General features: G+C 39.1%; 13 protein-coding genes across 14 annotated transcripts; 7 read left to right on the top strand and 6 right to left on the bottom strand.

Moving 5' to 3' along the window:
- Positions 1-252: 252 nt before the first annotated feature.
- LOC121783193 (ferruginol synthase-like) lies at positions 253-2,204 on the top strand. The gene is made up of 3 exons (XM_042181186.1): positions 253-708; positions 867-1,325; positions 1,446-2,204. Exons 1-3 carry the CDS (start codon positions 277-279, stop codon positions 2,049-2,051), a joined length of 1,497 nt encoding a protein of 498 aa, XP_042037120.1. The 5' UTR covers positions 253-276; the 3' UTR covers positions 2,052-2,204.
- Positions 2,205-8,625: 6,421 nt separating this feature from the next.
- LOC121784409 (early nodulin-75-like) lies at positions 8,626-9,336 on the top strand. Its single transcript, XM_042182551.1, has one exon. It carries the CDS (start codon positions 8,626-8,628, stop codon positions 9,334-9,336), a length of 711 nt encoding a protein of 236 aa, XP_042038485.1.
- A 3,085-nt stretch (positions 9,337-12,421) lies between these two features.
- LOC121785163 (ferruginol synthase 1) lies at positions 12,422-14,185 on the top strand. Its single transcript, XM_042183539.1, has 2 exons — positions 12,422-13,333; positions 13,448-14,185. The coding sequence occupies exons 1-2, from the start codon at positions 12,455-12,457 to the stop codon at positions 14,051-14,053; spliced, it is 1,485 nt and encodes a 494-aa protein (XP_042039473.1). The 5' UTR covers positions 12,422-12,454; the 3' UTR covers positions 14,054-14,185.
- A 2,931-nt stretch (positions 14,186-17,116) lies between these two features.
- LOC121783784 (cytochrome P450 71D10-like) lies at positions 17,117-19,154 on the bottom strand. Its single transcript, XM_042181962.1, has 2 exons — positions 18,249-19,154; positions 17,117-17,873 (listed from the first exon to the last, which is right to left on the bottom strand). The coding sequence occupies exons 1-2, from the start codon at positions 19,152-19,154 to the stop codon at positions 17,250-17,252; spliced, it is 1,530 nt and encodes a 509-aa protein (XP_042037896.1). The 3' UTR covers positions 17,117-17,249.
- An 8,812-nt stretch (positions 19,155-27,966) lies between these two features.
- Positions 27,967-29,610, top strand: LOC121783560 (premnaspirodiene oxygenase-like). The gene is made up of 2 exons (XM_042181670.1): positions 27,967-28,903; positions 28,987-29,610. Exons 1-2 carry the CDS (start codon positions 28,022-28,024, stop codon positions 29,596-29,598), a joined length of 1,494 nt encoding a protein of 497 aa, XP_042037604.1. The 5' UTR covers positions 27,967-28,021; the 3' UTR covers positions 29,599-29,610.
- A 46-nt stretch (positions 29,611-29,656) lies between these two features.
- LOC121783559 (ER membrane protein complex subunit 4-like) lies at positions 29,657-32,373 on the bottom strand. The gene is made up of 6 exons (XM_042181668.1): positions 32,181-32,373; positions 32,039-32,095; positions 31,592-31,745; positions 30,923-31,020; positions 30,761-30,826; positions 29,657-29,976 (listed from the first exon to the last, which is right to left on the bottom strand). Exons 1-6 carry the CDS (start codon positions 32,307-32,309, stop codon positions 29,938-29,940), a joined length of 543 nt encoding a protein of 180 aa, XP_042037602.1. The 5' UTR covers positions 32,310-32,373; the 3' UTR covers positions 29,657-29,937.
- Positions 32,374-40,245: 7,872 nt separating this feature from the next.
- LOC121785426 (thiamine-repressible mitochondrial transport protein THI74-like) lies at positions 40,246-43,442 on the bottom strand. Its single transcript, XM_042183844.1, has 8 exons — positions 43,103-43,442; positions 42,199-42,594; positions 41,885-42,099; positions 41,671-41,741; positions 41,478-41,579; positions 40,903-41,017; positions 40,607-40,742; positions 40,246-40,500 (listed from the first exon to the last, which is right to left on the bottom strand). The coding sequence occupies exons 1-8, from the start codon at positions 43,181-43,183 to the stop codon at positions 40,441-40,443; spliced, it is 1,176 nt and encodes a 391-aa protein (XP_042039778.1). The 5' UTR covers positions 43,184-43,442; the 3' UTR covers positions 40,246-40,440.
- A 135-nt stretch (positions 43,443-43,577) lies between these two features.
- On the bottom strand, positions 43,578-47,558 carry LOC121783436 (probable monogalactosyldiacylglycerol synthase, chloroplastic). Its single transcript, XM_042181506.1, has 8 exons — positions 46,646-47,558; positions 46,147-46,319; positions 45,713-45,874; positions 45,484-45,625; positions 44,682-44,906; positions 44,367-44,429; positions 44,213-44,287; positions 43,578-44,047 (listed from the first exon to the last, which is right to left on the bottom strand). Exons 1-8 carry the CDS (start codon positions 47,126-47,128, stop codon positions 43,814-43,816), a joined length of 1,557 nt encoding a protein of 518 aa, XP_042037440.1. The 5' UTR covers positions 47,129-47,558; the 3' UTR covers positions 43,578-43,813.
- Positions 47,559-51,351: 3,793 nt separating this feature from the next.
- LOC121784408 (VQ motif-containing protein 31-like) lies at positions 51,352-51,705 on the bottom strand. Its single transcript, XM_042182550.1, has one exon. It carries the CDS (start codon positions 51,703-51,705, stop codon positions 51,352-51,354), a length of 354 nt encoding a protein of 117 aa, XP_042038484.1.
- A 629-nt stretch (positions 51,706-52,334) lies between these two features.
- On the bottom strand, positions 52,335-55,789 carry LOC121785053. 2 transcript variants are annotated; one of them, XM_042183394.1, is made up of 5 exons: positions 55,550-55,749; positions 55,271-55,366; positions 53,200-53,325; positions 52,888-52,927; positions 52,335-52,532 (listed from the first exon to the last, which is right to left on the bottom strand). In XM_042183394.1, exons 1-5 carry the CDS (start codon positions 55,664-55,666, stop codon positions 52,465-52,467), a joined length of 447 nt encoding a protein of 148 aa, XP_042039328.1. In that variant the 5' UTR covers positions 55,667-55,749; the 3' UTR covers positions 52,335-52,464. The 2 variants fall into 2 exon arrangements, with proteins under 2 accessions (XP_042039328.1, XP_042039327.1); XM_042183393.1 differs by lacking the exons at positions 52,335-52,532; positions 52,888-52,927; positions 53,200-53,325 and adding an exon at positions 53,511-54,633 and having other exon boundaries at positions 55,550-55,789.
- A 43-nt stretch (positions 55,790-55,832) lies between these two features.
- LOC121785055 lies at positions 55,833-58,372 on the top strand. The gene is made up of 7 exons (XM_042183395.1): positions 55,833-55,977; positions 56,445-56,508; positions 56,597-56,706; positions 57,422-57,502; positions 57,600-57,686; positions 57,886-57,939; positions 58,040-58,372. The coding sequence occupies exons 1-7, from the start codon at positions 55,936-55,938 to the stop codon at positions 58,211-58,213; spliced, it is 612 nt and encodes a 203-aa protein (XP_042039329.1). The 5' UTR covers positions 55,833-55,935; the 3' UTR covers positions 58,214-58,372.
- Positions 58,373-61,122: 2,750 nt separating this feature from the next.
- LOC121784797 (protein TIC 55, chloroplastic-like) lies at positions 61,123-63,552 on the top strand. Its single transcript, XM_042183030.1, has 3 exons — positions 61,123-61,667; positions 62,022-62,124; positions 62,224-63,552. Exons 1-3 carry the CDS (start codon positions 61,210-61,212, stop codon positions 63,355-63,357), a joined length of 1,695 nt encoding a protein of 564 aa, XP_042038964.1. The 5' UTR covers positions 61,123-61,209; the 3' UTR covers positions 63,358-63,552.
- A 281-nt stretch (positions 63,553-63,833) lies between these two features.
- Positions 63,834-65,817, top strand: LOC121784407 (peroxidase 18-like; the record flags this gene model as incomplete). The annotated part of the gene is made up of 5 exons (XM_042182549.1): positions 63,834-63,891; positions 64,119-64,222; positions 64,294-64,473; positions 64,567-64,732; positions 65,181-65,817. Coding segments are annotated over 5 exons (927 nt in total), but the record flags the coding sequence as incomplete, so codon positions are not given.
- Positions 65,818-67,746: the final 1,929 nt, after the last annotated feature.

Here is a 67,746-nt window from a genome sequence, read left to right as displayed (position 1 = left end):
AAGTTCTTAAATAGCATGAGACAAGATCACTTATTTCTTTTAAAGATACTACTAGTAATATTGAAAGGAAAGGAATGATCCTCGGTCAAAATCCCAGTCAACAAAACTCGGAATTCAAATGCTGCTTAATTTAAAATATAGTACTACTATTAATTCCAAAAACAGTAGGAAAAGAATTCATAGACGCATCCGAGTTAATAAAAAAATACCAAACCCATGCATATAAATAGCAAGCAAACTAAGCAGAACATAAACAAACAACACACATCAACAAAAATGGAGTTGTCCACTCTTGCCATCGCCCTCCTCTCCATCGCCCTAACTTACTACTTCCTCATCTCCCCGAAACGCCGCAGCGGAGGCAAGCTCCCCCCGGGCCCCCGTCCCCTCCCGGTCGTTGGCAACATCTTCCAGCTAGGAACGAAACCGCACCAGTCCCTGGCCCAGCTGGCCAAGACCCACGGCCCCCTTATGTCCCTCCACTTCGGCAGCGTCTACACCGTCATCGTCACCTCCCCAGAGATGGCGCGTGAGATCTTCGTGAAGCACGACACGGACTTCCTCAACCGCACCGTGGTCGAGGCCGTCCACGCCCACGACCACGACTCCATCTCCATGGCCTTCATGGACGTCGGCGCCGAGTGGCGCGCCCTCCGCCGCATCTGCAAGGAACAAATCTTCTCCGTCAAGAGCCTCGAGACCAGCCAGGTTCATACCGAATAATAGTATTTTATATGATTTGATTTATTTCCATTTTCATACCTTTCTGTATCGCTACATATTATAAATATGTTTGGACTATTTTATTATAATTACGAATGAATAAATAAAATATATATTTACCATTTTCTCCCATACTATCACAGGTCCTCCGCCAGGAGAAGCTGCACCAGCTCCGCAGCTACGTGCAGCGGTGCAGCGAGGGAGGGAGGGTGGTGGACATCCGTGAGGCCTCGTTCGTCACCACGCTCAACCTCATGTCCGCCACGCTCTTCTCCATCCAGGCCACCGAGTTCGACTCCACCGCCACCGAGGAGTTCCGGGAGATCATGGAGGGTGTCGCCAGCATCGTTGGCGATCCCAACTTCGCCGATTATTTCCCCATTCTCAAGCGGTTTGACCCGCAGGGAGTCAAGCGGAAGGCGGAGCTCTACTTTGGGAAGATGCTCGTGCTCGTGGAGGACTTGCTCAAGAAGCGGCAGGAGGAGCGCCGCCGTGACCCGGCGTATGTGAAGAAGAGTGATCTGTTGGAGAAGTTGGTTGATGTTCTAAATGAGGAAAGTGAATATAAGTTGACCACCAAACACATCACTCATTTGCTATTGGTTGGTACTTTTATTCAATTTGTTTCTCATATTAGCAAATAAATTGTTTACCCAGTTCGACTACGACTATATTAGTCAATGTAAAATTCACTAATATCTCACTCCACTTTTACTATACAGGACTTGTTTGTTGGAGGATCAGAGACGACAACGACCTCGGTGGAGTGGATCATGTCGGAGCTCCTCATCAACCCGGAGAAACTCGAGAAGTTGAAAGAAGAGCTTCGGAGAGTGGTGGGGGAGAAGAATCAAGTCCAGGAATCGGACATACCACGTCTCCCGTATTTCGAGGCCGTGATGAAGGAAGTGTTCCGTCTCCACCCTCCGGGCCCGCTCTTGCTTCCACGCAAGGCGGAGCGGGAGGTGCAAATCGGGGGCTACACCATCCCTAAAGACACGCAGATACTGGTCAACGCGTGGGCTATTGGGAGAGACCCGAGTATTTGGCCGAACCCCGAGGCTTTCGAGCCCGAGAGGTTCCTATCCATGAAGATGGACTATAAGGGGCAGGATTTCGAACTCATCCCGTTCGGGTCTGGGAAAAGAATTTGCCCTGGTCTGTCGTTCGCGAACCGGATGCTGCCAATGATGGTGGCAACATTGATTCACAACTTCAATTGGAAACTTGAGGTTGAGGCCAATGCACAAGATGTGCACAAAGGAGAGATGTTTGGTATTGCAGTGCGCAGGGCAGTTCCACTCAAGGCTTATCCCCATAGCCATTGAGTACTTATTTACATCAACTATTTACTTTTTTTTTTGTAATAAATTTGGCTTGCTTGTTTGAAGAATATGGCTTCTAATATTGTTATGTTATGTAACTTCACATCGCATTATCTATTGAGTTCAAATGAAATTTTCGTTCCTCTCTTGTTACGATCGAATTGAATTTACTCCTTGAATAAGTTTTTTTAATACAAAAGCTTCATCAATATGTAACTACGGAGGATCAATTAAAGTTAGTCATTAATAGTATTTAATTTTTCCGAAACCGGAAATTTAAATACATAATTCCTCTCATATTTATGAACTTCATTGAAGAAGGAAATTAATTAGTTAAATGCGCATTAATTCTGCTAACGTAATTTTGTAATATAAAATGGATACATTGCTGTCAATATTTTCATCAAGAATTAAAAAAATGTCTCGTGTCTATTCCTTTGTAACGATCAGTAGCCTCCTATTTTTCATTGCTCTTTCTTTCGCTCAAGATGTAGATAACGAAGATTGGAGGTTGATGGAGGATCTTACTGAGAGAATCTTGGAAGAAGAAGAGGAGTTGTTGAATCTTGTCTCATCCAGACATGGAAGCCATCATGCTCCATCACATCATCACCATGCACAAGCTCCACAACACCATGGCAACCACTACCACCTTCACCCCCGCCACCACCATCACCATCATGATCATGCTCATGCTCCAAGCCACCACCACCACCACCACCATGCTCATGCTCATGCTCCTAGTCCAGCTAACCAACATTACCATTCTCCTGCTCCATCACATGGTTAATTTTGAATCCCAAATTTATGAAATGGGTTGGAGACTGGAATTTCAGCATCTTTATTTTTGTAATGGAATAATTATCTTCTGATTATGTTGATTGTGTTTACTTTGATAGTAGTTTAATGGTGCAGTGACAAATTTGTGATGAGATTAGTCATATACTCCCCCTATCCCAACTTAATTGTCACTCTTTTCCATTTCTGTCCGTCCCAACTTAATTGTCACATTTCATTTTTATTATAAAACCAATATAAAAAAGTGGGTCCTACATTCCACTAACTTTTCCAACCAACTTTATTTTACATTTCTTAAAACTCGTGCACACTCAAAGAGTGAAAATTAAGTTGGGACGGATGGAGTATACAATAACCAACACATTTAAGCATATACATGTGAGCAGGGATGAAGGAAACAGAGAAAGCATATTGTATTACAACAAATATTTTTTTACTATTGCAACAAATATTACTCCCTCCGTCCCATAAAAATGTCACAATTTTTTTTCCAATTTATCCCAAAAAAACACGACATTTTCTTTTTTAGTTTATTTTTTCTCTCCACTAAAACACAAAACAACGTATCTTTAACAATAAAATGGTCAGTCTAAAGGTGCGGGGAAATAGGGAAACAGAGCATTCCAAAAAACCATTAAAACTTTACAAAGTCAAATCTAACTTGAATTTGAAATGAAAACCATCTTAAATTTTAGATCTAAACTAACTTGAAACATGGAACTCATAACAAATGTAAATGATGCATCAACTAGTACTTATTTATTCAATTATTTTAACCAATAATCTGTCTTTTCCTTAAAACATTAACCGGAACTGATCAATTGAAACTGAAAATTTCAATTACCGATTAGCTACTACCCAACTTATTCAATTTTGTTATGGACTACTTGATTACCGACTAATAGAATACTCACCCCTAATTAAGTATGGATTAAATTTAATTTAAGCTCAGAATTACTTGAAATAAAGTGCAACAAAACGAAAAATCACGATAGTAGATGTAAAAGAAAAAATATTGTATTTACTGAAAGTGAACTGTGCATTAAAGGCGGAGCTACAACTTTTAAAAATTTTAGTGATATTATAATAAAATTTCATGTTAAAAATTATAAGTATACTATATAAGATTAATATCATATTAAAAACAAAATGATTTGTGAAATGTCTTCTTTGCCCTCCTTATAAAATTTATTGAATTCATTAAATTAGTATGATATGATGCCATGCACGGAATCTCTTTTTGACTCGGTGCGAATTTTAGGAAATATCAAACACAGAGAGTAAAAAAAGCTTGTAAAATAAGTTTCATTTTTATACTCCCACCACCCATGGAAAATATAAACTTTTGGTTGAGCATGAATTTTAATGCAGAATTGCTAAAGTAAAATAAAAGAAGATAAATTTAGTGGAAATAGTGTTAGTGGAGAGTAATGTTTAAATTATTTATAGTGTAGATAGATTTGCAAAATTAGAAAGTTTATATTTTTCAGGAACAAAGAGATTATTAGTTTTAAAATAAAAATATTTCTAATTTTTGACTATTTGTTTTGTTTATAATTAACCAGGACTTCTAAAAGGGCTGCTAAGAGCATCCATTATAGGGGCGGCGCGCCGACCCTATAGTGGATGGACTTACATGTTTTGTTTGTTGCACGTACTCGCGCCGCCCCTATAGTGGATGGACTTACGTGTTTTGTTTGTTGCACGTGCTCTGTATTAATTGCATAAATACAACGGTCACAATTCATAAAATAAAAGTCTGATCAACTTTGCCTGTTTTGTGGGAATTTAGTTTCCTGAAATGAATTCGTTTGTCAAATAAACTATATTTTGTATGAATTCGTGTACAGTATTTATTTTCATAGTTCTAACTTCATTTACTTTTAATTTTCTGAAATTTTAACTAGCACCAGGAACGTACTCCATTTAAGAACTCCAAAATTCATTCTCTTATCTTCTTTTTTTTTCAAGTCGAGAAAATATGAAAACAAGATCTTGATTAGACTTCGTACTAACTAAATGATCTACTCAATATTTTCATAGTTGTCTTTTCTGACTATATTAATCATTGATTCAACTCTATTTTTCCCTATCTTGAAAAACCATTCAAATACTATCTGTGATGGACTTTTGTTCAACTTGACTATAAATGTTGACCAAGAGTATTGTTTAGCACAAATAACACGACCAATATAAGCAGTCTGGGGTAATTAAAATATTTTCTTTAAACATTTCATTTATCTGTGAGTCCCGTGAAGATTTTATTCTACATAATATCATTATGTTATATGTGTACAGTTTAATCTTAGTTTTCATGCATTATAGTATTTTTTTAAAAGTTAGTCATTGATTAGCATTTTTTTAGTGACGAAGTGCCCAATCTTCAAATGAATTTTTAGGTGATTCATATGAATATACTAATGTCTGCCTCACAGTGCCCTGCTTGACCAAGCATTATATTACACCAAAACTAAAACTAAATTTATTCCAAATGTTATTGAATTTAATAATCAGTACTCCTACTATTTATTCCGTCGTAAAAAAAATGAAACAAAATGGTGTCGTGTGGTGGAAGTGCAGTCGTTTACAAAGACAAATTGACTTCCGCTACTATCCGCCATATTTGATTCTTTTTTTAACATTTGGACTATTTTATTTTATATTATTGAGTATATATATAGTACTCATATGAATCTAAAATTGGCTTTTTAATTAATTTAATTGGATTTTCTCCTTAAAAAAGAAGGTACTTAGCTAATTAAATAATTTAACTGGATGGGTTAACAATATAATTCATCATGCCGTAGGGAGTAGGAACAATATTATGGAGTATTTAACCAGTATACCCCGAAAATTAAAGCCTAGTACTCTAGTTGTTCATTTTTATATTTGGCTCGATGATTTTTTTTGTATCATGCCTAGATAAATGAATATTATTTGTACGCACGACTCTCATTTAAATAACATAATATGATATTTATTTATATAATATATCTAATTTAATTATACACTTAATTTAATTACGTATAGACCCATCGATCTGAATAATCAAATTTGATAACTTGAATAGTCTATAGACCCATCGATGTAGCATGAATAGAAAATAAACATAATGGAGTGGGGCGCCCTAAAGCCCGCCCTATGCACCGTCACGTCAGCATTTTATCCTCCTACCCCTTTCACATGCAGTGGGGCGCCCTATAGATTTTACTATTGTTTTGTTAATTAGTTTAAATGCAAACTAATTAAAAAAACACAACGATTAACTAAAAAACGGCAAATACTACATTGATTTAAAAAAATTACACGAGTTAGAAATAAAAAAAAAAGTTGAGGTCAGACAGACCGTACGAATCCGTACTGAATTCGGGATCGTCCTGCGTGTCGTCGAACGACCAATATTCGTCATGTTGTGTACCCGGCCAACGTGCACCACCTCCAAACATCGGACTATTGGGACTTGAGTAATCACCAGAATCCATTTTCTAGTGTAAATTGAGACTAAAAATGCGAATGAAAATGTTACAAATGAAGGTGGGGTAGGGGGTATTTATATAAATGAATTTTTTGAATTTTAAAAATAATAAAAAAAATGCGTTGCATCGTCCGCATCACCCATAGTGGGCGGACGATGGCGCGGACGATGCCCCGTCCGCCCCACTGTGGGTGCCCTTAAACTTCTTTCCTTAGTTTAATCACTAAGTCAAAAATTTGTCTGTCTAAAAATATGTAGTGTTTTAATTACCGTCCACCAAAATATTATATTTAATCAAAACTACATTGTTAATTAACATACATAAATTTGACCGAACAAGTCCTCTTTTAAAAAATTCGACTATTTTTAGTAAGTACTCTATCAATCGTAGCCTATATCATATTAATTGGGAGTGCCTATATATAGTATAGTAGTATTACTATAGATTAAAATAAAAACTTGTTATTCAGCATTATTAAGAAATCAATTTGGACCTGAGCCTGATTACTCACCTTTGACCGTAAGATTATTTTAATCCAAACCATTTATAATACTCCCTGTGTCCCCTAAATATTGTTCATATTTGTCATTTCGATCTGTATACAAAATATTGTCTATTTATTTTTTATTTTTTTTTGTATCCACTAGTAACTCATATACACTCACATTCTACAAAATTAGTAACATAATCGCTACTTCCACTATAAGTGAGACGTATTTCTAATTGGGTCGACCCATTGTAAATGGGACATTTCTTTTAATGGAAAAAATAACCTTTTATTTTATCATCTTTCTCACTTTTTCTCTTTATTTTTTTCTCGCTCCTACTTTATTCTTCCTCCATTTAATCACTCCATTTAATCACTGCCTAGAAACTAATTGTATCAAAAAAATATGTCATATAATAGGATGAGAGGCGTATAAAAAGTAAGATTCATGTTTTACTAAATTGCAATGAATTAAATATGAACAATAATATGGACTAAGTAAACGGCTAATTGACATGACATTTTTTTTCTTTTTAGTTTCTCTTTTTTTCCGCTTTAGATTTCTATTATGACTAAGTGGTCCCAGTCATATAAAGTTAAATATGTTAAATACAATATCGTATCTTAACATTTTTGTCAAATATGGCTGCGAAAGTCGTAAGAGACGGCATAATATATTGATCAGTTATTGTCGATATATGTTGAATGAAAATGAAAACAACTCTGCATAATGAAGTTGGGTCCGAAAAAGGGATCAAATCAAGAAAAATAAGTTGTGTACAAAATAAATTACTAATACCTTCTTTTACAAGGAGGTAAATCGACAACAATCGCGTGATGTTATTTCCGTTTAATATTAATTAAGCAATACTCCATGATGGACCAAATAACAATCAAATACTAGAAAGTACTAGTAGTTATTTTGTGGAATATGATACGATCCTCTATATCTTAGGAAATCACAATTATTTAATTATCTTTTATTTCCCAAATTTTTCCATATCTTTTTTTTATTCAATAAGTTAAGTTAGTAGTATTCTAGTATTATAAATAGGAGAGCTTGTTATCATTTTATGGAATCAATGAATGAATAAAATATTATTTTGGCCACAAGATTGTGAAATATTCTCGTAACCCTAGTTTACTCGCTGCCCGACGGAGGAGTTCCGCGCACAGCAAGACACTAGAACCACCGCCGATCTCCTCTCGAGACGCCGGAAAAATCCCTTGATCGCCGAGCATACTGCCGCCGATCCCCGTTAAGGAATTAAGTCCTTAACAACTAGTGCTTTCATTGAGAGCTGACCCTCCCACCATCTCGAATCAAAGCTCCACTGCTGCCCGACGGAAAACATTCCGCGCACAGCACCTGCTTTGGTTGCCAAGTCCAGCCTGTCCGCCGAGCTCTAGCCGCCGGACAATCCTTCTTCTGCAAAGCCCGACGGGAAGGATTCCTGCGTGCCGCATTGAAGTCAGACCATTATCCATAACCCATACCTCACCACCCAAAAGAAAAGAGTGACCCTCTTCGTCTAATTCATCCAAAAAAAAGAAAGAAAACCACCAAACAGAAGCTTCCCCCTTCATTCATCCAAGCCCCTTGGCCTAGCGGTAAAGGGTGCTGGATACCGCGTCCATCCTGGAGGTCTCGAGTTCGAACCCTGGGTGGCGTAATTTGTCTTTCCTCCTTGTTATAGGAGTTGATTTGTAATTTCCTCCTTCATATATATGATATAAATATATGAAGTTAATTTAAAAAAAAAAAAAAAGCTTCCCCCTTCATTCGTAGAAAACATCTTATCTTCAGTCCGTCAACATGTCATACGACTATGCCGGCTATCACCGTTATCAACGCTTGTCCTATGATCAGCCACCACCCAGGTACAGGCGTGAACCCTACGGTCCGCCGCAACCTCACCGAATGGGGTCTGTCCAGACACGCCTCCCCACTTATTGGGATCCGCCCCGACAACGAACCGATAACTGTTATCCACCACCGTATCGTGATCCAGGTATGGTCCCGGATTCATACGTCGAGCCGCGAAACTCCTACGCCCGATATCGGCCGTGGCAGCCTCAATATCACCCTCGTCCAGCCACCAAAGCGGAGGACCCGATTAACGCAAAGTTAGACCGCTTATTGGAAGCATTTGACAAGATAGATACTTGGTTCGATGCCAAAAATCGCCGGTTTAGCAAATTCCGAACGTTACCGCAGCCCGAGCCTGATCTTGATCAGCCCCATGTTTCTGCACCACTCCGAAAGATGGCATATCCTCCATCAAGAAATAATGAGGATTCTTTTGGGCCTTCGCGTTTAGTCCCCAATGAATCAACGGCTCCACCATGCTACCGCACCAAATCCGATCAAACCCCAGCGCGTCAGCCTTCGTGTTGGGAACCCCCTCTAATGGCCACCCCTGCTGTAGACCAGATCCACCAACCCTACCAGCCGCCACTGCCGCTGCCGCGATCAAATCACCCGCCGCAGTCGAGTCCAGCACAGCCCTTGGAGCTGCCACCCTAATCCACTCCAGGCCCTCACCGGAGACAGCTCCCTTGTTGACCTCTAATCGTCTTCCGCAAGCTATTGTCCCGAGCTCAAGGCCAAAGGAGTGGCAAATGAATATGCAAAAGGCTGGTGAGTATGGTTTGATAAATAAAGTTGTACCTTGTTCTCATGATGTTGTGGGAGAAAAGAACATTGTTGAAGATAAATGGAAAGAGAATGGGATGGGACCGAAGGGTTTAGTTGAGAGTAAAGACGATGAAGATAATGACATACTTAAGATGATCGAAATGATCACCGTGCGCGCATTCGATCCTGGTATATGTGCCAGTCTCAGCAAACAAAAAGGAGAATTTCTTGCTCTGCAGATAGCAAAACCGGATCTACGTGATAGTAAGAAGGAGCTTCCGCATGAAGAAGTAATCAAGTGTTTGTTTGCCACAGGGACCTTTCGCATAGAGCTACCCATGCCTGCAAACCATGTTGTCTTCAATACTGCTCCGGAATTTAATGGGGATTTGAATGTCAATGATATTACAAGCATGAATCCTCGATTACCATCGCTCGACGCCGATGCAAGGTTGATTCCTCTACGAAATAACAAGCCATGTTTGATCATTCAGGGACGTGTGGCAGAGCTTTCCATTTTAGCATTGAATTTGGATGACCACATCAGTTTGCCTTCGTTGATTTTTATGGAGGTGATGAAGGGACACGCTCAGCTGCTCGGTGTGCGTTTGATCCAGGAGGCGACGCCTCGCCAACGCTTTTGCTGTCAACTCTCACCGTTGCTTCGTGATTTCCACCTTGATGGCAAGGCGGATTTTAACCATGGGGGAGTTGATACGATCCTCTATATGTTAGGAAATCACAATTATTTAGTTATCTTTTATTCCCCAAATATTTGTTTTCTTATTCAATAAGTTAGGTTAGTAGTATTCTAGTATTATAAATAGGAGAGCTTGTTATCATTTTATGGAATCAATGAATGAATGAAATATTATTTTGCCCACAAGATTGTGAAATATTCTCGTAACCCTAGTTTACTCGCTGCCTGACAGAGGAGTTCCTCGCACAACAAGACACTAGAACCACCGCCGATCTCCTCTCGAGACGCCGGAAAAATCCCTTGATCGCCGAGCAGACTGCCGCATATCCCCGTTAAAGAATTAAGTCCTTAACAGAATATATCCCGGAGAAATTAGACAACGATCTTTGTACAACGAATTCCAATCAATCACTCTTGCAGCTAGACTGAACGAATGAGATATATTATTAGTAAAGTAAGAAAAAGAATTCGAGAAAAAGTAATTAAAGTATTGTTAGTGGATAATGAGCCTTATCTTTTTTAAAGAGAAAAGATTTTTTAACATTAGAATGTTCATACTTTTCAGGGACGGAAAGAGTAGTAATTACCAACGTAATATATGTAAAATATGTGTTTTTTGTGCAATATATTATTTGTCCCTATAAAGATAAACCTTTTCGCAACGGCATTGAATTTTCCAATGTTGTTTTATATATTTATCGAAAAAAAGTAAAAGATTTAATAAATTAGAAATAAGGTTATTTTGTCAAGATATATCACCCTGCATAGATATAAGTAAACTAAAAGCGGAACAGGTATATATGATTATTCATTCTTAACCAAAGATTAAGCGATTGAACTTTAGCTATAGATATGCCTTAAATTCTTGGACCCTTGTCTTAACATTCAATGCATCTAAAATCAGCAAAGAGATTAGTTATTAAATCCACTATTGAAACCCCTTGTCACAAGCCCCAAAATTCTCTCTAGGTGAATCATAAATTAAATATCTATAAATTAAAAACAGAATTAGCTAGCTACCAATAAGCTCCGTTAGTAAAAAATTTGATCTACAAATTTATTTATTAACTGTCAGCCCATTCTATAGCAGCAATTACAGTAGCTCTAATCTTAGAGTTAGTCATGAGCTGTAAAAACAATACTACAATGTTTTAAAAACCGTTTGAACCGGCCGGTTCGACCGCGAACCGGTAGATAGTCCGGTCCGGTTTACCTATTTAGACCAGTGTGAGGTTGAGCCACCGAGAACCGTCTGAACCGGCCGGTTGGACCGGTCTGGCCGGAAACCGGAAACCGGTTTTTGCTTTTTGTGTTCAAAATTTTAAAAACTTTTTGTTGGAAGGGCTTGAACTCATGACCTCCACTCCAATTAACAAGAGCTTAACCACTCCACCACAAGCCCCACATGGAAAAATAAGAACATTAAACAATGTTATACATAGAATATTAATATTTTTATTTAAACCAACTAATATTTTATTTATTTTATATTTTTTATGTAATTATTTATTATGATACATATAATTATCATCCTCTAAATTTTATCTATACTTTCCTAGTTACTATATTATTACTATAACGCTTATTACTATCATTATATTATAGTAAGATTTGATTTTTTCAATATATTTATTTATTATAGTTTATTATTTACTAAATATATATTTTTATAGCATATATTTAATTTATGTAGCCTAACTATTGATATTAAAGTATTCTTTTGTTTAAACTAACTAATAATTTGTATTCGATTATTCCACCACATACATTTTTTTGAATTAATATAAATTTGGTTTATCTTTATATGTAAAATATTTAATTTTTATTCACACTAACTAACAATTTGTATATTTTATTATATTCACTAAATTTTAATGTTTTATATTTAAATATATACTAATTATTTGTAAGATTGAATGTTTTTGTGATGCATTATTGATCATATTTTATTATTTATTATATTGGACAATATATTTTACATTATAAATTGAATTATACATATTTGTAACAGTACAACGGTTCAACCAGTGATTAAACCGGTCCGACCGGTTGAAACATGAACCAATAGCTTCACCGATTCGCTTACCGATCCGGTTTTTAAAACATTGACTACAATCCTACGAATATATGATCCTCAATAATACAAAGTTCAATTCAACAAAAGAATTCTTTTTTAGAAAAAAAGCTGCAGTCAAATTTTTAGGCCATAAGTGGGGACCCATCACAGCTATAAAAACAAGGCACATTCCCGCTTAACTTCAGACATCCCAATCTCAGCCACCACAGCGCAGTTCAAAGGAAAAAAAAATGGACTCCTTCCCTTTCCTCGCTGCGCTATTCCTCATCACCGCCGCCACATGGTTCATCTCCTCCCGGCGCCGGAAAAATCTCCCGCCGGGCCCCTTCCCCTACCCGATCGTCGGAAACATGCTCCAGCTCGGCACTCAGCCTCACGAAACATTCGCAAAACTATCAAAGAAATACGGCCCTCTGATGTCGGTCAACCTCGGCAGCCTGTACACCGTGATCGTCTCCTCCCCGGAGATGGCCAAGGAGATCATGCACAAGCACGGCCAGGTGTTCTCCGGCCGCACCATCGCCCAGGCCGTGGAGGCGTGCGGCCACGACAAGATCTCCATGGGGTTCCTCCCCGTGGGGGGCGAGTGGCGCGACATGCGCAAGATATGCAAGGAGCAGATGTTCTCTCATCAGAGCATGGAAGACAGCCAGGACCTCCGCAAGCTCAAGCTGCAGCAGCTGCTCGACCACGCCCAGAAATGCTCTGATGAAGGCCGCGCCATTGATATTCGCGAGGCCTCTTTTATCACCACGCTCAACCTCATGTCGGCCACTCTGTTCTCGTTGCAGGCGACTGAGTTTGACTCCAAGGTTACCATGGAGTTCAAGGAGATCATCGAGGGCGTTGCGAGCATCGTTGGTGTGCCTAACTTCGCCGACTTCTTCCCCATCCTCCGCCCCTTTGACCCACAGGGGGTCAAGCGCAGGGCGGATGTCTACTTTGGTAGATTGCTCGCTTTGATCGAGGGCTATCTCAATGAGAGAATCCAATCCAGGAAGACCAACCCGAATGCTCCCAAGAAGGATGACTTCCTCGAGACGATCGTGGATATTCTTGCGGCCAACGATTACAAGCTGAAGACTGACCACCTCACCCATCTCATGCTGGTACGAGTTTTAATGATAGACTGACAAAAATGGCAAAATAAGACTATTTTTCTGACAGTTCTGTTTTCTGTTGTCAATTTTGATTTGTTTTTTTTTTTTTATTTTCTTGAGCAGGACTTGTTCGTTGGAGGATCAGAAACGAGCACGACCGAGCTAGAGTGGATAATGGAGGAGCTAATGTCGCACCCTGACAAGATGGCGAAGGTGAAGGCAGAGCTCAAGAGCGTGATGGGCGACCAAAAGGTGGTGGACGAAAGGCAGATGCCGAATCTCCCATATCTGCAAGCAGTGGTGAAGGAGTCGATGCGCCTCCACCCACCGGGGCCTCTGCTTCTCCCCCGGAAGGCAGAGAGCGACCAAGTGGTGAACGGATACCTCATCCCGAAGGGGACTCAGGTGCTGATCAACGCGTGGGCCATGGGCCGAGACGAGTCCATCTGGAAGAATCCTAATAAGTTTGAGCCGGAGCGGTTCTTGGATCAAAAAATTGACTTCAAAGGGCAGGATTACGAGCTGATTCCGTTCGGGTCGGGGAGAAGGGTGTGTCCGGGGATGCCGTTGGCAAACCGGATCCTGCACACGGTGACGGCCACGCTGGTTCACAACTTCGAGTGGAAACTGGAGCGGCCGGACGCGAGTGATGCCGAGCGGCAGGGTGTGTTGTTTGGGTTTGCGGTGCGGAGGGCTGTTCCACTCAGGGTCATCCCATTTAAGCAATGATAATAAATTGGTTTGGTATTGTATGTTCACAGCCGATAAGCTCTATTTTATGTTTGTTCGTGTATTTTAATTAGCGATGTTATGTGTCATGAATTTCAGTCTTGAGCGAATAACATGTGTAAAATTGTTTGAGTTCGTTATTAGTAACTTTAATCGCACTTTTCAATATATACATTATCAGATATTTTCGTTGATAGAAAAGGATAAATAGCCGAAAATTTCACTAGCATTTGCGTATGATTTTTTGGTTTACCTATCATATTCTACAATTTTCGTCCTGGGATGATTGAGAATAAATTCAAATTTAATTAATTTTTTTTTCGAATAGCTTATAATGTAGTGGAAATAGTTAGAATTAACCAAATTTTATGATTTTTCTGCAATTTGTATAGAAATGACACCAAAATGATTTTTTGCTGATTAAAAAAATAAAATGGAATTATATTATTCCTTCTTTCTTAATTCTTATATATTATAATAGCATCCCACATTTTAGGAGTTTTTAAAACACTCATCAAAAGTTGTTGTGGATATACTAAGTTTTCTTGATTGTCTAAACTTTAATTATATTTAGAAGTTATGCATGGGAGTTGAAGGATCTGAAATTGCGCTTTATGTGAAACTGAGTGTCAAATCAAAATATAGTGTACGTTCGCGCTTAAGAATGAGTTTTGCGTCTGGGCTCAAATCAATATATATTAGGTCTAAGGGGAGTGATCAATTGCTAACTAACTCTCTAGTTACTAACTACAACTAATTTAAGAACATATGATTTTTTAGAAATCTAGTTGTCTAAAATTTGTCATGTGTATTTTTTGTTTTTATTAATTAAATCGAAAAAGATAAAAAAAACTACTAAATTAGTGTTTTTGATGAAATGTCAATATAATGTTTTGAAAATATAAACACATTGCTTTGAGAATGTCAACGCATTGCTTATGTCAACACATTGCTTTAAGATTGACATGTATTATATTGACATATTTTATATACTATGTTGACATTTGTTGCTGTACGAAAAAATTGAAAATTTTTGAATTTTTTTTGAAATTTTGATATCGGAATGTATGCAAGTGAGATCTCGTTAGAATACTTATGAAATTATCTTTAATTTGATATATGTTGTGCGAAAAAATAATTTAAATCAAGAAAGTTATATGCGTTTTAAAGTTATGTGATATTTTTCAAAAGTTAGTTACAACTAATTTGTTGTAAATTGACCTTAATACCCTTATTGACGTTTTTATTGATCGTATTGATATTACGGGGCTGATGATCTAGGCCCTTGATTTGAATATCTAAGGACTACTATTATTTAATTGTAGTTAACAATTAAGTATTGAGTTAGCAATATAACACTCCCCTTACCGTAAATATATAAATAGTTCGTAGATTGAATAATTGAAATGCTTTCACTATCGAGAGTTTAGACCCACGGAAGAAAAAGTTACTCAACATAAAAATAGACAAAATCAATATTTAGAGAAAGGGAAAAAAACTAGTATTCTCTTCCATTTTGCCATTTTGAAATGTTCACAAAAAATATTCATATTTTTAAAAATGAAAAGTTTATAATTTATCCACTTTTTTACATCTCTCTCATACTTTACCTATTTTTTCTCCCTCTCTTTTACTTTATCCACATTTTTTTCTCCTCTTTTTCACTTTACCAATATCTTATTAAAATCTGTGTCATCCACAGATGTAACTATTTTTGTGAATGGAGGAAGTGTTAATTCAAGATTGAGGTCAAAATGTGGGATGTTAGGTGCATGAAGTTTTCACATTTCTTCAAAAAAAATATACCTATCTCCGTCCAAAAAAATACTGTTTTTATAGTAAATGCCACGAGTTTTAATGTGTAATTTATAAATTACTAAGAAAAAAGAAAAAATATAGTTAAAATATTGTTATTGAAAAATAAGTCCCACCTTAAAATGAAAAAAAACAAGACTATTTTTTTGGGTGAGATAGTATCGAACATGTGATTGTTGGATACTAATTTATGTGTGTATTCATTTTTTTAGATAAATAGATTATTAGTTTAAAAAATTAAAGAAATTTTCAAGCTCGATTTACCAAATGTGTTAGTTCAAAATGAGAAAGTTTAGAATTTTTCGGGGTGAAATGGAGGATAAAAAAAATTAAAAATGGGAAAAAAACGGTAATATTTGGGAAAGTGGGAAAAAAATTGATTTTTTTTGGATTTTTTCCAAATTTTGAAAAAAATATAAGAAACGGTAAAACACGACATCCACTGGCGGGGGCAACGAGTAGTGGTCTCCGTGGCATGACACTCTCCACGCAAGACGACCGCAATGGCGCCTCGATGCGGTCTGTCTCGTCCGCATGAGACCCGTTGCGGATGCTTTTAAGACCTTGCCAACATTTAAGGATGTATTACCTTATTTATGTAATTTGTTTTAAATTTAAGCTTATCAAGAGGACCGCAAAGATGGAGCACCGGCAAGGCCACCGTAGTTGTTATCTTTATAATTCCACTATTTTGTTACCATGTTTAACTATATATATTCAAGTTAGCTATACTATAATATCTGTGAAGAAAACAAGGAGATAAATTTGATGCAGACATTGAAAAAGAGAAAATATATGTGATGCAGACATGCCATGCTAGTTCACATAGAATTCCACAAATATTGTACTACATCAGATTCGGTGGATATTATCATCTTTATGCGCCATACCAATGTCTCTCTCTCATATCTAGTAGAAATCCTACTATTATATATAGTCATATAGATAGTTATCCCACGTTTCCTTTCAGTCTAGTATATATAATATGCTTGTGAAATTTCGTATATATAAGTCATCTTTATCATGTCACAATTCAATAGTACTCCAATATTTATTGATCACGATTTATCATATTTTTTACTCATATGGTTATTAATTGTGTATGTCCAACTTTGGTACTAAAACGTATGGTCCATGCAAATGGCCGGGAGAGACTAGCTAGTTCAATTTTTTCGAAGCCCATAAATTAAAGGCTCGTTAATGTAATTAGTCACCAACAACATGCATGACTACACGAGTTAATTTATTATATATGACGAATTATAACTTGATCACGTCCACATATAAAATTAAGTAGCTAGTAGCACCACTTACAAATCAAGAACAATAAACGTGATCATCATCATCATCATTTACATTTAATTTATTTTATTTGGTAAGATCACTTACATTTATTAATCATGCGCAAAGGCCTCCTAATAGTAGGAATGAGAAGCAAATCATTCTTCCTTTTAGCAGTCATGCCAAAGGCCTCTTCCATATTCAAATCTTTACCGGCCATTTTCCAGTCGAAATGGTACAGAAGCGTAGCCAGCGTGAACTCCACGTTGTCCAGCCCGAACGACATCCCCGGGCACATTCTCCTTCCTGCGCCAAACGGTATGAACTCCAGATTGTTCCCTTTGAAATCAACTGAGCTCCCTTCAAATCTCTCGGGCTTAAACTTCTCCGCCTCGTCCCAGTACTTGGGGTCCCTTCCCAGCGCCCACGCATTCACCATCACTCTGGTTCCGGCCGGTATTTGGTAGCCGTTGATTTCGCATATCTCAATGTTCATTCTGGGCAGTAGAAGTGGCCCTGGTGGGTGCAGTCTCAGTGTCTCTTTCACGACTACTTTGAGGTATTTTAGCTCCTCAAACTTGTCTCCGTCTACGTATCCCATGAGGTCGAACACCTCCCGCACCTCGTCCTGCGCCATTTTGAGCGTACTAGGGTTTCTGATCATCTCGGACATCACCCACTCTACTGTGGTCGAAGACGTCTCGGTACCGGCGAAAAACATGTCCTAATGATCATCGGTCATATGCATCAAAATTTTGAAGTTTAGTCGGTTTGTCCCATAAACTTCGAAATTGGAATATTAAATCAAAATGTTTCAATTTTTCTCCTTTGTGTCATTTATATGCACAAAATATCATCTTTTAATGATGTTAAAAACGATGTAATTTTTTTTTATATTCATAAATACAAGTTTTAACATCATCAAAAGACATCAATTTGTGCATAAATGAGACAATTGAGAAAAAATTGAAATTTCGTAATTTAATATCCATATCAATTTATGCATTATTAACACAATTAAGAAAAATTGAAACTTATGATTAATATCCAATTTCAGAGGCTATACGACAGTATGATTTAAATGACTATTATCCCGTACCAATATGACAGCTTTAATGTTGTCCATAGTGAGGCGGACTTCTGCGTCATCTTGCTGACACCGGAGGAGAACATCCACCAGAGCTTCAGACCGTTCATCACTCGGGCCGGCGGCTCTACGACGGCGGACAATGCTCTCTATAACCCTATCCGTAACTCCGAAAACCTTCCGCCTCCTGTACTCCATCCCAGTGACGAAAGGGAGCACCTTACTAGACGGATAAAGATCCGCGATGCTAAGGCCAGATCCCAGCGCCGCCGCTTGGCTGATCGCAGCCGCCATCTCCTCCTTCTCCGCCGCCGCCTCCTCCCCCACCGCCGACCTGTACATGATGTCGTAAGCCGTCAGCTCCACCATCTCCGACAGATTCACCGGAGATTCTTCCTTCGAAGAAGCGATGGCCGCGGCCAGATTCAGATTCTCCTCCTCCCTTATCGAGCGGGAGAATCTCACGCGCTTCGAGCTCAGCAGCTCGAGCGTGCAGATCTTCCGCAGATACCGCCAGTACTCGCCATAGGGAGCCATGGCGAGGCCGGTGTAGTTGTAGGAGATGGTTTTTGCCAAGTGCATCGGTGGCCGGTTCGCGAAGGCAACGTCGTGGGTCTTGAGAATTTGCTTGGCTACGTCCATGGACGAGACGATCAGGAAGGGCACGGCGCCCAGCTGCAGACGCAGCAGAGGGCCGTATTCGCCCGCTAGTTTTCGGAAAATTAAATGAGGCATTAATTTGCTAAGAAGGAGATGGAGGTTTCCGATAACCGGGAGCCTCCTTGGCCCCGGAATGCGATCTAGATCGCATTCCGGTTTATTAGTAGTGGCTCTTTTGAATTTGAAAATGATGAATAGGAAAATAATTGAGGAGATGATGAGTGTGAGCATTTGAAAAGATGGGAACAAAAACTCCATTTTTTCACATATTTTAGTTGCCGGGTGGGAGTAAATATTTATACTAGGAAAAAATTTGTAATATTCTGTCATATGTCAGACAAAGATAAGAAGGAAATTTAACAAGAGTGATTCAACGAAGGAAATCGAGAGCACTATGTCCCATAATTTTTACGCAAAGGAAAAAGATTGAGTGTTTTGAGCATTAATTTAACTTGATATTTATTGCAAATAGAATAAAATTATGTTCTTTTCGTGTAACAACTAACAAGTGCAGTTTTTTTTATCCAAATTTTGTGTAGTTCCTTCCTTTAGATCACTAGTTACGTGTATACGAGTGTATCAAAATGAAAATCAAATTTAGAATAATAGTATATAAAAACAAAATTTACAAAAAAAAAACTAATCATTTTTATTTGAAATCATAAATTTTATTACCATATATACGTTTCGTCTTCTTACAAGCAATTGATCAATCTTTTCGAAGCTGAAAATATTTCACATCTTTTATTGATGCTTAAATGACGTTGTTTAATTAAAATTAGAAAAGGACCGGGAAAGAAAAGAAAAAAAAAGTAATTATTTCATTGAAATAACAAAGTTTTTAATTTGATTGAATTTGGTGAATTAAATAATTACTATTCCTTATTTTATGGCTTACTGAATACTTGGGTAATAATTACAGTCTCAACCTATACCGATGGTTCCCAAGTTTCCACTAACTGGATTATATAGGCAAAAGAGATTACGTGAACATCATCGTTAAGATACCATAACTTAGTGAGTACTGATGGTCCCCAAGTTTCCACTAACTAAAAGTATAAATTTATATAAGCAAAAGAGATTGCATGAACACCAGTACAATGAAACTCCGTCAAATTATAGGCTATACAACTATTATTGCAATTTGGGTTGAAACATATTGTGTCCATTCGGTTGGAATGGAGAAATCAATTAATTGGAGAACGAGAAATCAAGAGATAAAGTTATGACATGATTAAAGAAGAAAATCAATTAAAGATTATGGAAAATCAAATAAAAAGGATATTAGTATAATTAGAATATATTTTCTATGTATAGCTACAATTAGAGCCTATAAAATGTTGTGTAACCATTGAGAGAATTAATTCAAGTCTAATACAATGTAGTCCATAAAGCTTTTAGTGTATTTTATTTTCTGTATTTTACTTTTCAACATGGTATCAGAGTAGGTTTGATCAAAGGGATCAATCATTGTCTCTATATATAAAAAAACTAGTCATATACTTCCCATAAGAGCTGTGAGAATACCAGTTCATAACAGACAGCTATTTGCTACTCAGCCTACTCTCATCAAATATCCTACCCGCCAAATAGAGTCAAAAGTTCAAAACCTTCCCAAACCCAAAACAGCGGCCAAACTACAAGTTACCCAATCATCCGATCAATTAGCAAACCCAAAAAATCTAATCTGCCATAGCCTATAAATTGCCCAATCATCCAAATATCTAGCCAAGAAACCTACAAACCAAATCACCCTAAAACAAATACCATAATCTCAAATTACTGAGATTTATGGACCCTAAAACAAACCTTGTAATCTCAAATTACCGAGATTAATACCAGTTCAAATTACCGAGCTGGGGAACCATGCACCAAAGAGGTCGTCTTTGCAGGGAAGGAGAAGGCCAGAAAGGCCTTTGAGAAAGCCACCAACTGAAGGATGAAATAGAAAAGGAGGGAGAAAGAAGGGAAATAGTAGCACATGTTGCCGATCAGAACAACTGAAGGATGAGATATGGAGTAAGATGATCGGCTCTGTTTTCTACACTGAATCAAATCAAATCGATGCAAGATCCAGAGATGAGTTAAAGATTGGCACAACCGAGAAGATGAAAGAAACTTACTAGAAGAAACCCGCTCGAGTAGATTCTTGTCGAGAAAGAGGCTGAGAAAGCCACTAAAGCCGAGGAGGTTAGAAACTTGTCTCGACGAATTGTTCGGTTTGGAGGAGAGGAACTAAACAGCCTAATAATTCTGCAGAGGAGGAGATGAACTTAACAGCCAAACAATTCTCCTCTTCCTCACCAAACCAAGGAAATCCCACAATGAATGGAGCCGGAGATAGGAGGAGCCAGATGCAGGAAAGAGAGCAGTTGTCGAAAGTGCAAGAGAGAGAGTGATAGCAGCCCCAGTTACAAATCTGATCCAACAAAAACCATCACAAATTCAACCGCTGAATCTCTGGCTGAGGGGGAGAGGACAGTCTCAGCTGGAAAATTCATCGAGGTGAGAAGATGAAAGGCCAGTGGCCAACCCTGGGCAACCATGCCGGGAGAAGAAGACTGTCTACTGCCGAAGAGGTGGCAGCCGTGAGAGACTGTGAACTCACGTTATAATGGATGAAGCGTTTGGCTTGAGGGGAGATATCAACCACTGCCAAACGATTCAATCTCCGAATCAAGGAGAAATTGCCGAGGACGAAGGCGGAACAGCTAACGTCTGCGCGGCGAGGGGGAGAGAGATAGTGTCGCCACACAGCCGCTGTGAAGAGTTGGTGGGAATGGGATGTCGTCGAGAGGACGTTGAGAACCCATTGCCAAAAGACGATGTTAAAGGAACAACAACGGGAAAAGCCAAAGCCAATAAGAGAAGATGAGGCCTTCTTAAATTAAATGGGAGAAGATCCAGAGATGGGGGATGCACAATGACCAAGAAGCGTCGACTGTTAAAGAATCAGAAATCGGATTGAAGGAGTGACAGGAGAATTATCACCGTTTGGAAAAGAAGCAGATCAAAAAACGAAACTCAAATCTTTTTTAAGACACCAAATATCCGGAGACAGCTTGTGTCGACTTCAAGTGGAATCCTTCACAAGGGGAGAAACTGTCACCAGAAAGCTGATACTATGGAAATAGTCACCGAAAAGAGAACCAACGATGGTGGATAATCAATTGGCTAAAGAAGAGAACAGCCGTGAAAGGAGAAGTAGCTGATGTGGTGTGGCTGTGTGTGTTATTACTATGGGGGATGCAGCAACCAAGGAAGATGGGGAATTGATCAGTAAAATAGTTGGAGCAATTGGGAAGGTTTGGCAGCCTAGGAGAAGCTCACCGGACAGAGTGCAGTCCCTCAAGTTCTAAGGAATTACAAATCAGTTTCTTATTTGAAGAAGATTGAATAATATATCCAAATGCTTGAAGAATTGCAATAAGACTAAATGTCTTTTGCAAAAATCTGAAGAACACAATGAAAAAAAAATAGGCTCCTAGATAAGAGCAAAAATTGCCTAGATTAGCTCCTCGACATGAGTCAAAACTGTCTGAATTAGCTGCTCGACATGAGTCATAACTGTCTGATGGCTCCTAGATACGAGCAAAAATTGTCTAGATTAGCTCCTCGGTAAGAGTCAAAACTGTCCGATGGCTCCTGGATATGAGTCAAAACTGTCTGATGGCTCCTGGATATGAGCTAAAACTATCTAAAGTGGCTCCCGGACATGAGTAAAAACTGTCTAGATTGGCTCCTTGACACGAGTTAAAACTGTCAACAGAAAATTGAAGAGCTCATTGACACTGAGTTAAAACTGTCAATAGAAAATTAAAGAGCTCCTTGACACGAGTTAAAACTGTTAACCGAAAATTGAAGAGCTCCTTGATAAGAGCCTAAACTTTCAATGAAGAAGCTCCTTGAAACGAGTCTAAACTTTTATTGAAGAAAAATAACTCCCTGATATGAGTATAAACTAGCAATGATGAATTGAAGAAGCTCTATGATACGAGCATAAACTGTCAAATGAAAGTGAAAGACTCCGGAATATGAGTATAAACTATTTATCAAAGTGAAGATCGTGCAAGTTAAGTGTCGAAAAACTCGATGCTTAACTTGAGGGGGAGTGTTGGAATGGAGAAATCAATTAATTGAAAAACAAGAAATCAAGAGATGAAGTTATGGCAAGAATAAAGAAGGAAATCAATTAAAGATTATGGAAAATCAAACAAAAAGGATATTAGTATAATTAGAATATATTTTCCATGTATAGCTAGAATTAGAGCCTATAAAAAGTTGTGTAACCATTGAGAGAATTAATTCAAGTCTAATACAATGTAGTCCATAAAGCTTTTAGTGTATTTTCTTTTCTGCATTTTACTTTTCAACACATTCTTCTATCTACCTATATATTTTTATCTTGTGCCTAGGGCAGGGTCGATACGATATATCGTATCGAAAACGTTGTATCGTGTATCGTATCGAAAATATCAATATGAAAGAATTTCATATCGTTATCATATCGAAAGTTTCGATATATCGAACTTTCGATATGGATAATATCAATATCATTACTGTATCTATATTTCGATTTATCGTACCGAAATTCGATATACCGTTCAGAAAGATATATCAAATATCGATACGATATCCCGAAATATCGTACCATTTCAATACGTGTATATCGAAAAATATAATTTCAATATGTATTGAATTTCAATATATTTCGATATATACTGTATATATCGATAATTCAATATGTATTGATTTTCAATATAATTCAGTATATCGAAAATATCGATATATATCATATATTCGATATAAAACGATATATCGCCATATAAGGAAATTCATATCGTTATCGTATCGAAAATTTACGATACGGTATCGTATCGTATCGAAAATTATGATATACCGAAAATTTGATAATTTTTCGATATTTTTCGATACATTACGAGCGATATATCATTTTTTGATATTTTTCCCCTAACCCTACTTGTGCATATGTATACATAGGATTTAATCTAAGTTTTCATGCACTATATTTTATATTTTTGAAAACTCATTGATTAGCATTTTTCCCCCGCTGGGCACCAGACCCCGGCCCCCGCCTATACAGCCGCCCTCCGACCGGTCTCCGCCCCAGAGCAGCCCAGCCGCTGCACCGTTCTTCTGAATTGAAAATTGAATTAGGATTAGGGAAGAAGACAACTTTGGGCTTATTAGTTTTGGGCCAAATAATTTATTGTTGGGCTGTTTTTATTTTTGCCCTTTTGCCTTTTGGGCTATGATAAAATAATGTTGCCCTAAGTCCTTGACATAGTATGCCCAAATCCTCACAAGTCAAAAATTCTTACGCAATACGACAACGCACGGTTGTCGCCTGCTGGAGATTTTGCAGCTATTCGCTGATTCAGGTAAGAACTATATGTATGTATCGGGACTATGTAATTCAGTAATTCACTATTTGAAAGAATTGTAAAATTAATTTACTATCTTATTTGTGCAATAGCGTAGTGCAGTACGTGATTTTTGATATAGTACTTTGTTTGCCTCAATTCTTATTAATTTAATTGGTCTTTAGATTTGAACCACTTGATAGTTTTTTAATTAAATTAGAACTGATGTATTGTGCAAGTAGTACTGTAGTAGTTAGTGAATTTATTAGCATCTGAATTAATATAAACTACTATTTAACACTATTTAATCTTGTTGTAGTTAGTGAATTTATTAGCATCTGAATTAATATATACTACTATCTTACACTAATTAATCTTATTGTTATTAATTATAGTTATGCATCGGTATTTTTTTAAAATACAAAGGAATGATTCAACTACAAATGCTCCAGATGATAGTAGTATTTCAATTCCGAATCTGATTATAAATCAAGAAAGAATTAATGTTGCAAGTGTCGGATCTATCGCAGAAAACATAAATAGTGACCCGGCAAAACGAAAATAGAAATTACAAAACATGGCAACTCTTCGAAAATTGTTATCATCTAGCTGTCGTAAAAGTTGAACAGACATTACATGTAAAATTAAATATTTTATTATGGAGTTTTTTTTTTAAAGCTTACTCAATTTTCTGGTTTTGTCACTGCCGCGGATCCACCACCGGGGCATCTGCTGCTGCCCCAAAGGGAACTCAGATTCTCATCAACGCATGGGCTATAGGAAAGGATCTGACTATATGGGAGGATCCGAATTCGTTTAAGCCGGAGCGGTTCCTGGATCATAAGATCGACTTCAAAGGCAAGGATTACGAGCAGTGGCGGATCTAGGATCCGGAATCGGAGGGGGCGGAATATATAATATTAGCTTGATTTAGTGAGGACATGGCTATTCTTTTCATTGTTCGGGGCGACGCCGGAGGCAAACGGAGGGGGCGGACATGGTAATTTGACATCCCGATAAGGGAAAAATAGTCGCACGGAGGGGGCGACCGCCCCCTCCTGTCCCCCCTAGATCCGCCAGTGATTACGAGCTGCTGCCATTCGGGTCGGGTCGGAGAGTGTGCTCGGAAACACAAATTAGCATTGATAGCATATTTGGAAACACAAATTAGCATCCTTAAATGTATTAAAAAACATCCTTAACAAGTTTTTTTATTGTAGTGAGAATTGAAAAACGGTTATTTTTAATTGGACAAAGAGAGTATATCCTTCCTTACTTCTTTTAAAAAATTCATTAACGTATATGAAATGGATTCTTTAACTCTTTCATAGTTTGAGAATCAAATTTTCAAAGGTGTGAAGTTGATGTGGTTTTTGTTTTATAATGTACTCCATAAAAGAATAAAAAAAAATCCTTTTTTTCATAGTTTTATTTCAGTTAGTACTATGATTTAAGTTTAAGATGATTTTGTTATTGTTCAAATTATATATCTCAGCTTATCATAACTAAATATAATTTATTTTGTTAAATTAATTACTTAGTAAATTAATCAAGTTCAATTTATAAATAATTTAATTTAACTACTAAAATTATTGTTATATTGCATCAATCAATATTATTATTTATACAATAAAATTGTTGTGTTTTTTTATTTCGTAAAATTATTGAGATCGAAATTCATCACATCTCATGGTTAAAAATCTAATTAAATATCATTTCATGTTCCTATTTTTCAAATAAAATAATAATAAATTTCAATTTAAATACCATAATTTAAATTGGATATGTTATTATTTATAGTATTTGATTTCAGTTTATTACACATAGATGTGTGCGCCTTCTGCACAGTATTAGTAATATTTTAAATATTTATTAAAAATGGAGTGCGTGCGGCATATATATAAAAATCATAATTATCAAATATTCCTAATAAAATAAAGTGTTGTGCATAATCATAATAAATATTCTTATTCTCCAATGATAGAAGATAAATGGAGAGATGGAGAGGTAAAATCATATAATTATCATATTTATCTTTTTCTCATTAAGGGGAGGGTATTTGAGAAGATATTACACTTTATTTTTGAATTTTTGAATGCATTTAGTACTAATTATTTTTTTTACAAAATGATTTGTCTTTCTATATAGTATCTTTTTCCTTTGGAATGTGTTATTTTTTTAAAAGGTATATTTTACTTTTTGAGAAGGTAAAATAGATGATATGCTTCTTCATTTACATTTCCTTATTAGAGATGCTCTTATAGTAGTGGTGTTGCTACAAAAACCAACATTCATGAATTGTTGATGATTGATGTTGTTCCCGGAATGATGTGGTGTGGTCCATTGTTGAACGGTCACATTACTGAATTGTTGATGATTGTTGTTGATTTTGGCCAGCGAGCATTTTATTTTTATTTTCATTTTGTCCTTCGATTGCTTATCGTGGTCAAATTAATTAGGCGGTCCATTGTTGGATGACGCTTGACCGGATTGTTGATGCATGATTATTGTTGGCTTATAACCTTATACTCCCTCCGTCTTTAAAAAATATGCACTTTAAAATTTGACACGGATTTTAATGTAAAATTGGTAAAGTAAGAGAGAGGTGGAAAAAAAAATAATTAAAGTATTGTTAGTGGAGAATGAGTCCAACCTCATTAGAAAGAAAATACTTTCCAAAATTAGAAAATGCATATTATTGTAGGACGAACTAAAAAAGAAATAGTTCATATTCTCGTGCGACGGAGGAGAGAGTAGGATTTAATTTTCATTTTTATTTTTGGTCATTGGAATTTATGTCGAGTCCGGTGGAAAATTGGAAATAACAAAATCATAGTTTTACATCTGAACCAATGAAATAATCTACGCTTGGGCTTATTGGGCTTGGGCTTGGGCTTGGGCTTATATACTATATAGGTTTAGGCTGACAAATGCTGTTTGCTTCAGTTAACAAGATGACCATCAAGTTTAGTCACAATCCTTATAGTTTTATGGAATCATTAGAATAATATAGGTAAAAGCGTGTTAATTATAACTCCTTAATAAATTGATTATTGTGTATCATTTAATCGAAAAACCTAGGCGTGCAAACTCTAATTTCTAAAACATTTAAACAAGTTTCTTCTCTTAGGAATATAATCAATTGCTTTTATATGTTTTAATGGAGAGATCTGACATGCTACCCAACAAAATAATGATAAAAGCTGTACAAGTATATATTAAATCAACAAAAACATATAAACAAATACAATATGTTAGATTATGTATGAACTCATTTTCTTTTCGTTTTATGTTAATGCCATTTAAAACGTAAAATATTAGTGTGTTATAGTACTCTATTTATTTATTTAAAGATTCTAACATACGTTCTGCCTTCCATTTTCTGTTAAGGAGTCTTTTTCAAACCTACGTTTCATTTCCAATAAATTTTTATAGAAGGCACTATTAATTGAGATTAAAAAAATCAATATGTACACAGTTTATAGGAAGATATCGCGAATAAGAAGTTCAACCCATTAACACACTTTTTTCTATTTTATTCTCATTATTAGTTTACAGTATATTTTATTCAATCTCATATTTTATTATCTTTCAATTTAACACATTAAACATATATCTCTTTTATTATCCGTACCAAAAAGAAATATCTCTACTACCGTGGACGAAGGGGAATATCATAACCATGCATTTTCTATAAAATTCGTCGCAAATTGTATCACACATAAAACTAATCCTGTCACCATGGAAATTTGTTTACCATATTTGCTCATTTTCTTGTGCTTTCTCAGTATAATCATACTCTACAAAGTATCAAGAAACCATCGCAAATTGCCTCCAGGCCCCTGGAAACTTCCTATATTGGGAAATATACACCAGATAATAGGTTCACTCCCACACCATGCACTAAGAAAACTATCACAAGTACACGGCCCCCTCATGCATATGAACTTCGGCGAGCTCCCGGTCATCGTCGTCTCGTCCCCCAAAATCGCCCAACAGATCGCCGAGACCAACGACGTCGCCTTTGCTAATCGAATCGAGCTCATGCTTCCCAAGATAGTACTGTACAACGCTACTGACATCGCGTCCGCTCCTTACGGTGATTACTGGAGATTCATGCGCAAACTGTGCGTGCTCGAGTTTCTCAGCCACGGCAAGGTTCGGTCGTTCCATAGTCTGATGGAAGACGAGGTTTTGCGCCTCGTGGATTCCCTTTGGGATTCCCAAGCGATGCCGGTTGATCTGAGTAGCGGGGTTTTATCTGCTGAGTGCCGGATCATCTGCAAGGCCATGGTGGGCCGCGTCTGCGGGAATCAAGAGCCGTTGGTCGCGATCGTCAAGGAAGCAGCGGCGATTGGAGCTGTTTTCAACGTGGCGGATCTGTTCCCGTCGATGAGATTTCTCCATTTCTTGTCGGTCGGGTCACAGGTGAGGCTGCAGAGCATGCACGACAGAGCCGACCGTGTTCTCGAAGACGTCATCAGGCAGCACGAAGAGAAGAGGTTGAGTGGAATTGATGATTCAATGGAGGAAGATGATTTAGTTGATGTGTTCTTGAGGGCTAGTGAGAGAGAGGATCTTCAAGTTGCCATTACTAGGGATAATATCAAGGCCAACATTTTTGTAAGTACAAGTAAATAAAAAATTCAATTCATCCATACCATTTCTAACTTCAGTTGATCCTCTTCATCATCATCGACTCGCAGGAAATGTTCATAGCCGGGACAGAAACCTCGTCGTTGGTGATCGAGTGGGCGATGTCGGAGATGATGAAAAATCCACGAGTTTTACACAAGGCACAAGCAGAAGTGAGACAAATTCTCCAAGGAAAGGAGAGATTCCCAAAAACCGAAATCCAGAAACTGAAGTACCTCAAACAGGTGATCAAGGAGACCCTGAGGCTGCATCCACCCGGTCCCCTGCTCTGCCCGAGGCGCTGTCGGGAGGAGACGAGGATCGAGGGATATGTCATTCCCGTCGACACAATAGTGATGATTAATGTGTGGGCCATTGGAAGAGACCCAGAGATCTGGCCGGAACCTGAGAAATTCGAGCCAGAGAGGTTTCAAGACGTGGCAACTGATTTCCATGGCAAGCATTTTGAGTTAATACCGTTTGGTGCAGGAAGAAGAATGTGCCCGGGGATCGCGTTCGGGATAGCAGGCGTCGAGCTCTTCCTTGCTCATCTGTTGTACCATTTTAACTGGAAAATCCCAGGTGGGATCAGTCCGGAGGAATTTGACATGACTGAGAAGTTCGGTGCATCGGCTGGGAGGAAGAACAATTTGCTCCTCACTGCAGACTTCTTGATTTCCTAGGAGAATATATGATGATAAAAGAAATTGTGATCCTTCAAGACTAGAAATTAAACATGTGTGAGTGGCTAATAGCTTATAATTTCAAGCTTCCTTAAAATTCTGTACAAATATTACAATATTGCATTACAGTCTGACTTCCCAAAGCTGAAGCAAAATACTTCTAGCAGAAAATTAGGCAAACATGTAGTTTGAAGGATTACAATACACAGCTAAACATGATTATGATAATGAACACCAATATGCATGACTCTGCCCTCCGAGTCCCCGGCCACAGCGATTAACAGAAGTAAGACCTGCAAGTGCGACACACACTACACATATAGGTTCCGTCTCGACTACTTAGACAAGTGGAATGCCTCCGCCAGAATACTCGACCTCCTGAATGTGGGATAAGATTATCAGTAAAACAAGAAAATTATACTCCTTACTATATAAAATCGAGGCAAGATAGGAAGATCTACGGTTCATACATCTCTACAGCTTAGCAATAAATTTGCATTTCGTTTTACAGATAGACTGAAAGCTAACAGAAAGAAAAATCAATATTAGCTGTGAAGTTTCTTAGTTTTGCATCCCAATATTGAGTTGCTTTCTCCCCGCATAAAATTCCTTAAACTCTAGGCATTAAACATCTCAATGGACTCAGAGTTCAAATCTAGCAATTCATTGTTTAGGGTAAAAACAATAGCAGGGGAGTAAAGATATTAGATGGTTGGCTGCTTCTGAAAGCCCTGAACAGGCGCCTTTGGTTAAGATCTCTAATGTAGGAAATAGTTCAACTGACTAAAATTATGGAAAGAAAGAAAAAACTGCATTAGCAGCAAGTGGATGGTGTTGTCCATCTATTCCTTCAAGTGGGCTGATACGCTTGAGCTAGAGCACTAGACGGAAGCTAGCCAAATTTCATATTGAGACTAGTTTGATTGTTTTGATCATATTTGCTTATGGATATTGAAATTGCATATAATATAAAGTTGGACTCATTCATTTTCACCCAGAGTCAAGGCAAGGCAAGGCATATACCGCTTCCAGAAAAGCTCACTAATGGTTAAATTAAAGATAGGCTTCAAACCAGATCCTAATTCTTCATGATAGAAGCAAACTTCCAGCATGAATAAGTTAAATTTTATCAAATTGAACATAGATGATATTCCAAACAAACCTGAGCTGGGGGTAGGGATGAAACCCAATCTGACACATGAGTTGGAAGAAGACCCAATGTGTTAAGCTGCCAAGAAAAAAGAGAAAAATGTTAGGGCATTTCACTGCTTTGTTTTTCTAGGAAGAGGACTGAATATGATTTCTGCAGAGGTCAGAGACGAACCTTCCAGACACCCAGTCCTAAGCCTACCAAATTAAGTGCGATAAAAACTAATTTAGGCAGCATCAAGTCCACTCTGTTGTCCTTGTAAGGCTCAAAGACTACAAAGCAAGTAATGATATCAGCAGATAAGTAGTATTTCTCAGAAAGAACAAATGCAAAAATCAGCATCTACAACATGCACGATCCAGTTAGCACATAATCACCCCCAAGAGAAGGGTAAATGAATTTTTGGTGAACATTAGAGCACCTAAACAAATGGATGGTTAGATACAGTGGTACTTAAAAAGCTGAAGCAACAAGTTAAAAACAACCACAAAACATAACAACTGCATATGGCACATCAAAGATACACAGCCTGCTAGATAGAAAGACAAATAAACATAGGCACATACCGACTCTCATAAACACAAGTTAAATTAAACTAAGGACAGTACAATAGACACAAGGTGCAGATACAAGGTGTTTGCCATAGTCTTGAAATCTTGAAATAATTACTACTTAATAAAACACCAAGGAAAGTCATTGCCACTTAATTTGATTTGCAAGTCAAGCGGTGAAAAGACTGAACAAACAAACACCAGAAAAGACACATCTGAGAAACAACACAAATGGAAAAGGTAAAAAGGGGGAGAAAAAAATTACAGTCACAGTAATGAAACTAAAGCTTGCCTTTGCCAACCCCTCGAAGCGCATTTACAGGCTGCAGAAGAGCTGAAAATGTTATACCAATGCTAAACAGATGAACTGTGCTTCCAGCCATCCACATCATGAAGCCCATCATAAACAAATTTTTAATAGGCGCTTGTGCGACTTCCCAGGCTTTCTGTTTGCATAAATGAACAAAAAAGTTAAGACGACGAAACATTTATAGAATTGACAGAAAACTATTCTAGAGACTAACACGATCATGATCCAACAAAACAGCCTCTTGATTGTTCATTCATAGCATCACTACTTCCAAAAACCTCATTTAAATTATATTCATATTGTCACCTGTTCACAATTTTAATAAACTTGAAAATTGATTTTAACCTGATTGAAGCTAAATTCACCAAAACGCATTCATGTTCCAATTTTCACCAATTCGATAAAATTAAGCGAGAGCGTAACATTAACCTGAGCTTTCCAGTTGGCTTCTGCGTCCTTCTTCTGTTTGCTCATGATTGAATCATCCTATCCAGTCAACACAGTCATCGAAAGCCAAAATTAAATTATTATCCTATCCAATCCAATCAAGCACCATAAAATTCATAACTACCTGTTCTTGCGAAGCGCGAGTGAAACCGGGAGGATCAGGAATGTTGCGCGAGGAGTGCGAGGTGGAATTGTCCGTGAATTCGACGGCCCACCGGCGGCCCGAACCCATCACTGCTTTGCCTTTGTCCATTGTCAATCGTTATCGCTACTAACAAATTTTGTCCAAGTTTCCAACTTTCTATATAGTGAGAGTGGACTTCAGCATGTAGTTGGCTGATATTGCCCATTAAATTTTTAATTATTTTTATAATTTCACTGTAATTTAATTTTATAGATAATTTAAGTTTAAAATTTTTAGTGACTTTTAGTCAGTCTCATCACCTTTGAAATGATAATCTCATAAAATTTAATATTTTCTGATGGGGTACGTACTAAACAAGCCCAATAGCAGTGACAGCCCATCAGCCCAAAGCCCAAGGAAGAGTATCAGTTCGGCATTACCAAAGAGTTCGGCCCCAGCCTACAGCTCGGTAAAAGCCGACCAATCAAGCTCTACTCTCAGATTGGCAAAAGCTGCTCGGCAATAGTTCAGCAGTTCGGTCTCATTATTCGACCGAACTGGGAGATAGTGGTGTCAACTCATGCAGGATAGCGGACCAAACAAAGAGATAGTGGACCCATGCAGGATCTCATGACCTCCACGACATCCACGACCTAATTACTGATGATGTAAGCCACGACCTACTTAGTGGTGATGTAAGCCACGACCTAGTTAGTGGTGATGTAAGCCACGACCTACTTAGTGGTGATGCAAGCCACGATCTTAGTTCAATGTATAAATAGAACTTAGATCAGAGGAGAAAGGGGGCTCTCTAGACATCAAATATCATATAGCAAGTCTGTATTTGTAAGCTGTAAACCAGATCAAGCAATACAATCTTGCCCTCCTTTCTTCCCGTGGATGTAGATTTACCTCAGTAAATCGAACCACGTAATTCCTTGTGTCGTGATCTATATTTTCTTTTACCTGCATTTACTACCATCAAAAATTCGCCCAACCATCACTGGCGCCGTCTGTGGGAAACAGAGAACCAAATCTGTGATAAAAGCGAGTTTTTGATCCTCTTCCACCAAAAAAAAATGCATACCAGATCACATAATGCCCGTGCTTCCGTCCGTGATAACCATGAGGAAGCTAGTCCAGCCCGCAGGTCTAGAAAACAGCCTCGGGAGAAATCTACTTCCAGTTCTCACGGAGAAGGAACAAGCCGCTCAAAGACTCATCGCACCGAGTCTTCCCAGCAGCCCGATTTGAACGAGGCTGTCAAGTTGTTTTTGGCCGAGAAGCAGGAAGAGTTCTTAATTTTCCTGCAAAAGGGCCAAAAGCCGGAGACGAAAACGGTGGATTCTCCCTCCTCATCCAGACATGAAAGTCACTACCGCAGTAGTGCCGTGTCTTCCAGGAAGAAGAATCCTCAACCCCGACATGTTCCTGTTCCTCCTCGGTACCGGAATCACAGGAGAACTCCATCTCCTCCATACCGAAGAGATGTCGGGTTCGCCATGTACGGAGCATTGAAGACTCCGTTCTCGGACGATATCACCCGAACTCCCTTGCCACAGAACTACCGAACTCCGTCGATGACTTATGACGGGTTAGTGGATCCTCATGATTTCTTGGGACGCTATCAGTATAATATGGCGAACCAAGGTCTCAATGAGGTCCATATGTGCAAGCTGTTTCCCGAGCTGCTTATCGGGAACGCAAGAAGGTGGTTCGATAGCCTCCCCCAAGGCAGCATTAGATCTTACCGAGATCTAATGGATGCTTTCCACAGGAGGTTCTTTCAGAAAGCGGAAGCCCGAATCACTTCGGCTCAGCTGCTTTCTATACGTCAAGGTCGCGACGAAAAGATCAGCGACTTTATGACGAGATTCCACAAGGAATGCCTACAAGTAGATGATCTCAATGATCTACTTGTCATTTCGGCGTTCCAAAATGGAATCCTGCCCGGAGCTCTCTACAGAAAGCTCGTGGAATGCAGTCCGCAAACAGCTCAAGAGATGTGGGACATTGCGGACCAGTTTTCTCGTGCCGATGAGGCAGACCGTCGAAAACGGTATTTAGACAGCTCATCTAGAGAAGACAAAAAGAAGCCCGATCATAGCGATCAGAGGCTTCCTCGCCGAACTCCTTCCCCACTAAAGGAGGGATAGCGGTCATCCGAGGTGATCAAAAAAGAGCAAGTGTTTGCAGATTGCGCTTAAAAGTGCCGAGCAATCAGATCGGCACCATCAAGCATAGCAATCACAGCAGTCGGAGTCAGAGGCAGGCGAAATGACCGAAGTCACACCGGAGCCGAACTCGATGGTGTACGGCACTGAAGCCGTGATTCCGGTTGAGATCGGCATACCCAGTCCCCGAACTCTTAATTTCTCAGCAGAACTGAATGAGGACGGACTGAGAGCCGAACTAGATCTGGCCGAAGAAAGAAGAGAATTGGCCTGCATAAAAGCAGCCAAGTACAAGGAGCAAGTAGCCCGGTATTATAACCAAAGGGTGAAAAAGCTGCAATTTCAAGTGGGAGATCTCGTCTTGAGAAACAACGAAGTAAGCCGAGCAGAAAAGCTGGGCAAACTCGAACCCACATGGGAAGGTCCATATCGGGTGTCAGAAGTCCTCGGCAAAGGGTCTTATAAATTGACTCACATGTCAGGAGAACAAGTACCCCGAACATGGTACATTTCCAACCTCAAGAAGTTCCATTTGTAAGAGACAGTCCGGTCAGTCAGTCTTGTGTCTAGTTCGGTCCTAGGGGTATGTGCTTTCTTTGTTTTTTACTTGTTTTTCATGCTTGTCTATGTGCGTTTTGCTTGTCTATGTGCGTTTTGTTTGTCTATGTGCGTTTTGTCTGTCTATGTGCGTGTCGTCTCTTACAAATGTTACTGAGGTATCTTGTTCTTCGAAGGCTGATCCCCTTTTTAGAACATATATAAGCCAACGATTGTGAGTCCAAGCTTCTAAGGAGGATACAAGACCACAATTCAGCTTAAGAAACAAGCAGTTCGTCTGAAACGAACTGCAACAAAGGGAAAGTCCGATCCACGCGATAAAACTCGCCGAATTAGGACAAGGGAAAGTCCGATCCACGCGATAAAACTCGCCGAATTAGGACAAGGGAAAGTCCGATCCCCAAATTAGGACACAAGCTTAGTCCGGTCAAAGAAATTTACTTCATAAGACCAAAGACGAGTCCGGTCAAAGAAGTTTACTTCATAAGACCAAAGACGAGTCCGGTCAAAGAAGTTTATTTCATAAGACCGAGGACCAAGTCCGGTCAAAGAAATTTACTTCATAAGACCAAAGACGAGTCCGGTCAAAGAAGTTTACTTCATAAGACCAAAGACGAGTCCGGTCAAAGAAGTTTATTTCATAAGACCGAGGACCAAGTCCGGTCAAAGAAGTTTACTTCATAAGACCAAAGACGAGTCCGGTCAAAGAAGCTTACTTCATAAGACCGAGGACGAGTCCGGTCAAAGAAGTTTACTTCATAAGACCGAGGACGAGCACGATGAAATTTTTTCGCTGAGCTGTAAATACGCAGTGATAGAAGCGAAATGAAGATTTCATTTATTAAAACTTGTTCGGCATACAACTCCGCTGCCCTACGAGAAGGCGTTACGCTATTACAAAGGACTATTCTAATGTCCCTGGTTGCTAAAATTGAGCCATCTATTCACAAAATCCTCGTGAAGCCGAGTTCGGCCATTCCGGGCAGCTGAAGAATAAGCAGGTCGACGAGATGCTCTGATCGACCTACCGCCTCTTCCTTGAGTCCGGGAAGTTCTGGCACCTCGGCGGCGAAGAGTCTCTTCACGAAGCATTTGTTGATCTTGCTCACTCATAATCACAGCTCATCTACGAACTTCAGTCCGTCCTTGTCTTGACGTTTCCGGTTGCTCCTGAGTCCGTTCTCGTCTTGACGTTTCCGGTTGCTCCTGAGTTCGTTGCTGATTTGGAGTAGGATTTTGAGCAAGTGGATCAGAGGTTTGAGCTGGAGTATGAGCATCTGTTGGCGGGAAATGCCTAAGGAATCTCTCGATTGAAGGACGCCGGGAAAGAACGATGTCGTACCGAGAAGCCCAGCGCCGCAATGATTTCACAACTTGTTGGCAAGCCGAGCTCTCCAGCGCATTGTTCCTCCGGAGTACATGAAGCTCCTCCCACAGTTCATCAACTTGATTCTGAACTTCAGATATGCTCATTCCCCCGCGTCCGCAGATGAAATCCTCATACGCAGTCCTCTCAGCGACGGCAGTATTCAGCTCGGCCTCCAGATCTTTCTTTTCGGACTCTAAGTCCTTATTGTCGGCCTCCAGCTTCACTAAACAAGCCAAGAGTTCGTCATTCTTCATTTGGTCAGCTATGGCTTTTTTCTCAGCTTCGTCTAAAGCGGAAGAGTACAGCCGCTTCCAGTGAAGTACCTCCAGCTCCTTAAGAGTTAAGAATACAAAGCAGCCTATGTCAGTTCGGCATTTCAGTTTACTGAGCAGGTAGTAAACCACAACAGGAGTAAAAGAGAGTACGAAAAGCTATACGAAGACACAAGTGCAGAAAGAAGAATTTTTTCATTCATAAGAAAAAAAATTTTTACACAAGGAGGGCTTCAAGGCCATTTTACAAGAAGGAAGAAACTAAACTAAGAGAAGGGAGACGAAATCATACTCCGCCAGCTTCGTCTCCGGCTCCTCGGTGAGGTTCAGCTTCCTTCTCCTTGTCTGCCTCGGCTTCAGCCTCGGCCTCCTTGCTCCCCCCAGCCTGCTTGGTGCCCCCATCACCGATCAGCAGCACCTCTTGCTCGGCCTGCCTGTCTCCGGTCTGCTGATCAAGCTGCTCGGTCTCACCCTCTCCGTGGAAAATTGGAGCGGGTGAAACTGGCCCTAAGGAGGCAAAGATAGCCTCCATATTCTCGTCCCGGTCAGCTCGGCAACTACGAACTCGGTCAGCAGAAAGCAGGACCGAGGACGAAGCAAGCTCCTCAAGGAGCGGCAGACTCTGGAGACGAGCTGCTATCTCTCGGCCGTACAGCGGCAGGACGACTTCGGGCCCTTGCTCGGCATTATCGGTCATCAGTTTCAGCAGATCACCGACAAAGGCCGAAAATTGATTGCTCAGAAAGAGTTTCTCCGCGAAAGCACGGAGAACCTCCCCTTGGGCAACCACGGCGGCAGCATCCCTCCGTTTCGTCTGCTCTCGCTGGATGACGAGCTGGTTTTTGGCAAACTGGGCTTCATCCTGGGCCGAGATCCTAGCAGCTCTGGCCTTCTCAAAGTCTGCCTTAGCCTGTTCGGCCTGGTGACGAGCAGCCGCCAACTTCCTTTGCATCTCAGCATAATCGTTGGACGCTTTGGAGAGTTCAACGGCGACGAGCTTGGAGAGCATATCGTTCCTCTGAAAATGGAAAAAGGAAAAAGTCAACCGAGGGGCCACAAAAAATACAGGAAAAAAGCAAGGCCAGAGAATCAAGAAGAGAAGTTACCTCGGCAAAGTCCGTTGGCCATGCAAAAGGCTCACAGACATGCTCCGAAGGGGGCGCCAAGACGATGTCTCTCTCCGGCGCTCTTGGGGGCTTCTGGGTCTTCCCCTTCCCCTTTGCCGAAGTGGACTCCGGCTTTTTTGGATCCGAAGAAGAGGTCTTTTGCCTCTTCGGATTCTTCTCGGCATCAGACGCCGAGCTGGTGGTTTTCGGCCTCTCCGGCTCCTTAAGCTCGGAGGATTTGCGGCTAATCTTATTTAGCAAGTTCACTGCCAAAAAGCAAGAAAGCAAGGTTAGTTTTCGCCACAAAAGCAGTAAGGCACAAAAAAGAAGTCCCCACCCTCAGTCTCTTCGTCCGAAGACGAGGAGTCGAAGTCGCCCTTGACGAGCTCAGACTCCAGGTACTGCTTCCTAATCATAGGAATCTTATTGAGCTCGCCCTCGAGCTCGTTCAACGGTTCTAACCGAGGATGAGGAATCACGGACTTCGGCCCTCTCCAGGGAAAGCCCGGAGCCGCTGTCCTATTATAAAAAAAGAAGCGATGTTGCCACTTTGGCCACTTGGTTTTGCAGAAGGCCCTAAAAGCCTGTAAAGGGATCAAGTAAAACCAAGATCCTTTTCTCTTAAACTGGAAGAAATTAAGGATTGCCCTCAGAGACAGATCCTTATCTAGCCTACGCAGTTCGGCAGCAAAGGCCGATAAGTGCCTCCAAGAGTTCGGAGTCACCTGACCTAAAGGGAGTTGAAAAAAATCAAGCAGCTCTACAAAGGCAGGGGGAAGAGGGAAACGAAGCCCGCATTCCAAGCCGGCTTCATAAACGGTGGCGTAACCCTCCGGCGGCGAGTCAGCCCTATGAAGGTCGTCGGGAATCGCAACCTTCCCCCCAGGAAAAAAATATTTTTCGTGTAAGGATATCACAGTATCCTTACTCAAGATGCTGTGAAAATACTCTACGGTCTTCTCCCCGGATTCTTTCCGGCTAGAAGACCCCTTATCCCCTTTCCTACCGCTACCTGACTCAGAAGAAGAAGAAGAAGACATAGTTCTTACTCTTTGAAAGTCTGAAGAAATTCTGAAGAAATTCTTGAAAGCGGAAGGAAATTTTTACGCAAAAGAGAGAGAATGCAGAAGAAGCAATAGCAAAAGTATTCAACTGATGAAGAAAGGACGTATTTATCAGATTCGGAGAAGATTTCAAAATCATCGCACCGTTTCGAATCCCACCTTTTCAGGATTCAACGGCCGGATTTTACTGTCGCATTTAATGCAGTCACGCGCAAGGCACGTCCCCTAACGTCAGCCTCCCCCGTACCTTTATCCAGAATGCCGAAGTGACTCGCTTCGCCGAAGTGATTCACTTCGCTTTTCGGGGGAGGTAGTGATGGGGTACGTACTAAACAAGCCCAATAGCAGTGACAGCCCATCAGCCCAAAGCCCAAGGAAGAGTATCAGTTCGGCATTACCAAAGAGTTCGGCCCCAGCCTACAGCTCGGTAAAAGCCGACCAATCAAGCTCTACTCTCAGATTGGCAAAAGCTGCTCGGCAATAGCTCAGCAGTTCGGTCCCCAAGGAAGAGTATCAGTTCGGCATTACCAAAGAGTTCGGCCCCAGCCTACAGCTCGGTAAAAGCCGACCAATCAAGCTCTACTCTCAGATTGGCAAAAGCTGCTCGGCAATAGTTCAGCAGTTCGGTCTCATTATTCGACCGAACTGGGAGATAGTGGTGTCAACTCATGCAGGATCTCATGCAGGATAGCGGACCAAACAAAGAGATAGTGGACCCATGCAGGATCTCATGACCTCCACGACATCCACGACCTAATTACTGATGATGTAAGCCACGACCTACTTAGTGGTGATGTAAGCCACGACCTAGTTAGTGGTGATGTAAGCCACGACCTAGTTAGTGGTGATGCAAGCCACGATCTTAGTTCAATGCATAAATAGAACTTAGATCAGAGGAGAAAGGGGGCTCTCTAGACATCAAATATCATATAGCAAGTCTGTATTTGTAAGCTGTAAACCAGATCAAGCAATACAATCTTGCCCTCCTTTCTTCCCGTGGATGTAGATTTACCTCAGTAAATCGAACCACGTAATTCCTTGTGTCGTGATCTATATTTTCTTTTACCTGCATTTACTACCATAAAAAATTCGCCCAACCATCACTTTCAAATTTCAATTATCCCATAGTAATAAAAATTAAAAATAATATAACAAAAAGTTATACTACCTCCATCCATTAAAATATGTCAATATATCCAAAATAATATGGAGTACTACTTTTGTTGTCATATTATATGTGATTTTGTCATACTATTAAAAAATAACAAAAGATTAAAAAAATTATATTTTTATTATATTTTAAATTCAAAGATTATTAGATTGATCATAAATTAATCATATGATTTAAATGATAATTATTCTTTTTACAGAGAGTTTGTTTTTCTGGAGAATTTTATTGGGGTTCTTATGATACTTGTTACTCCAAAGGCTAATTGTTGTAAACACATCGTGTTTGGTAAGACATTAAATTTTATAATGTTATTATCGACAAAAGTTTATAACAAAAATACACACATAAAACTAAAAGAAATACTCCATATTGATATGTTTAAGCAAAATATGTATTGTAGTACCACAGTAAAGCAGAGGACAATGATACAAGGCAAGAATACTTCTGTTCTGTACTACTGTAAGAGATTCAACTGCTGCAATTTTGGTAGTAAAGTGTGTCAAAGGTTAGATGCTAAACCTAATATCCATTTCATTTCATTGTGTATTATCTCCTTTTACAAGAAAACTTGTCAGAGATACTGGCGATGATAAATCCTGCAAACACCTGAATAAAAATGAATAACAGTAATGAGCTCGAGCCCTAAAGCGTAGATCATTTTTCCCATGAAGAAGATGAAGACATACATACATAAGGGACAAAGAGAGCAGACCTGTATGCACCCGAGGATATAAATGGCAGAGTAGTGACGCTTGTGGATCAGCATGTCAGCAAACATCGCAAGGGGTATTGTCAGGGACATGCCAAGGGTCGCGACCAAGGGGGTCGTCCACACGACAGAGAGTGCCCTGTTGCGTATTTGAGAGCTTGTTTTAGGCACTAATCCAATCAACATCAAAGGCTATAGATGGCATTTGTGGAAATGTAACAACTGACTTTAAACATAAAGGTTCCATTTTTGGACAATAGCTTCATGTTTGCAGAATGTGAGGAAATCAGAGTCCATACCATAGATAGTCTGATATAACACTTCCTACAAAGCCGTTGAGCAGGATTACTTCAACGGATGCTGAACTTGGGAGCTTGAACTGAGGCTCGATTCCGAGGGCATTAAGTGGAAACACTGCAACATCAGAATTAAGATCACTAAATGAATGTCGAAAAAACATTTTTTTTACTTCAATGCAAAATGGAGTAATACATCAGTGTAAATCAAACCATTTTGACTAGATCAGAATTTACATGTTTTTGCTTGTCGGACAAGGATTCATTTGAAACCTAAATTCAGTGTAACCACGATTAAAGCTTTTATAAATACGAGCAGCGCTCAACCGAATACTATATCATCTCTATGTTCAAACACAAGTTTGAGACATACTAAGTGATTAAAACCTGTTTACCCCTATTAGCATTTCACAAGACTACGGCATTACTTAAGAGAGTAGGCTTTCTTTTATAGTTTCTATCAAGAACGCAGGGGAGTTACGGGTAGAAAATCTTCAGGGGAAAATATCAGTATCCAAATATTTCAGGCACTTAGATTGATGATTTGGGAGGAAATATAGCATACTATGGTTTCTTACCAAGCCACCAGAGGCCAACAAAAGTGAGGAGTCCGATATATCCAAAGAACTTTTGTACATCAACCTTGTCCCCCTCCGATCCAGCTGATCTCTTGAGAAGCACTGTATAAATACATACAAAATACTTGCCAGTGTAAGACTAAATTAAGTGTACACATTTAAAAAACCCAAAGCTTCGTTGCTTGAGGCACACCTGTAAATAATCCGTACGATGCTGCAGAGAGCAGACCAAAAATGTCTCCTGCTATAGAGTGCCTTCTAGTCCTGGGAAACACAGTAAAATAAAAACAATTAAGGTTAGAAAGTTTTCATTTTCCTCCAACATGAAGCACTATAATGTTCTTAACGTAAATGCATTTAAACAGATGATGCATCACTGAAACTCAGAAGCCCTCAGCCTGACTTACTCAGTGACGCTAAGAATCTCGTCCGGGGCCCAAGTTGTACCCACGGTAGTCATTGCAACACCAGCCATACTGATTAAAACAGCGATGACTTTTGCAGCATTTACAGTGTCCTGTCCAATTAATGCTCCAAAGAAAAGTGTGAAGAGCCCTGAAGTCGAAGTCAAGACAGTCGTGCTTGCAACACTCGTATAGGCCAGAGCTGAGTTTGATAAATACTGCATTAATTTGGAACAACACAGACAAGTATAGTCATATTTAGCATGAGGTATAAACGGAAATCCAATGTGATGACATTTGCATGTCAAAAAGACTACCTCTGTTATAAACCATATAGGAGCAAGATATAGGCTGCATCCCATTATTTCCCACAAGCCAAGTTCATGCTTCTCTTTGGTAGCATAGTGCTCATCTTCTTTGTCCTTCAACAATAATGTCCTTCCACCTTCCGTCTCGTCTACACTCATATCTGCCAAAAGGTAACTATTCAGAGCTCCTTCTACATCGTCCTGCGGTCCACTTCCTTCAAGAGAAATATCCAGCATGGCTAACGAACTCGATAGGCTATTGTTTCCATAGATATCTTTAAACAACTTTCTATCCAATAATTTGCATATATAATCTCTCAACATTGATATTGGTAGAAAAACCACCATTAAGGATATCCACAAGTATGTCAAAGCAAAAGGCTGTCTGTATTCTGTAAAAATTTTCTGCAAATTTGAATAATCCATGTCAATTTCCTTCTAAAGAAAACATAAAACTGAGATCAAAATTCTCCAAAATCTTCACAAGTATCAAAAGGATCAACCAACAACTCCAAAATTCTCTGACATGAATATTTCAGGAGCAAATTATCAAATATTTGCAGATCATATAAACTCAAACACCTATCTTCATTCTAAATCAATTATGATTCTGTAAATATCCATCATCGTCGACTATGCATAATTGCATCCTAGTAATAAACTGATCAACAAGATACAAAGGGGAAAACAAGAATTCCGAATAATTTGCTTCTACTAACTAAGAACAACTTGATTTGTAAGAGGTAAACAGAAAAGAAGAAAAAAAAAACTAAAATTTACCAGCTAACTTCATGCACAGCTCAAGCAAAATCGAAAAATGCAAATACAAACAAAAAATTGGGGCAAAATCACCCCAGCTTACAATACGTCTAGGGCTCCAATTTTCTCAACATATTAAATTTGAAGGACGAACCTGCGTGACCTCTGCAGCGGTAACCCATATCAGCACAAAAGCCCCAATCATTCCCAAACCGGCTCTGTACCTCCATGCCATAATTCAAGAGGAAGAAAAGTAAACCCCCAAAATGAAACAGAAAATAATTTGATCCAAGGAATCAAAGAATATTAGGGAGGTTGTGGCATGTTTCTGCCACTCAAAGAAAAGTTTCAATTCTCGGAAACGCGTTGAATGTTAATTTGTAGTGGTATATGAAGGTTGGGAGTTGACCAGCTCGTAGCAGTGGAGTATCCAACAATGGTGGAAAATGATCAAATTAGCAGTCACATTTTGATATTTGAAGTTGGCCAAATTGGATTATACATTTCTTACTACTTTCCTGTTTAAATAAGCAAGATTTTTTTGTCATTGTTATTAAATATACCAAATTCAATTTTTGAATTTTCTTTTATGTATTCTTACTTTTCGATTTTGATTTACAAATTAAAAAGAAGGGGGAAAGTAAAATAAATTTTATTTCGTCTCCACAGCTAAGGCCAAGAGATATTATACATTTGCTACAATAATTTCCGACCAAGATGAAAATCAATAAGCTCGTAAATTTCCTTTTTATAGTAGTAATAGTTATTGCTGAAGGATTACAAGAGAAAGAGAGAGGTATAGAAAGCCGGAAAAAAATATCCTCTACTGGAAATTCTAGCCGGAAAAATTGGAGTGGTTCCTAATTCAAGCTGCAGAGCATTGACGTTCGAAGCTTCTGTGTCTGACTAACTCATGAAGATCGTGGACAATCTTGACGACCGCGTCTGGCCTAGCAAGCCTCAACGCGTTCTGTGACATTGTCACGAGCTCGTGCTGTTTAGGACCGAACCATTGAGAGACTATGCTGGCAATCGCCTTTGGAGACTTTGAGAATTTCCCACATCCATTTTGGACGACATATGGAACATTCCCGGCTTCCTGCAACGTGCAAAATAACAATGCATGTGTCACAGCATAAACCAATGAAAATCAAACAGAAACAGCATAACAGCTATGAAAGATGGAACACATTCATGTAATATTCGAAGAAACTAGGAATTTTCGCTTGTAGTATACAAGAGCAAGAAGTTGGAGTGTCACTACCTGTCCGGCAATATAGTCATTTAGGATAATTGGAAGTCCTCGTATCGTGGCTTCTGCAATAGTTCCGGGACCAGCCTGCAGAAACACATAATTGTTCAGTGAGCGATAGCTCGTTAAGATTCTTTGTTTGAGAATGAGAGGTTCGGATACATACCTTCGTGATAATGCAATCACAAGCACCCATGCAATCCTCCATTCTAGTGACAAAACCCTTCACCTAAATTGCAAGCATTGAGATGTTTAGATTACAACATGCATAAAAGTCTATACGCGTGATTTTATATAATATTCCGTCTGAGAGACTGTATAACAAAGAATAATTAAGAATCTGATATTGCAAGCAAAGAATATAACATTAAGAATCTTGCAAGCAATATCAGATAATTACACAGAAAAATCGATTTACGGAAGAGAAGTGAAATGTTGCATTGCTGTGAATATAGCCAGAAGGTTTTGAGAAGCTTTTTACCTCAACGGGGATCTTCCACTGAATCGACTTCAATTTGCTGACTAGCTTTTTATTTCGGCCACAAATCACAAGAACCTGACCGGTAGGTACTCCATGAGTTTCGTCATATAATGCATCCCCAAGTGCTCGAGCAGTAGCCTCGATGGGGCCCATACCTTCACCGCCACCCATAAGCAAAACTGCAGGTAGATGTTCATCCATACCTAGTTCTCTCCTCAATTCGTCCTGTAAAATCGATATATAATTTGCTGATATTAGTACCTTCTGCCATGGTGAGTTCATACAAGTTATCACGTACGTATATACACTATCATATGGAGGAAAAATTGTGTTATACTTTCTCCCTATGCAATATTTTACATCAAAAGCCAATGGGCCAACAGAAAAGGGACATACTAGAAATATTTCAGTGCCTAATAGTGGAAATTAGATCTGCAGCATTATATGTAATCATCGGATAAAAAAAATGAAATTATAACCCAACAATATTCATAATACACATTCATCAAGATGATTCAAATGTGAATCCAAAAGCAAATACAAAGACATAAAGTCTTGGTCGTGTGGTATCAGTAGCTTCACTAATCTTGATGAGTTGACACCTTTAGTGATATTATTTCACACTTCCAACATTGTTGTGGGTAAATCATGAGCCAAATCAAATATCACTCCACCAATAAATTGATAACACACTTAGCAAAATGAAACCTTATGAGAGTAAGACCAACCTAAATTTCATTTTGCATGGGCTACTACATTAGGAATACTTTTTAAGAAATAAAAAAATGCAATGTAAAGCAACCTTAGGGCGAACAGCCTTCACAAACGAGGGCCTCACAGGAAGGCCATAGACCTTAATTTGTGAGCGTTGAAGGCCAGCTCTCAGTGCTCGTTTTGCTACCTCCTCCGAAGGGCAATAGCATCTCGTTACAAGCTTGTGGAACCTACCATGAGCCAAAATTATATATAAATCCCACTTCAAATTTTGCACATACAGCAAAATTGAAGGCGAAAGAACCGGCTAGGCCTACCATGTGGGGTGACATGTGGAGAGGTCTGTTATCACAGTGGTAAAAACAATCTTCTTCAGAAGACCTTTAGACCTCAAAATACGAAGTGGAACATGTTGCATCAGTGGATGTACACTGATGATAATATCTGGCCGGTATTTCATCAATCCTTTAGAAACCTCTCTAGGGAAACAGACAAAAGATTTTGGTAAGAATCATGGGCGGAAACTGGGTAATTAGAAAATACAGCACACAGTTTTGATCTATGTCTATGCCATCAAGAAAATGACTATCTTTTACGAAAACACAAGTCTGAAATCATGTCAGGAAAATCGATTCAATTGTACATTCATTACTATCTTATCATAACGTACTAGTGTTAATGATTAAGCTCCGCAATGAGAAACACAGTTGTATCACATAGAGAAACCAAGTCATTTAATAAGTAGAATTACCGAGCTATGAATGTTGAGGTGGCAGCAAAATTGGTTCGATGAACAAGACGCGGTGCAGTAGCATAATAAGTCATCTTCCACAGAGTCCCATGTTTTACAAGGAAGTTATAACTCTTTGGCAGCTGATTAAATGGCCATGGAGTATGATCTGTCCACAAGTCAGTGACAAAAACCTGTAAAAGAAATTCTTCAACACTGGGAACATTTTCAACAAATAAATCACAAAGCTACAATCAATCAAATCTTTATTTCCTTTAAGTTTCTGATCATTTTCGTCTTCATACCTTGAGGTACAAAGCAACACATATACCACAACTCTTTCCTATAATTCTCAAACGATTCAATCAAAAATCACACACCAACTAATCAAACTGTCAAATATTAATCAGTCAACAACCAAAAACTAAACCCCATTTAACAAAATTGCAAGTTTACATTCAATCAAAAACTATACACCATTTAACAAAATTACAATTCTACATTCCACTAGAAACCATACCCGATATTCGTCACCAAATTCCTCAGCAAAAGCTGCCTTAATAGCCTCGGCAGAAGCTCTATGACCCCCACCAGTATCGCTCATCAGAATCAGCACATTCTTTGGAGCATCCGACACAACAGCATCCACAGAATTTCGCTCCGTTTGCTCCAATACCCCATTCCCATCATCTCCACACCCATTACTCTCCTGGGAATCAACCTGAACCGAGGCGAAATTAAGCGGCAGTCTCTCGCAGTGGAACCTAATTGCACTATTGAACTGATTCAACGCTCTCCTAATGTTAAAGGCGGCACCTTTACAGCTCAGAGCCAATGAAGCCACAGCCCTGGGCTTCTTCCTCTCATCAAAGTACAAGTAATTCGACAAACACGTGGAGTGCCCATCAAAATTCAGCCGCGAGGAATCGTGCACTAAATTGCCCAACTGAGAAACGAAACTAAAGGGGTTCGTGGTTTCTTGGTTCACAGTTGAAGGCTGCATACTGGTAATCTATTTAACGCTTCCCCCAATGAGATTTACGTTTCTAAGAATGGGTTTCCTACAAGCATCGACAGAATTCGTTCCTGCAAAAGAAAGACTATTCAAGACTTGTGCAGTTAGTTTTACCCGCCAAGTGTTTGGGATTGTGACTGAGAGAGATATCGACGAGGTAAGAATTTGGTGAGGAATTGCAACCACAAAGATAAGATTTTGTGAAGGGAAATACATACACAATCTATATATAAGTGCGTGAGCGAGTGCATATTATGGTAGAGAAGAAATATACCAAAGGAATTCAATTTGATCCCCCTTGAGATATAGGCCTACATCAGCCATGAGAGCAACTCATTGACAGCAGACTCAAATAACATCCAAAAATAAAATCAGTATAGATAAGGTGGAGCGTGTCTCTGCGTGTGTTTAGCAAGAGTGAGATGACTCAGAGACAGAGAGAGGGTGCTTTTTAATTAAGAATTGTATTTTAAAATGATAATTAAATCTCTAAATTCCTAAACTTAGTTTTAAAAACTGCTTACAAAAATTATTTACACTATTCTAATTTTGCAATTAAAACTATTAATTTATTCAAATTTTGCTATGTATCAAGATTTCAAGGCTTAATTGATGACTTATATATGTAGTCTATTGAAAGTCAATCAAAATGATGCTACATAAATTGTTAAACAGCATCGTATTAAATTGTGAACAAAATATGTTTAATTTTTATTTTTTTGACTTTCAGAAGAATTATAATGGATTTAATGTTTTTGTCGTAGTACTACAATTTATTGAAAAATGTGTTAATTGGGAAATAATAAATATGAAAAATGAAATTGGAGTGGGCATTTAAATTTGGTAGAAGTTAATTGGACGGCGGTAGAGAGGTGGACGGTGGTGGGTTCATGGCGGAGACCGGTGGTGGACTGGACGGTGGTCGTAGTCTCTGCGGTTAGTTTCTTCACATGTTTTGGGCTTTTTGACAATTTCTTTCTTCTTTTTTCCACCCAAAAAGTGTGTAGTGTGAACCTATTCATCATCCAATTTTTGAGTCACAAAATTTTGGGCTTTGAATTATTTAGTTGGAGTTGTTATATATGAAAGGAGGAATATGAATAAATAAATACTATTTAAGAAGTAATAGTACATAGAATTTTCCTAGTGATGCTTAATAGTTATTCCACACTTCCAATTCTTCTTGTCCATATTTATAATGTAATGATATATATTGCTGATTCATTCATATGTACTCGTATTTGCTAATACAGTCATCTAGTTGAAATTAAGACATCATGTTTCCTTCATATTTATAAATTCAAATACTTTTGTTATATTAAGTCAACAAATACGTAACATATGTGTATTCAATATTGCGTCAATATTTCACCTTATTTTACAGATTTAACCTTGTTTGACTTGAGCTTAATTAGGGTTTAATAAGTTGATGTAGGTTTCTGAGTCTAAAATGTTGTGCAAGAGACTAGATCAAACCTTGATTTAAGAGACATTCAAGAAAGGATGGACTTTTCTTCTCTATATAATCCTGCTATATACACAGTAGCATATTATTTTCGTTGTATAAATTCTAGAGGGAACATCTTTTTAGGTTCACGAACTTTGCCAAAGTATCATTTTAGGTCCGTGAACTTTGAAAATATCATTTTAGGTCCGTCAACTACAAGTTAATATCATTTGAGGTATTTTAAACTTTTTTCCGGGCGAAAATGCCCTTAAGACATTCAAAGATCAATTTGGACAATTCTTTCGCCACTCATCTTGCATCAGAGACCTAGAGTCTAACAATTTTTAACGACAAATTTTTATATTTAAATTCAATTTGGATGTTAATTGCTTTCCATTCTGAAATTCATATAAATAATACTCCAAATGACAATCCAAATTAATAGCTATCTAATTTTAAAACAAATAAACTAAATATAATTCACAAATCACCTATAGTAAGTTTTAAAATGCAGTTAAGATTGAAAAAATAAAATAAAGTATCAAGTCTCAATTCACTATCCCTAAATAATTGGTCATCTAATAATTGAAAAATTAACACATATTTTTTTACGTCAAATTATAATTATATTTAAATTCAATTTGGATGGTAATTAAATTAAATAGTAGTCTAACAATTTTTAATGACAAATTTTTATATTTAAATTCAATTTGGATGTTAATTGCTCTCCATTCTGAAATTCATATAAATAATACTCTGAATGACAATCCAAATTAATAGCTATCTAATTTCAAAACAAATAAACTAAATATAATTCACAAATCACATATAGTAAGTTCTTAAAATGCAGTTTAGATTGAAAAAATAAAATAAAGTATCAAATCTCAATTCACTATCCCTAAATAATTGGTCATCTAATAATTGAAAAATTAACACATATTTTTTACGACAAATTGTAATTATATTTAAATTCAATTTGGATGGTAATTAAATTAAATAGTAGTAAAAGAAATTGTTGGACTCTAGGTATTTTACGCAAGATGAGTGGCGAAAGAATAGTCCAAATTACCCTTTGAAGGCCTTAAAGGCATTTTCGTCCAGAAAAAGTTTAAAATACCATAAATGATATTAACTTGTAGTTGACGGACCTAAAATGATATTTTCAAAGTTCACGAACCTAAAATGATACTTTGGCAAAGTTCGTAGACCTAAAAAAATGTTCCCTCTAAATTTTATACATGTTTTTAGCATGTGCATTTAATGGTATCATCCAATAATAGGTAGTGCTCCATTTGTTTAAATTTCTCCTAAAGACTAGCTATAAGTCTAAGTAAAAATTGAGGAATATATGGACGGTGGGCTACCAATTTTTACGAGTTTGTTTTAAAAAATAATATAGTGTAGATTAGTTGCATTGCAAAACGCTTAGAACACTTGCATTGAATAGTATCAATTAATTGTATCGAAATAAATACTCTATAAAAGTTCTGCGCTTTTCGAAGCTCCGATTTGCATTTGTATGTTCAACAAAAGAGATTCATTCATCATAATCTTTACTATCTAAAATCTCAAATCTGAATATGGCTATTAAGTAACTTATTAATTCTCATTTGAAGAAGAGTTCTCCATACTTATATTTTATCTCAATATTTTAAACCTTAGCAATTTTTGCTGTTTTGCTCTTGCTTCTGTTATCTGACGATGATCTCGATTATATTTCCTTAGTTTCTATCTCAAGCACTTTTACACTTTAATTTTATTATATATTACTATTAACAAATAAAAGCACTTTTAAGGATATTAAGATGCCTTTGCAAGGCTGGGCCGCTGGCGATACAGACCAAACATGAGAACTCATCCCAAAAGACTAGTCTGTTAGGAGAGAGATCTCATTTAGTCTATATACCCCACATCAGTTGTTCTCACAACCGATGTGGGAATTGAGTCCGTAACATTCGACCCTCCTTTAAGGGCCAACGTCCTCGTTGGTCACAGCTGGTTTTTTGCGAGGCCACCACTCCGAGTTCTCGTTGGTCACGGCCACGTTGGTCACGGCGGATTCTTTGCCCGGCCACCACTCCGAGCTGTCCCAAACGCACTCGTTGGTCATGGCGAGTTCGTTGTCTGGCCACCACTCCGAGCCGTTTGGGCTCTCAATGAAAGCACCAATTGATACAGACCAAACATGGGAACTCATCCCAAAAGACTAGCATGTTAGGAGAGATTCCATTTAGTCTATATACCCCACATCAGTTGTTCTCACAACCGATGTGGGAATTGAGTCCGTAACAGCTGGTGAGCCTAAAATGGGTTGGGCATAGACAAGAAAGTTATCTCTAAATTTATACTTCTATTTTCTTTTATTTAATTTATTCCCCTATCTGTTTTCTTTAATCTTCAATCACACAAGTAAGTTCAAGTTAACAGCCAAAATAAATATGATAAAACTTAGCCTATTTTCCCTGAAAAAGAAGAAGAAAACTTTTTAATCTCTTTTGTAAAGATAAATGAAGATCCACTCAAAGTAGTACTATAAATTTCCACTTTATTGTATAAAGAAAGAGATAATGAACCAGACCTTGCTTCCATCAAAAAAAGCATAAAGCCACTTTGATTGCATTTTAGATTTAAACAACAAAACATTCGCTCAAATTTCCAAACTCCTATCTTTTATGTACAATCCCACCACTTTCGTAATTCAACATACTTAATTAACCATCAAATGAAAAAAAGTTTACTAGTATTAGTAATATTTTTCTAATTTTTAAGGAGTCAACGGGAACAAAGTCAGCAAAACAGGCGCCGCCGCCTTGGCCGGCACGTCCCTCTCCTCCTCGGACAGCGGCGACTCCGTCCTGATTCGCTCCGCTTCCGCCCCGAACGGCGTCACGGGCCCCTTCACTGCCGGCGAGTTCCCGGCCGATCTCGTGCCAGCTTTGATGATCTCGAGATCGCCTAACGATTGCTTTCTCCTCTCTTGAAGCTTGAATTGCACAGCCGCATTCGGCCGGAGCTTGTGGGCTCCGCCACCCGGCGCCGCCCCGGTCAGCCTCTGGACCAGCTCTTTGAAGGTGGCGGCGTCCGCTTGTATGAAACCAATCTCTCTTTGCTTCTCCATGGCGTGTGTTTTGTATGGAAGAATTTTGTGTTGATATAAATGATTATTGAAGATGACTTAGGTTTTTTTTGGGTATTATATATTGCATGGGAAACGGACCGTGTAAGAATTGCGCGTTAAGAACTTGTCGTCTGATTACTTGGAAGACTGTTGTGGAAATTTGAGGCTTAATTAGACAAACTTCAAAATTTTATTTTGGAATTTTTCTCCTTCGTGTTTTCTAACTACATGAGTATGATTGGCAGCCTACACATTTATTTATCATCTAAAGGAATTAGTAGTACTTATTACTAGGACAAAAAGGACTAAAAGAAGAATCAAAGGAAAATAAAAATAATGAATTTGTGATTGTTTAGTTCAACAAAGAGAGATTAAAATTTGCTTCATGTTAAACTATCTTGCCTTACCCCTATTTAGTTTATAAATTTTGTAAACTTGATATACGTATAACGGGATATTTATAGAAATGGTCTTTCTCAAAGATTTTTCTCGTAAATTATCTTATTGAGAGGGAAACGAATTATTTTGATTTCGCTACGTAGATGTTATTTTAATTTGACACTCTACTCAAGGTCAAGCTGAAGTTGGTAATGTGACGACTTCATAAATCATAATCATATAAAAATTGGTTATGAAAACTAGAATTAAGTGTGAAAACGTGAAAGTAATTTACATAAGCAACGACTTTGCATTGAACAAATTCAAATTTTCACATGAAATGTTTACCGTTAATGGTTGAGACAGAGAAATGAGAATCACTCAGTTGCTTTGGACAATTGCAGAAAACAACATTTGGTTTATATCACCGGAGTCCGGCTCTTCCTCCTCTGCAAAATATGACAAGTTATTGGCATCAAATATCACGAATATCACATCTGCACATAAGATTGCAAGAAAAAAGCACTCTGATAAGATCAAACCAGTAAGGAGTAAGCAGATAGATCTTAAACAGTTGCATATGTCACAAAAACTTGTTTTTGTACACTACAGTTCTGGCCTATCCACCTCAATATTATCAATGGTTAGTTAGTTGCACAAAGATTGATGAGAATGCGCAAATTACCATATTAACTACGTGTCTCAGTTAAGATTCTTATAAGACTAGGGATGATTTTCTCCACCAAATACTACAACAAAAGGTACACTCAACAAGCAATAGTGCAATGCAAACAAAGAAGTTACCTTTTCTAGATTTGACTTGAACTGCCCACTCATCGATAACCTGGACATCATGAGACAAACAAATTAGATACAAGCCAATTTCTTTATGAAGACCTCACGAGAAAACACCAAGAAGGTATTTCTCTATCTTGGCAAACAGAAACCATTGTAGCAAACTACGTTATGCTGCAAAACAAAATGACCTAAAGGTCCTAAACCCCTGTCACTTCTATTTTGGTTGCTTGTTGGCACATGGTAAAGAGTCTTCAATTAGAGCAGTTGCCCCTTCAATTAGACATCTAACTAACAGCGTCCACAGACAAATACACATACCTGATTGAAGCTCTCAAAAGCATCATCGTCTGCATCTCCGGTGTGAGGAACACCAGTGGAGCTTTGTAACTTATGCAGCATTGTCCTATTCCCCACTAAGACAGTTCTAGCCTTATCTATCAGATCCTGCACACCAAAAGCTTGAATAAATACTCACTCAAGGCAGATGGAAAATTGAACACTAGAATTTTTTTCAAATCGAATTATCACGGTTAAGATTAATAAAGACTAAATTGCAAAGGCTCCATTGTGGTGAAACAGGAGGAACAATATATCCTACATAACACTACAAGATCCAAATATCCACTCAATTAATAGCAAATCATTGTTGTGCAGTACTTCTACTAGTTATACAATAAAAATTTACATAATTAGATAACTAAAATTACAAACTAAAATCACATGAAAAATAAAATAGATTCACTGTCTAAGCACAATTTCCATTAGACGATGTTTCATTTCTTCATCTTTTGGGGTTAAATGATCTTTCGCTAACAATGTGTTCAACAAAATCTGATTCATCTTCATAGCCTTTCGTTGTTCTTTTTTGAGCTCCAAGTCGATTCTCGCATTTCCTAGTTTGTTCATTGCTTCAGCTTCACTGTCTATAATGAGTCTTAATGCACGAATTTCTACAGCAACTTCATTAGTAGGTAAAGATTCTGATGCATTAGTTGGAGTTTTAGGATGGGGAATAGTTGAACAATCAATACTTGGAGTTTCTACATTGGAAGGTTCAGGATAATCCCCATTTTCAGAAGTCCTTGATCTTTTGGAGCTGCCACCACTTTCTTGAAAAGCCCCTTCTTCATATATGGGACATAGTTGTGAAAACTCTTTAGATGTTAAGTCCTCTTTGGGATGTTTACTCATAACTTCATTAAATACAACTAAAGTCCTTGATCTTTTGGAGTTGCCACCACTTTCTTCAAAAGCCCCTTTAGATATAGGACATAGTTGTGAAAAATCTTGAGATGTTAAGTCCCACTTGGGATGTTTACTCATAACTTCATTAAATACAACCAAATCCTGAAACTTGCTACCACCTACTTCATAAATTGCATGAGCTTCTATCTCAACATCCGCCAAGCTCATTCCTATCTTTTTCCGACCATATGCTTCCTTGTAAGCCGCAATCCACTTGTTTCCATTTGCATTAAGTCGTTTCCAACGACACTTCATCGATTCAATGTTTCTTTCGTTGAGTTCTTCCAAATTGTTTGCTCGAGCTTCTTGATACAGATTATGCACTCGTCCCCACAAAGAAAAACCCATTTGCTTTCCACATACTTTATCATCACTAGCAGTACACCAAGATGACATTAGGGCTATATCTTCTTTCACACACCAAACTTTTTTTGCCCCCTTTTGATTTGTGTCTGACTGTTGGGCATCACATACCAAATCACAAGAAATGTTTTGTGATGGTAGAACCTGAGATTTGAACTTGGTTCAGATTCCGAGAAATCCTTGGGTTTTGATAGTTATATCAATCTTGATGATGCTATGAGTTTGGAAATATTTTATAGTCTAACTAGCTCAAAACTGTTCAATCTATCGTACACGACCCCTAAAAGTATTACCCTAAGCACCTAGTAACGTATTTAAGGATAATGTAATTTGAAACATTGATGGAAAAAAACGAAAGAAAAGAATACCCGCTGTCAGATTACAGAATGGACGGTATCTATTTCCTCCGGTTCCCAATGGACAAATCTTCGTAGCTCCCCCACCCCCAAATCAAAGAGGAAACTTTCCATTTTTAGAAATGGGATTTTTTGTGGACATCCCAAAATGGCAGAATGGGACTATTTTCGTTGACGGAGGGAGTATCATCTATCTAAATTAATCCTATTATTATCCATCAACATAATCCTTAAGAGATTATTTACTTTGAGTATAGGAAGTATTGAAATATAATCCAAGCTAATTATTTACTGATTACTCTGATAGATTGATTAACTTTGAACTTGTTCAAAAAGTAATATTATGAAAAACGGCCCTAAATGTAAATCCCCCTTAAAAGTAATATTATGAAAAACAAGATTCAAAGCTATCCACATTTCTTCACCTGTTTCGCAGCAAGAAGCTCGCGGCACTCGTCTTTCAGTGACGACATTTCTTCTTCTATCTTTTTCAGCCTTTCCACCAGCTTCATCGGATTTGCCTGTCGATAAACAACCAAAGTAGAAGAGGAGAAGAAATTAGTACCCCATAACTTCAAAAGCACAAGGTGCAAGTAGTTAGATACGAAATCGTAATCCAATTTTGCTCCAAAATGACAGAATATAAAATAGAGGGTCTGAGAGTTGAGAGATGGGAAAACAGGAGCAATAAATGGATAGAGTACGTGATCGGGGTAAACTTGCTGGAACTCTTTGTGGAGCTTGTTCTGCACCGCGGAAAGATCGCGATTGGCCTTGGTGAACAGGTTTAGAAGTCCATCCACAGCTTGGTTGTGCTCCATTTTCACCCCTCTCTCTTCCTCTCGTCTCTCTTCTCTTTCTCGTGTATCTCGTGCTCCCAGGGATTTAGGGATTTGAATTTTGGAATTGAGACATTATAGTTTTTATGGGTTGACGAATTCACCCTTTCTCCAATAATATGTTTTGTTATTTTGAGAATGTAAAAAAATATTTCCGAAGAGGGTATTTCGGTAATCAACTACAAAACATAAATTTATAAATTGGCTGCGGCTCAGAGGGTTTGCTTCTTCAAGCTTCCGTGATAGCTGCAATGGCGATTAATCAAGAGTTCGGCTGCAATTCGAAAACTCCGGTATGCATGATTTCGGTATTATACTTATGGTTTTTGATGATCGAACTACAATGTCTGTCGATGGATGCATTTGAATATGCCTTAACCTTGCAAATTATGTGCGCTTCCAATCCGTGCTTTTCTCGGACTTGTAACTAGAGTTAATCATCTGCTCAATGCAGAAATTGGAATTTCAATATCCGATTTGCTTGCCGGCGGAAGCACATGAGTTGGTCTTAATTAGGACTTGTTTTTCTCTGATTACTGTTACTAAGCTGCTTTTCTATTGGTGAAACTCTCTACTGTTGACTGTTGTGGTGGCAATGTATTAGTCTCCTTTAATGTGGATTAGTCTTATAAGTAAGCTCGCTTTTGAGCAGGTGGTGTCTATATATTTTGCATTGCTTTAATGAGATACAGATCGTGGATTCATGGTTCCATGTAAGATTTCAGGATCTTGCAAATCTAACAGATTATTGTTTAATCAGTTGCCAGAATCAATCCAACATTGTGGTGGAGAAGTTGCAGATCCTCTACATAGGAAATATGATGGTAGTTCAAGTCCTTTTTCTATAGAGTGGCCTGCTCTCTTTAAGGATTAAGAGGCCTGATTTGCCGTGATGTTAAATTAAACTTTCAGGTTCTTCAATGAGACGCGAGGCAATCACGAAGAATATTTGTGGATACCAAGGAGGAAGCAGAATTCAAAACAGAAAATCTGATAGACTACATGATATTGATGATATTGAAGTGTGTAATTTATTATGCATGGATGTGTTTAGCTGACCTGGAAATTATTAACAAAATATTGTCTTCCGTCTATATTTTTGTATGATGAGTAATACACTTAGTTTTGGTCTTATATTGATCTTGTAGTTATATTTTTGAAAGATTGTGACCTTAAGGAACTAGAGAAAACAATGAGATCTGATCTGATATCTCTTCAGGGGCTTCTAGCAGAAATGGCATGATCTACTACTCTAATAGAAGTTTTACTTTTTAAGAACAAAACTTTGAAGAGATGTGGTGGTGGAGATTTGTGTCTCGGTGCAGTTTTTGTTTGGAAAAGAGTTCCTCTATTCTCTATCAATAATAAGCTGATTCTTTTAGTAAGCACTAAGCAGACCACATGACTTGCAGCCTGATGTGTTTTGAACTTACTTACTTAGACTAGTGCCTATTGGCACTTCTCGTGAACATCATCTTAGAGCAGAGATATACTTTAGTTTTTTCTAACATAGAACAAACAAGTATTTCAGATTTGCAGTGATTTCTCAAAGCAGTATTATTAGCTTGTATACTGCTGTTATGATGAGAATCCCATCTTTCCAAATTTTCCTTCCTATATGTTGAAGCCTGGGCTCATAAATTAGTGGTCACTATATTTAATTTTGGTATGCTATTTAAAATTTCTGAGTTAGTTCCACTTCCAGTATATCATTGACATTATTTTTGTACTTTCCAGATTGTTGGATACCTTAATACCAAGGAGGAGATCCACCGGAAAAGGATTTTATGGGAAGCAATGAATGAAAAATGTATAAAGGTGTTATCTTGTTAAGCTCTACCTTAGGTGTACTTTCACAATACTAGCTTTCGACAAGTAGTTCTTTCTGATTACTTGTGATGGGTTGAACTTACAGGCCAAGAAACAGAAAGTACCTACTGAAACAAAGAAGAGTGGTGCTGTCAAGATTGCTACTAAAACCACTGAGAAAGTGGAGCCTAAGGTTCGACAAAAAATATATACTAGTTTTCTTAGTTACTATTAAATCTGCTTCATTTCTTGGAATAGTATTCAACAATTGCATTATGCTAAACATCGACTCATTAGAATTTGTGTAATTGATGTTGTTGTCTTTTTCTGCAAATACATAACTATTGCTTATCAGTTATCTATCAACTTCTAACTTGATTCTTTACATGCAGAAGCATAGTTCGAGGATCAACTATGATGCTTTAAAATCTCTGGGTGGTGATTTCGTAAGTATTGCATGACACATATTTTCTCTAAGATTTCATCCCTGAGTTTGTCATGCTGCAACATGCTATATCACACATGTGGTTTGCATCATTTGTGCAGCAGGAAAGATGTGAATCGGGCGAGTCAAGCAAGGCAGATTCACCAAAGCAATCAAAGGAGAGTTGGTACGAAGATGATCAGAGTGATGATGAGAATTTTGGAGGTGATGAAGAAGAAGATGAGAGCCATTACCAGTACCAAGATGAAGATTTATTTGATGATTTTGATACTTGAAAATCAAATGAATTTTTGATCCAACTGTATACATAGAGAGTTATAGAGCATCTTCATACTATGTTAACTGAATATATTAGAAACACGTGTTTGTGGGACCAATATGTTTACGTTGTGACACACGTATAAAAAGTTTTAAAACGTATTTGACCTTAATAATCAATTAATCTAAGTGGCAGCAACCAGCAAGTATGTATAGTCAAATATACATTTTCCCAACTTTTGAATCAATTATGCGCTACAAGGAAATTACATTACAAAATATTTCACTCCTATTTTACATTGATACATAAGTTTGAAATTTATGTATAAATAAAACAAAAGGCTTGATTTGTGTTTATTTTAATACATAATCTTATTTATGTTCAAGACGCCATTAATTCTTTGGTACGTGGATATAAAATGTTTCATTATTATTTTATGTTTTATATAGATATAAATTTTTTTTTATCATTCTTTCATGTTTGGAGCTATTAGGGCTCGTTCGGTGTTCATTAATTGAGCAGAAATGGTGTCAAATCATGGGAAAGTCGTCGGTTCGATGTTCACTAACTATCTATGCATGGCCATAGTTTGTAGCTGCAGCCCGCACTATACAACTTGACTAGGCTGAAATAATTCAGAGGGAGCACTTGATTTTGAAAATCTTGCCCGCTACTTGATGGTGAAATGACTGCAGCGTTCCTTAAATTTCTGGGGTTTCCACCATTTAGAGCATCCACAATGGCGGCGAGCGGACCAGCTAGCCGATTCCCGGCGCTGACCGGTCCGCTCGCCGAACCATTGCAGCAGGCGAGCGCCAAATCGGCGAGAAAAACGGCGAGCGCACGTCGATTTCCGGGCGTTGGCCGATGCGCTCGCCGATCGGCTGGCCGCCATTGCAAGCTCCCGATCGGCGAGCGATTTTTTATTTTTTTTTATTTAATTTTCAAAACACTATATATACGCGATTTGCACGTCATTTTCATTCGCACTACTTGTTTTAACGAGTTTTCTCTCTATCTTAATTTCTGTACAAGATCAACAACGTGAAATGAGTAACGCGGGTGGTAGTAGTGGTGGGGATGCTGAGGAGTACGAACGGCGAATGAACGAAGAGTTGGAGGCCTATACGTCCCACGAGATAAACCGGCTGATACAAAGGGCATTGCAGCCGGCGGTACCTTGACCTCGACCTTGACCCGTTGTCCACCGCCGAGCAGTGATTGAGCGGGATCACGTAGCTGCACATCAGCGGCTATATGACGACTACTTCACACCGGAGCTGCGGTTTAACGCCAACCTTTTCAGGCGGCGTTTTAGGATGAGTAGGGCCCTGTTTATGTGTATTGTTGACGCTTTGGAGCGTCAATATATGTGTTTCCGCTTCAGGCACGATGCGGCTGGCAGACCCGGCCACACAACTATTCAAAAGTGCACTGCGGCAATGACAATTGGCCTACGGAGGCGCGGCAGACATGTGGGACGAGTACCTCCACATCGGTGAGACGACTGCCCTTGAATGTATGAAGTATTTCTGTCAGGGCGTGGTTGAAATATTCCGTGAACAGTACCTTCGATGCCCTACCCCCGAAGACTGCCAGGAGCTGATGCAGATGCACGGGTAGAAGCATGGGTTCCCGGGTATGTTAGACAGCATAGATTGTATGCATTGGGAGTGGAAGAACTGTCCCGCTGCCTGAAAAGGGTTCTACACGACCAGCTACAAGGGAAAGAATCCCACGATGATCCTCGAGGCCGTAGCTGATTACCGGCTGTGGATTTGACATGCATATTTTGGGGTAGCCGGATCGAACAATGACCTCAACGTCCTCAACTCGTCGCCCCTTTTCAACGAGCAGTGCCACGGCGTCGGTCCGACCATCAGTTTTATCGCTAACGGGAACTAGCATGATATGGGCTACTACTTGGCGGATGGGATATACCCTAAGTGGCCCGTCTTTGTGAAGACGATCAGATGCGCATCAGATGAGAGGAAGGCCTACTTTGCAGAACGACAGGAGTCGGCGCGCAAGGACGTGAAACGCTCATTTGGTGTGCTCCAGTCTCAATGGGCGGCAATTAGGGGTCCAACGCGTTTGTGGCACGTCAACTGCATTGTTGATATAATGTACACATGTATTATCATGCACAACATGATTGTCGAAGATGAAAGTGTACAACTGACTAGTTGGGCTAACGACGATAATGAAGCCGGTCCAAGCCACGGTATGGCCTCCCCCAACGTACGAAGTGGGGTACCTCACGATGAAGTCGGCCGCCTCCAAGCACATGCGGACATGCGCCAAGTGGAAGCTCATATTCGACTCCAAAAGGATTTAATTGAAGAGTAGTGGGCGCGGAGGACTACACGTCGTTAGTTTTTTTATTATTATGTAATTTTTTTAATGTACCTATTTTAATTTAAATAAAATTATTGCATTTTCCTGTATCTGTGTCGTAAGCTGAATTCCGTATTTTGTGTGATTGTTATTTTTATAATTTTGTTTATTGTGGCTAGCCTATTGCTTGTCCTGATGATGTGGCAGGAAGAGTTTTTAGTGCTGATGATGTGTCAGTAGGAGTTTGTGGCTAGGCTATGGCTGACCTATTGCCATTGTGGATGCTCTTACACAGTAGGGTGCATTTTGAGGGCTCAAAATTGTGTGGATATTTTCTCTCACTATCCTCTTCTCCCCGAACGGTGCTGAAGAAACGGTTTCGAAGATCCATACCTTAAAATGACATAATATTTTAAATTGAAACGAATATGAGATTTTTTGTATAATTTATGTAACTTTGAAATATTTTGTAATAATATGAAACAAAATGATTGTATGAATTGTGTAAATATAATGATTTTAGAAGAGTCGTAATTAAAAGTCTTGAAATAACACGTAAGTTTGAAAATAAGCGGTGTTGCTGAGAAAGTAGTTGTTCCGTTGAAGACTTGAGTGTGTCCGTTGTTGTGTGGCCATAAACAATGCACCAAATCAGCAAGTTACTCATCTTCTACAATGTTCATTTCTCCCCAAGACTGTAACCTCAATCAAATTAATCCTCTCCCGCAAATGGCTCTTCTACCGTTGCCGCCAATTCTGGCTGCTGCTGCTCTTCCATCGCACTTGGAGAAACTCCCCAGAACAAAGGCGGCAAGGATAACATTGTCTACTACTCTAAGCCCTTCGAATCCCCGCCACCGTCAACTGAAGAAGAATCACCACAAATTGAGCGCAGTCGCCGAGGGAATCGCAGCTGCGGCGGGCGATGAGAACGTGATCCAGGAAGATGAAGCTGTGGAGCACAAGGAATCATCGGCGAGATACAGTTGGACCGAGGAATGGTATCCACTGTACCTCACCAAGCAAGTGCCCGACGACGCGCCGCTAGGGCTCACAGTGTTCGATAAGCAGGTTGTGCTGTTCAAGGACGGCGATGGAATAATTAGGTGTTACGAAGATCGTTGCCCCCACAGGTTTCTTCTCCTTCTCTCTCTATCTGGAATTTAGGCAATAAGGATCACCATTAGGTGATCCTTAGGGGAATTCAGGTGGAATGGATGGATTTTTTTGCTGAAGTTGTCAAATTTGAGTTGGATCTTGTTGATATGGATGCAGTTGTTATAGACTTATAGCGATTAATTAGTGAGTGTGATGATTTCAGAATGTCTGCACTTTCTAAATAATGAGTTAATGTGCAGATTATTGAGGTTAATTAAGGTGACATTAATGGATGTAGTTAGAATTATAGTTTTAGTCTAGATGTGTTTAATTGACTGATTGTGAAATATTATGCATAATATAGCTGTTATTATATGCAATTTTTGAAGGTTAGCAAAGCTGTCTGAGGGCCAATTGTATGATGGGAGATTGGAGTGTTTGTACCATGGCTGGCAGTTTGAAGGAAATGGTAAATGTGTGAAGATACCTCAGGTTTACTGCCATCTACAATAATTCTTAAAGTTGAAGATGTTCAAGAAGTTTTAAGGTGAACGATTTATCAATATTGATTACATATGGTTTTCTTGACAGCTCTCAGCAGGTGCGAAAATCCCTGCATCGGCTTGTGTGAGGACTTACGAGATCAAGGATTCACAAGGCGTGATATGGATTTGGATGTCGCACAAGGCTCCTCCTAATCTTGAAAAGATCCCTTGGTTTGAGAATTTTGATAGACCTGGTTTTCGAGATGTTTCAACCACCCATGAGCTCCCGTATGATCATTCCATCCTTTTAGAGAACCTCATGGATCCTGCTCATGTTCCTATCTCACACGACAGAACGGATTGGACAGCTAAAAGGGAGGATGCCACTGCTCTATTTTTTGAGGTGGTGGAAAGAACTGATCGAGGCTTTGCAGGCCATTGGGGTAGAGAGAGAGATCGGTCAATGCCAGACTACATACCGAACTTTCTGAGGTTTGAGGCGCCTTGTGTGCTTCAGAACAACCGGGAAATTGTTGACAAGAATGGTGAGAGGCACTACTTCACGGGGCTGTTTCTATGCAGGCCATCTGGACAGGGGAAGTCAATGCTTATAGTCAGGTTTGGGAATACAAGACAGCCACCACCCATGTTGAAACTGTTTCCTCAATGGTACTTCCATCAGAATGCTTGTAAGGTATTCGAGCAAGATATGGGATTCCTTTCGTCTCAGAACGAGATCCTTATGAAGGAGAAAGTTCCAACGAGGAAGCTTTACATCAATTTGAGGTCATCGGATGTTTGGGTGGCTGAGTACAGGAAATGGATGGATAAAGTGGGGCATGGGCTGCCTTACTACTTTGGGCATAGCTCGATTTCTCTGCCAGAAATTCCAGCAGTAGTTGAGCATGCTCCGGCTGGATTTGTTGCCAATTTCTCAGCCTCTCAGCCAGCTAAGGGTGGGATTGGGACAATGGAAGCACCTAACCCTGCCAACAGATACTTTCGGCATGTGGTTCATTGCAAGGGGTGCATGAACGTCGTGAAATCTTCTCATTCGTGGAAGAAAGCTCTATCCGTTGCTGCTGCTGTATCCACGACATTGGCAATTCTTGTTTCCGCAAGGCAGTGGAAGGTGCTGTTCCTGCTCTCGACTGCAGTTCTGTTGGCCGGGGTACAAATCTGTTCAACTATCATTGCGATGAACACAACCAACTTCATCAGAACGCATAGAAGGATGTGATTCAGGAGAGTAAATTATAAGGTTTCATTTCTTACGAAACTTTGTAAGTGTGCTGTATTGATTTCTCAGTGGCTCAGGATATGCTCATTCCTGGGTAAGTATGTATTGGTTTTACATCTGTATGCTAGGTTAAAATTTCTGTTACATAAAACATGTTTGTTTGCGTACTGTTCATGCAAAAATATTTGAAGGTTACTTTTTCGGCACCAAACATAAAAACTATAGTAGATAAAAAAAATGTTGACCAAGAACAGTTTATTGGAAGCTGGAATCTTTCATGTTCAATGCTCTGGGGTCTGAATTAGCAGTATGATGGTCTTCATTTATGTAATTTCCGACATTGTACTAAATATATATACAGTATCCCTCCAACTCCCACCTACCTGCACTCGTTCAATTCCTCTCTTTTTACTCTTCAACCAAGAGAGAGAGAGAGAGGAGCAGATAGTGAATTGATGCAGAGCATTTACTGACTGTTTGTCACTGTTCCAATTTTCAAAACCTGCCTCAACCATCTCCAGAATAAATGCAGAGGTATAATAAATAGACAAAGTTACTTCCTCTCATGGCACGTGACTTCTTGCTGTATTAAGGGGATACAACCAAAAGCAGGTAGCAGAAAGCTCAGCACAGAAGATATCCATTCTTGTCAAACTAAGGAATGGATTATGCATACAAATTGCTGATGCTTTTTTCTGCTCTCACTCTGTACCTCCTTCCATTTTCTTCTTGCTCGACTCCCTCTGTTGGTTTCTATACAGGTTCATGCCCTGCGGCTGAAATCACAGTGAGATCAGCTTCTGATTTGGATCTTACGATCCCTGGGAAGCTCCTCCGCTTGCTCTTCCACGATTGCTTCGTCGAGGTTACTCCTACCTCACTCTTTTCTACGTGAGATAGCATGGTTTAAATGTTCAATCAGCATTACTTTAACAGGGCTGTGATGCTTCCATACTACTACAAGGAAATGGGACGGAGAGAAGCGATCCTGGAAACACGTCCGTTGACGGATTCGCCGTGATAGACTCAGCAAAGAGATTGCTTGAAATCTTCTGCCCCGAAACAGTTTCTTGTGCCGACATTCTTGCACTAGCTGCTAGAGATGCAGTTGAATATGTATGTGCATTCATTCCTCAGATGAAATTCTACAAGCAAATTTTGAATTCCATTTATTTATAGTTTCGATTTGAATCAAGTTTGCTGTTGCAGACTGGGGGACCAAGTGTGCAGATTCCGACAGGAAGGAGAGATGGCAGGATTTCAGCAGCTGCAAATGTGAGACCAAACATCATAGACACAAGTTTCACATTAGATGAGATGGCTAAGCTCTTCTTTGCCAAGGGTTTGTCTATGGACGACCTCGTTACTCTCTCAGGTATTCGATTACACTGTCTGTCCTAATCAGATGTACTTAGCTATAAGACTGATTATTACTGTTTCGGATTATGCCTTGTTCTTTTGGTATAGTTCCCCTAAGTCATTAAAACAGTTGATGGTTTAATAATGAAGCTATTATGTTTACTAACTTTAGTTGATAAAGTGCATATCCGCACACATTATTAGTTAGCTTGAGATTTATTACATTCATTGTTCGCCAAACACCATCATCAACCTGTCAAAGTATCAGGCCGGGCCGGGCCGGGCCCAGGCCTGATGAGGGATTATATATGGGTCTTGCAGATATGGCAGCATATTTTATATGGGTCAGCCCGAGCACATGTGCCGAAGGATTATCTGGGTTGGCTTGGGTCAAAAATGTATAACCCAAATGCAAGAAGTGCTTCTATTGAAAGTCCTAATGATGAATAGTCTATGCCTTGCAGGGGGTCACACGATTGGAAAATCACATTGTAGCTCATTCAACGACCGGTTCAAGCTCGACCTGAATGGAAATGTTACAGTGATCGATTCATCCCAAGACCAGCAGTACGCGGTCCAGCTATCGAAAATGTGCGCTGCCGGTGTTAGGGATGATTCGATCACTGTCAATAATGACCCAGGGACGCCATTTCAGTTCGATAACCAGTACTACAAGATACTGTTGGAGCACAAGGGGCTTTTCCAGTCTGATTCTGCACTGGTAAATGATAACAGAACGTTGAGCAAAGTGGTGGAATTTGCTAACAGCCAAGATGGTTTCTTTGAGAGTTGGGTTGTTTCTTTCTTGAAACTTTCCATTGTTGGGGTTAAGACCGGTGATGAGGGCGAAATTCGACAATCTTGTTCGATGCCTAATCGATGATCGGATTATCACCACTGTTCGTTTCTCCGATGCTTCTCCAATCGCTGTATACTTTCAAAGCTGTATATAAGTACATGTGAAAACAATCCGATGATTAGAATGAGATGGAATCTGCACACCACTTTAAATTTTCTTTTGTTATTTAGCATTTCATAATAAAATTCATTTGTATATACAATGATGCTTTGTTAGTGTCTTAGTGATAATATTTTAACTAATAGTGTTTATTTTTATAAAAATGATAGGTCATACAAGGATTAATGGTTTCAACTTGATCATTATATAGGTAGGCAGATAGATGTCATGCAATTCAAGTAAAAAATGTGGATGGCAATTCAAAAACAATTATATATGTCATCTAATATATACTAATATTATGATTCAGGGAATCTTATTAGAGCATCTCCAATGCTGGCGGACGTCAAATAGCCATCAAATAGCCTTCACACTGCCACATCATCAGCACTACAATTCTCCTGCCACATCAGCTTGCCACATCAACTGGACATCAAATAGCCATCAAATAGCCTTCACACTACCTATCCACATCACTAATAACAATTATATAATTTAATTTACAATTGTATCAACATACATAATTTAATTTACGAGACAAATACGGAAAATTCGAATAATAATATTAAAATTTAAAAAGTACATTACTTTTAAAAAAAAGTACAACAATTTAGGGCAAAATGCCCTGTAGGCTGCAGCTATCTCCTGCCACAGCACTTCCGGACCTCCTCCCCGGTGCACGGTCTCCCTTCAGGGCAAAATGCCCTGTAGGCTGCAGCTATCTTCGCCCACAAGTTGACGATCCTCTGGTTGTTTGAAACGAGAGGATCGTCGCAAACACTCACCCACGCCTTGGCAACCGCAACGTTCTCCGCGTCCGTCCACTTCCTCCGGCCCCGGATTTCGGCGCGGGGCTGCGACGACTCGCCGACCTTCTTCGCCTTGCCCTTCTTCTTACCCCGCCCTACTCCCTGGCTTTGAATGAGAGTTTCAGAAACGTCGTTAATATCAAAACCCAAGTCCGCTAAGGAGAAGGTCTCCGAATACTGTGCATCCGTTGGGGTCGATGTGTGCGAAGAACCGGTGGAAAAATCAAAAGTCGGCCGATAGGCGTTGTCCCCCCCGTGCGTCGCCTGCGACTGTGGAATCATATGTTGCGCCGGTGGCATCATCTGCTGCGCCGGTGGCTGCATGCCGGGTGCCCACCCCGGCATCATCTGCATAGGGGGCTGCATGCCGGGTGCCCACCCCGGAATCATCTGCTGCCACGGGTACACGTTGTAGTACCCGCTCATTGGAGGCCAACCACCTCCCCCAGGAGCCGGGGAAGTATGGGACCCTGCCCCGGGAGTCGGGGGCGTCTGAGACCCTACACCGGGAGCCGGGGGAGTCTGAGACCATCCCCCGGGATTAACTGGAGTACCTTCGTAGTTGTTCTCCATTGCTCGTTATTGATCTTGTACAGAAAGTAAGGTAGAGAGAGAGTACTCGTTAAAACAAGTGGTGCGAATGAAAATGAGGTTCAACGCGCGTATATATTGTGTTTTGCGAAAAAAAAAAAAAAAATATTTAAATCCGACGCCGGTTTGGCGCCGATCCGGGAGCCACAATGGCGCCCGTGAGGATCGGCGTGGGAACCGGCGTCAGCGCGGGAATCGGCATGGCGACGCCGATTTTGACGCCGATTTCGCCCACGCCGGTTCCAATGGTTCGGCGTCAAACCGGCGTGGGCGAAAAATCGGCGCTCCGGTGGTGACGCCGACCATTGGAGATGCTCTTACTATTTCTTTGAGCTCATGATTGAATTTATCATAACCTTTAATGATTTTGCTAATTTTATCTAAAGCCTTGAAATTTATTAATTTTAGGGTGTGTTAATAATTGTATAAGAAACTAATGACAGCAACATAACTTGCTTGTATTATTGTGTTGCTGCTCTGTTAATCAGAAAATTCCAAATTTGAATTATTGGAATAAAGCATTTTATTCTGTTAGTCCTAACTTTGTCCATCGTTGTCTCACGTTTGTGATTGCTTGATTTGTGGTTGACCTGATGAAAATTGAAACTGAATTACTAAGTTTTGAAATTTAGACTTGAGATTTTATTTGTTAATCATAGATTTGAAGTTCTA

Source organism: Salvia splendens, chromosome 21, assembly GCF_004379255.2.
Source record: "Salvia splendens isolate huo1 chromosome 21, SspV2, whole genome shotgun sequence".
NCBI lineage: Eukaryota > Viridiplantae > Streptophyta > Magnoliopsida > Lamiales > Lamiaceae > Salvia > Salvia splendens.
The sequence above is the reverse complement of the archived record's forward strand: the minus strand, read 5'-3'. Positions and strand labels throughout refer to the sequence as shown.

Excerpts from the sequence above, each read along its gene's own strand:
- LOC121785055 (XM_042183395.1), top strand. The coding sequence starts at position 55,936 with ATGGCGATTAATCAAGAGTTCGGCTGCAATTCGAAAACTCCG. Across the intron at positions 56,509-56,596 it reads TCTACATAGGAAATATGATG|GTTCTTCAATGAGACGCGAG; the intron begins GTAGTTCAAGTC and ends TTAAACTTTCAG. Across the intron at positions 57,940-58,039 it reads AATCTCTGGGTGGTGATTTC|CAGGAAAGATGTGAATCGGG; the intron begins GTAAGTATTGCA and ends TCATTTGTGCAG.
- LOC121783436 (XM_042181506.1), bottom strand. The coding sequence starts at position 47,128 with ATGCAGCCTTCAACTGTGAACCAAGAAACCACGAACCCCTTTAGTTTC. Across the intron at positions 46,320-46,645 it reads AATTTGGTGACGAATATCGG|GTTTTTGTCACTGACTTGTG; the intron begins GTATGGTTTCTA and ends TTTCTTTTACAG. Across the intron at positions 44,288-44,366 it reads GTGATTGCATTATCACGAAG|GCTGGTCCCGGAACTATTGC; the intron begins GTATGTATCCGA and ends GTGTTTCTGCAG.
- LOC121785053 (XM_042183393.1), bottom strand. The coding sequence starts at position 55,666 with ATGGAGCACAACCAAGCTGTGGATGGACTTCTAAACCTGTTCACCAAG. Across the intron at positions 55,367-55,549 it reads AGCAAGTTTACCCCGATCAC|GCAAATCCGATGAAGCTGGT; the intron begins GTACTCTATCCA and ends GTTTATCGACAG. Across the intron at positions 54,634-55,270 it reads AGCTTCTTGCTGCGAAACAG|GTTCTACCATCACAAAACAT; the intron begins GTGAAGAAATGT and ends TTCAAATCTCAG.
- LOC121783784 (XM_042181962.1), bottom strand. The coding sequence starts at position 19,154 with ATGGAGTTTTTGTTCCCATCTTTTCAAATGCTCACACTCATCATCTCC. Across the intron at positions 17,874-18,248 it reads ACATTAAAGCTGTCATATTG|GACATGTTTTTCGCCGGTAC; the intron begins GTACGGGATAAT and ends GATGATCATTAG.
- LOC121783559 (XM_042181668.1), bottom strand. The coding sequence starts at position 32,309 with ATGGACAAAGGCAAAGCAGTGATGGGTTCGGGCCGCCGGTGGGCCGTC. Across the intron at positions 30,827-30,922 it reads TAGGACTGGGTGTCTGGAAG|CTTAACACATTGGGTCTTCT; the intron begins GTTCGTCTCTGA and ends TTTTCTTGGCAG. Across the intron at positions 29,977-30,760 it reads CATCCCTACCCCCAGCTCAG|GAGGTCGAGTATTCTGGCGG; the intron begins GTTTGTTTGGAA and ends TCCCACATTCAG.
- LOC121783193 (XM_042181186.1), top strand. The coding sequence starts at position 277 with ATGGAGTTGTCCACTCTTGCCATCGCCCTCCTCTCCATCGCCCTAACT. Across the intron at positions 709-866 it reads AGAGCCTCGAGACCAGCCAG|GTCCTCCGCCAGGAGAAGCT; the intron begins GTTCATACCGAA and ends ATACTATCACAG. Across the intron at positions 1,326-1,445 it reads ACATCACTCATTTGCTATTG|GACTTGTTTGTTGGAGGATC; the intron begins GTTGGTACTTTT and ends TTTACTATACAG.
- LOC121783560 (XM_042181670.1), top strand. The coding sequence starts at position 28,022 with ATGGAAATTTGTTTACCATATTTGCTCATTTTCTTGTGCTTTCTCAGT. Across the intron at positions 28,904-28,986 it reads ATATCAAGGCCAACATTTTT|GAAATGTTCATAGCCGGGAC; the intron begins GTAAGTACAAGT and ends ATCGACTCGCAG.
- LOC121784408 (XM_042182550.1), bottom strand. The coding sequence starts at position 51,705 with ATGGAGAAGCAAAGAGAGATTGGTTTCATACAAGCGGACGCCGCCACC.
- LOC121784409 (XM_042182551.1), top strand. The coding sequence starts at position 8,626 with ATGTCATACGACTATGCCGGCTATCACCGTTATCAACGCTTGTCCTAT.
- LOC121784797 (XM_042183030.1), top strand. The coding sequence starts at position 61,210 with ATGTTCATTTCTCCCCAAGACTGTAACCTCAATCAAATTAATCCTCTC. Across the intron at positions 61,668-62,021 it reads GAAGATCGTTGCCCCCACAG|GTTAGCAAAGCTGTCTGAGG; the intron begins GTTTCTTCTCCT and ends CAATTTTTGAAG. Across the intron at positions 62,125-62,223 it reads AATGTGTGAAGATACCTCAG|CTCTCAGCAGGTGCGAAAAT; the intron begins GTTTACTGCCAT and ends TTTTCTTGACAG.
- LOC121785426 (XM_042183844.1), bottom strand. The coding sequence starts at position 43,183 with ATGGCATGGAGGTACAGAGCCGGTTTGGGAATGATTGGGGCTTTTGTG. Across the intron at positions 42,595-43,102 it reads CCGCTGCAGAGGTCACGCAG|AAAATTTTTACAGAATACAG; the intron begins GTTCGTCCTTCA and ends TCAAATTTGCAG. Across the intron at positions 42,100-42,198 it reads CTATATGGTTTATAACAGAG|TATTTATCAAACTCAGCTCT; the intron begins GTAGTCTTTTTG and ends AAATTAATGCAG.
- LOC121785163 (XM_042183539.1), top strand. The coding sequence starts at position 12,455 with ATGGACTCCTTCCCTTTCCTCGCTGCGCTATTCCTCATCACCGCCGCC. Across the intron at positions 13,334-13,447 it reads ACCTCACCCATCTCATGCTG|GACTTGTTCGTTGGAGGATC; the intron begins GTACGAGTTTTA and ends TTTCTTGAGCAG.